At 45.9% G+C, this 72,089-nt stretch overlaps 1 protein-coding gene and 1 pseudogene across 1 annotated transcript; both read right to left on the bottom strand.

Moving 5' to 3' along the window:
* The window catches only part of LOC103662551, a 27,991-nt pseudogene extending 17,693 nt beyond the window's left edge, over window positions 1-10,298 (bottom strand).
* Window positions 10,299-16,046: 5,748 nt separating this feature from the next.
* TRPC6 (transient receptor potential cation channel subfamily C member 6) lies at window positions 16,047-53,376 on the bottom strand. Its single transcript, XM_040630660.1, has 13 exons — window positions 53,317-53,376; window positions 48,524-49,330; window positions 43,631-43,816; window positions 41,514-41,678; window positions 36,412-36,628; window positions 33,430-33,663; window positions 31,235-31,499; window positions 29,890-30,085; window positions 28,997-29,200; window positions 26,911-26,985; window positions 20,254-20,337; window positions 18,964-19,039; window positions 16,047-17,999 (listed from the first exon to the last, which is right to left on the bottom strand). The coding sequence occupies exons 1-13, from the start codon at window positions 53,374-53,376 to the stop codon at window positions 17,848-17,850; spliced, it is 2,721 nt and encodes a 906-aa protein (XP_040486594.1). The 3' UTR covers window positions 16,047-17,847.
* Window positions 53,377-72,089: the final 18,713 nt, after the last annotated feature.

Genomic DNA, 72,089 nt, shown 5'->3' with positions numbered 1-72,089 from the left:
CTTCCAAATTCCTAAGAGACTTCCACTATCCCTAACCCCATCCCGACTTGAAAGCACAGAATCAGTCACTCCTCACAATCTCAATGCAGCTCTTTCTCCCCATGAGTCCTGTTCCTGTGCTTTAATAAAACCACCTTTTTTTTTAAAGATGTTATTTATTTATTTGACGGAGAGAGAGACAGCCAGCAAGAGAGGGAGCACAAGCAGGGGGAGTGGGAGAGGAAGAAGCAGGCTCCCAGCAGAGGACCCCGATGTGGGGCTCGATCCCAGAACCCTTGGATCATGCCCTGAGCTGAAGGCAGATGCCTAACAACTGCACCACCCAGCTGCCCCTAAAACCACCTCTTTTGCACCAAAGACGTCTCAAGAATTCTGTTTGCTCCCGGACCCCAACATTTTGTTGCAGAAAAATAAGAATCAGGCCGGCGAGAGACCAAGTGACACATGGAGAAGTAGGAGAACTCGGATTTATTTTGTGCCTGTGGACCCAGATGAACTCGTGCTCCAAGTTCTGGGCCCCGGGCAATGGGGTTATAGGGTTGGCAGCTGTGCTAGTCGCTTAGGTGGCTGTCCGGTGCCCAAGACAGACGACTTTGTAAAAGGACAGCAGTAAAGAGAGGGCATCAAGTTTCTGGGTCTTATTACCATCCCGGCCAGGGTACTAACTTCCAGCCAAAAGGCAGGCTTTTTTCCTCCCCATAGAGTAGCCATGGGCTAGAGGATTGCAGCCTGACCTATCGACATGAAAGGGTTCCAATAAGACCGTACTCCTTGAAGAGTCCCCAGAGAGGAGAGGAGAGGAGAAGGGAAAGTACTCACCAATTTTGCACCAGAGCTCAGAGTCCGGATGTAAAGACTCAAAGTCACACGTTCGGGCGCCATATGATGAGGACACGGAATACACGTGAGGTTCAGTGGGGTGGAGTCCTGGGCCGACGACCAAGAAAGAATTCTTGAGGCGTCTTTGGTGCAAAATCGGTGATTTATTAAAGCACGGGGATAGGACCCGAGGGCAGAAAGAGCTGCTGCACTGGGGTTGTCAGGGGGGACTGATTATATACTATGGGGTTGGGGGAGCTTGTAAGGAAAAAGGGAGGTTGAGAAAGTACTTTCATATGTTAAAGAAGCCTTGTGGTGGGGTTGGTGGTTGAGCTGTTTTTTCCTCTAGCAAGGCATTAACATTAAAATAGTTGGGAGCTTCCTGGAAGAAAGTCACACAAGTCCGCCCAGGAGTGGGGGTGGGGGGAGGTTGCAGGGTGCGAGCTTGTGCCTTGTGTGCAGCCAGACTTCTGTTCCCTCATCTGTTCCTTCTGTCCACTGACAGGTAGTTAAAACAAGCAGGGTGATCTTCCTCCAGGAACTCAGCTGCCTCAATATTGATACTTTGATAAGGGCAAAAGGCAACCTTGGCTTGACATGAGTCCGAACACCAGGATCCTGCAAGTCTTCTTCAACATATAAAAATCCCTTTAGAAACTTCCTTTACCTCTGCCACTCCCCAAGATACATGTTAGCAATCATCCTCTGAACATATGGCCCACTGATACACATCTGAAGGGTCTCATGACTTAAGGTTTCACTAGACCGTAGTAAATGACCCCTCAAGGTCCTGAAACCTTGCCTCCAAATTCCTAAGAGACTTCCACTATCCCTAACCCCACCCCGACTTGAAAGTACAGAATCAGTCACTCCTCACAATCTCAATGCAGCTCTTTCTGCCCAAGAGTTCTGTTCCTGTGCTTTAATAAAACCACCTTTTTTAAAAAAGATTTTATTTATTTATTTGACAGAGAGAGAGACAGCCAGCGAGAGAGGGAGCACAAGCAGGGGGAGTGGGAGAGGAAGAAGCAGGCTCCCAGAAGAGGACCCCGATGTGGGGCTAGATCCCAGAACCCTTGGATCACGCCCTGAGCTGAAGGCAGACGCCTAATGACTGTGCCACCCAGGCGCCCCTAAAACCACCTCTTTTGCACCAAAGACGTCTCAAGAATTCTGTTTGCTCCCGGACCCCAACATTTTGTTGCAGAAAAATAAGAATCAGGCCGGCGAGAGACCAAGTGACACATGGAGAAGTAGGAGAACTCGGATTTATTTTGTGCCTGTGGACCCAGATGAACTCGTGCTCCAAGTTCTGGGCCCCGGGCAATGGGGTTATAGGGCTCTTATAGGGGAGTGCAGGCAGTCAGGCTCCAAGGGCTATGCTGACTGCTGGTAGGTGGGTTGAAACTGGGGGAGGGGGGGCTGCTTCAGGCGGGAACCGTAGCACAGGGGCCTGTGGCCAGAAGCCCTTTTACAGAGGCAGAAAGGGCTGCTGATCACTTGCTCCCAGCAGGGTTTCTGGTTATCTCTAGCTTCTTGTTAGTAACCTTCTGTCTTCTGGAGCCTCCTGGCCTGGGCCTGCTCTGGTCAATTTTCCTCTTCAATCTGAGCAGATTTAGTTCCCATGGTACATCATTTTTTTATGCCATTCTCTAAAAAAGGGCTCTTGGAAGGGATGGCTGGCTCTAGGAGCCCAAACAGTGACTGCAGGAGCCAGGATAATCCCGAAATATCAGAAAATGAGTAAGTACCAATCATGGAAATCCACCAAGTTGGAATTATGTCAAGGGAAACAGGAGACGGCACAAAGAGCCACAGCGGACTATATCGATCCACTACACAGCCTACTGCTGGAATAAAACCAAAGCCATACCCAGGGTTCACGGTGGTAAAAATAAATTACATAGACTTTTTTTTGTAATGAGTAGAAAACAATGCACAAGAATTCCAAATGCTTGTTGTAGACACTCAGCCGCCCACCACAGGGGTGAAGCTAGATCCACAGAACATCTGACCTTTCCTCCTGGACACTGTCAAGGAAACGTGAGGACCACCTGCCATGGGCTGCCCCACATGGGACCCTGGAACAGCAAAAGCAGAACAGAGGGAAACTGGACACAATCTGACCTTCAGTTAGTAATAAGTTATCAGCCTTGGTTCATTAACTGTGATGATTCTGGAAAAAATAGAAACAGAATAGAGATTCAAAGTCCAATAAGAGCGGGGCGCCTGGGTGGCCCAACAGCTTAAGCGTCGGACTCTTGATCTCAGCATCTGACCTTTCCTCCTCGACACTGTCAAGGTCACTGAAACAAGGCACATCCCACCACAGAGGTGGAGCTAGATCCACAGAACATCTGACCTTTCCTCCTCGACACTGTCAAGGTCACTGAAACAAGGCACATCCCATCATAGAGGTGGAGCTAGATCCACAAAACATCTGACCTTTCCTCCTGGACACTGTCAAGGTCACTGAAACACGGCACATCCCATCATAGAGGTGGAGCTAGATCCACAAAACACCTGACCTTTCCTCAACACTATCAAGGTCACTGAAACAAGGCACATCTCAGAAACTGTCAGAGCCACGAATAGCCTGAAGAAACGTGATGACCACCTGCCATGTGCTGCCCCACGTGGGACCCTAGAGCAGCAAAGGCAGAACAGAGGGAAACCGGACACAATCTGACCTTCAGATAGTACTAAGTTACCAATCTTGGTTCATTAACTATAATGATTCTGGAAAAAATAGAAACAGAATAGAGATTCAAAGTCCAATAAGAGTGGGGCGCCTGGGTGGCCCAACAGCTTAAGTGTCGGACTCTTGATCTCAGCTAAGGTCTTGATCTGAGGGTCCTGAGCTTAAGCCCTGCGTTGCCAATTTTACTTCAAATAACATTTTTAAAAATTCTAAAAATCAAATAAGAGAACACTGGAAGCCTAGAGGAAATGGGTAATTTCTAAATAAAAATGCACATACACAAAATGGACCCTGATAGAAGGAAGATAGAAACAGACCAAGGAGCATGAAAAGGTCACGGTAAGGCTTAGAAATGTCCCATTGGAAAACTCCCCAGAAACGGATGGGTTCATAGGAAACACCTGAGTGTTCTGATGATCCTATCAAAGCTTGACGTATTTATAGAGTTCATCGAATGGAGGATTCCAGGGAAATGTGCCGCCAATTCAACCGTGACTTTCTGAACAAAAGAAAAAAAAACCAGTTGATGAGTTTCCTTCCATTCAAAAAAGAAAAGTTAATTTTTAAGCAATTCAGGTTTGGTGTAAATAATATAATGAAACATAAATCACGTTGCCGTTTTTAACACACCTACTTCTCCTCGTGCATCCAACTGTCAACACGGAGCAGAGAGGACCTCACATTGGGCCCAGGGTGGCCAGGCCACCGGCCCCACACGCACCTGCTCCAGCCCCACGCACACTTACAGCCAGATGTTCTCGGTGCTTCTCCTCTCCGAGAAGCAGAATCCGTGAAAAGCACTATGGCGTGCCATGGTTATGAAGGGCCAAAGCCCCGATGAAGGGACACTTGTGTAAGATACGTCCTGCTGAAATGCTACAGGAGAAAGCAAAAATAAACCTGTGGGAAAGTTGGACACCGAGGGTTCTGTGCTCGCCTTGGATGACACATCTCTGGGGAACCCGCCATGGATCTCCCTCCTGTGGCCTGAGGACCGTCTCTCTACTTTGTTCGCACAACCCCAAATGGTCTGGAAGCCGCGGGCATCCCCACCACCCACTCACAGTTTAGCTGTGGCCAGTTCACCTGCTCAGGAAAGGTCTGGGGAATCTCTGACATTTAGAGTTCTGCGTATCTAGTGTCATCATTTGGAAATTCCAACTGAAATGCAGCCCACCATTCCTGTCCCTTGGCAGGAAAAGGGAAAGATGTCAAAAAGCAAACTAGAAGGTAAATGTACACAAGTCAGTGGATATCAGGACGATGGTGTGAATGTCTGTGTTCCCCCCAATTCATGTGTTGGAACCCTCGTGTGAATGTCTGTGTTCCCCCCCAATTCATGTGTTGGAATCCTCGTGAGAAATGGGATGGTGTTAGAAAAGCTGATTCGGTCATGAGGGTGAGACCCCAGCGCCTTCCCTCCAAGAGAGGATAAAACAAGCAGTCTGCCGCCAGAGACACCCTCATCTCAGACATGCACCCTCCGAACTGTGAGAAATAGATTTCTACTGTTTAGAAGCCACCTGGTGTGTGATATTTTGACAGCAGCCTCGCTGGACTGAGGTGATCAGCAATGATGTACAGGAATCGGAATATGAAACAAAAATAAAAACCACCGTACAAAACTGAAGGTTCTTAAGTAGAAATCTAACAAGACACATAAAATATTCACAAAACCTGAAAACAGAGAAGAGAAATCAAACAACAGATAAATAAATGTGCCTTTTGCCTTCGTGCTTCCGAGAGAGCAGGGTGGGTCACCAGCAGCTCGGAGCCATGCGAGGAAATTTGGCCTCTGCTCAAACCCAACATCCGCACCTCGCACCTCCGAAAGCCCAAGAATAGACAGACCCCAGCCCCCTGCACCTGCTCTGGGCCCCTCTCCCAGCCAGCAGCCAGTTCTTGTCACCTCAGTAGGAGAGGTAACCCCAGGAAGGCACAGAAAGAGGTCACAGCACCACCTCATCTGTGTCCACTGGGAGCAAGCTGGCCCTTTAAGGGGGTGAGGGCAGCACAGGCTGTGGGGCTAACACCCCCCTTCTCTGAGGGGCCTGGATGGAACCAGAGAGCAGGGAGGGTAGTGGTGGGCCAGGGAGTGGGGGCTGAGCAGTGGATTGCTGAGGGGAGGGGAGGGGAGGCAGGAAGGGTCACCTGCCTGCCTGCTTCCATCCAGTCAGGGTGTCTGTGCAGGGTCTCCATTCTCAGAGGACCTGCAGCCAGCCAAGTCAGGGTTCTAGATCCAACCCGGTGACTGCAAAGGGTAGGAGCGAAGAGAAGGCCCTGAGGTCCTCAAGGGATCCGTGCAGCGGGGACCTGCCTCTCACTGTGACCGACTCCCACAGGACCACTTCCTTGCCAGGCATCCAGGCTCTGCTGGTCCCAAGAAAGGTCACAGATCAAAGCTGGGTTGGGCCCAGAGCTCTGTTTTCTGGGAAGGTGGAGGGGTGCCACCCCCCGGGGCAGCACAGGGCCCAGTAGTCACCACTGCTGCAATCTGAGCATGGGGGAGCTGACAGGTGGGGCTCGCGGGGACCCAGACCTCCTGTGGCAGGTAGGCAGGTGGCTGCCCTCCCTGGACCACATGCCCCCCTAGCAGCACAGCCTCTGGGAGGCCAGCCCCAGGGCCCTCCCGCTCTTCCTCTAGGACCACTGACTGCCGGGGATCCACTGGGTCCTGGGTCAGCCACGCAATGGCCTCCCAGACACTAGACTCCGAGGCTCCTCGTGGGGAACCGGTGCAGTCCTGGCTCAGCAGCAGACCCATTCTGTGGGCCCCTAGCCAGGTCTAGAACAGAGAGCATGGCAGGAGGGGGTGGGAAGGGCTCAGGCAGCATGTTCAGGACTCTCTCTGGAAGCAGCCTCCCTTCCTCCTCCAGGAAGCTCTCCTGACGTCCTTACCCAGAGCCAAGCAACGACTGTGCTTGCAACCTTCTATCTTTCCCCCGTGTGCCAGCCCACCCTCAGCCCAGGACCCCTAGGGGTGACCCCAGCCCCGCCCCCAATCCCTGCCACGGGCTGTGCACGCACCTGGAAGTCCCCGTTGTGCACACTGCAGAGGGACTGAAGAACGCCACTGGAGAGGGCACATTCTGGGAGAAGTTTCTCCTCACCCTGAGGCCAGGAGAGGACAGCTGGGGCCTCTGCACACCCAAGGAGGGTCCTCAGAGGCCCAGCTCCAGGAAGCATGAGGTCCCTGTGGGAGCCTCACTCCCTTCCAGCCAGAGGCCGCCCTGCCTCATCTGTGCTGCCTGCCTCCTTGCCTCTTGTTGGATCCAAACCTGTTCTTGGGGCAAAACCCAGCACCTGGCCCTGCGGCCTCCCGGGCTAATAATCCCATAGAACTCACTTCCACTGAGACAGGCATCATTTATGGGGTGAGCTGCAATGGTGGGTTTAAGGCTCCAGGGTGACCGTTGTGTCCTTGTCCCACAGAGGGAGCTAGTGCCTCCAGGAACCATACCTGAGCCACTGGCGGACGGGAGGAAGCTCTCCGCCCCACCTGACTCCTCCCCGAGCAACAGACCCAAGGGCCCTCCCAAAAGGATGTGGCCCAGGGCTCCAACACAACGGGTCCCAATCAGCCTCACCAGCTTCCCAGGGGGAGGAAGCGGCCCCTCCAGGTCCCCAGGTCCTATCTCATCTGCCCCCTCGGCTTCTCTTCCTAAGGCCTGGCAGTTCCCTCCACTTTGCTCCCTCTCTGCTTCTCCCGCCCACTCCAACCAAATCGCCACCCTCTGGACACCACCACTGGCCTCCCGGTGGGTCCTCCCCATCCCCTCATACCACCACAAGCTATCTTCCAAACACAAACCAGACCTTGTCGCACCCTGATTCACATGCTCCGTGTTAAGTGTGCCCAGCATCTCCTCCCTCACTTCCCCATCCCTCCAAAATCCCCACCCACACCCCACCCCGCTCTCTTGGTCCAACTTCCTCTCGTCCTTTCTGCTGCCAGTCCACACCTGCTCAGTCTCCTCTGGGCCCCCTCCTACAACCTGACATGGGTGACGATTTACTCCAAATGGGCCCTGCATCTGTTTTGCTCTCTGTGGCCCTCACCAGGGTCCTGAGCACAGCAGAGACCCCAAACTATATTTTCACAGAAGGTGTTTAAAAATCAGCAAACCACAGAGCACCTCCAGAGGCAGGAGATGAGGATCCTGGGTGGCTCGGTCCCGGAGAATCTGGATCCCTCTGAGCCTCTTTGGGGCCCTACTGCCCCCAACACACCTGACAACTGGGGAACTCTCCACAGGTCCAGGGCAGAGGCTTCAAACCCCCCACCCCATCCAGGACCAGATGGTGGGGAAGGACAGCGGGTTTGGCCCAGGATACCCCACCTACCACACACCCCCACACGCACACACGAACACATTCACAGACAGGCACACGCACCCCTTGGCTACTGACCCGGGCGAAAGCTTGAACACGAGGTAGGTCAGGCTGGTCAGCAGCAGAAAGACAGGCACAGCCACAAGGATGCTGCTGTCGGGCTGCCCCCGATGTGAGAACAGGGAGCCTGTGGGCAGGAAGGGCCCAGGGTTGTAAGCCTCCCTGGCACCAGGACATTCTTCCAAATCCACATGGCAAAGCCCCGCAGGAGTGCCCTGGGCCACAGTGGAAATTTCCTCGACGGCCACAGGGGTTGTGTCACGCCTGCTAAATGAGTCACCCACCCCTGGGCCTCACCTCCTCCATCTGCAAGGTCTTAGGAGTCAGTCACCCTTCCTAGCAGGTCACAAGGGTCAGCCCAGCCCTCCCCAGGGAGGCGAGACCAGGTACAGGCTCCAGAAATGGAAGCAGAGGCCTGGTGTGCCACCCCCGGCCACACTAACTCCCAGTGACAGACAATTACTACAGGTTCCAAGAAGCCCAACGCTTGGCAAGCGTTTGTTTTCTCCTCAAAAATCTCAGATCTCCAGGGGAGGGTGGCCAACTGAGGCACGACTGCCTCAGGGAGGGGGTTCCAGGAGGGTGAGGGGGGGACAGTGTGACACACGAGTGAGGAGAGGTCCTCTGGGAGGAGACTCCTACCTAGGGAGGGCTCTGGGGAGTGGGGAAAGGCAGACTGGCTCCATTCGCTCCACTGGCCCTCACAGTGCAGCTCCCCCATCATTTCATCCTCCAGGGCGGCCATCTGGACCCACAGCCAGGCCTCATAGCGGGAACCGGGGTCCAGTTCGACAGCTTCGAGGGTGAGCCGGGTCACCCCGACAATGTGATCCCTGTGCCGGGCCTGCTGTGGGGTGGCGAGGGTGGGACAGGGTCCGTCAGCCCTCCAGATCGTACACACACACACACCCATACCCACGCACGTGGGCACAGGTATCCATTCACGCCACAGGCCCATGAGCACACACTTACACTCCTCTACCCCCTGCACACTGACGCAGGTGCACACACAAACATGCTCGCTGCACTCACACACTCCTCTACATGGGCATACCCTGTGCACACTCACATATACAAGCACACGTACTCGTGCACCACCGGCACACTCGCATACAAACACACGTGGGCACAGTCACGCCCCTGGCTCTGAGCACGCCCCTCCTCGTTAGTCCAAGCTGACACCTTCCCCTGTGGGAGGACAGGTGGCCCTGAGCTGCTGCTTCTAGGAGAGAGAGGCCCCTGGAGGAGTCAACCCAGCATTACCTCCTAGGCCTCTTCCTGCTTCTTGAAGGCCAGCTCGCGGCTGAGGCTGGAGGTCAGGTGCTCCAAGGCAGGACTGACACTCCATCCAGGTCAGGACACAATAGTCAGAGCTGACATTGCTCTGTAAGCCAGAGGGAGGGTCCAACTTCAGGGAAACACAGTGAGGCTACATATGGTGTGTTGTCAGCATGCCCGGGACTGGCATGAAAGATGCTGCGGGGCAGGAGGGCATGGTCAAGGCCCTCCCAGGAGGTCTCTGTCTCCTCCCTGGTGCCGTCTCCCAGGGAGGCCCCAGGTGGGACAAGATGACAATGAGTTCCCCCAGTCCCTGCAGCCAGACAGGGTGTTTTGAATGTTGCCTGCCTCTTCCTTCACAAGCTGCTGCTGGAAGTGCTTCCCAGTGTCTTACCAGAGTCCTTCGTGCGATAACTAACGTGTACTCCAAGTGACTCGAGTTGTACCCTTGCCCCGACTCGAAGCCCTGAATCTTCACCTTCCTCCAAAATCGTGCCTCTTCGGGAAGCAGTGGGCGCTCCCCTCCCAGGGGCCCAGCCTGCTCCTAGCCCCAGGTCTCTCTGAGTTGGGACAGAGATTTTCACGGGGCCATGGAGGTTAAGGGCAAGGGGACCTTGCCCCCCCAGTCCCCACGAAGCCAGGATGTTCCCTGTCAAGGCACCCGGATCAGGCCTCACCATGTCTCCGGGGCAGGTAGTGTGGGTCACCAGGCAGACCTGCTCCTTCCTAGAGACGGACCGGTGGAAAGTGACGGCGAAGTTGTCGGAAGGCACGAGCACCTCCTCGCCGGCAGCACCTCAGTGCGTTCACTGGCCCAGAAGACACGTCTGTGCTTGCTGCCCGGCACGCCCTTGCTGGGAAGGGTGTGTGTCGGCTCGAAGGGGCCACTGCACCCGCCCAGCCCTTCCTGCTGCTCCCATGGGGACCCCACCCTCATGGCCTCACACAACGTGGCCCTCCAGCCTCACCTGGGAAAGAGAAGCAGGGGACTGGCACCACGGCCCAGCTCTGGGGCAGACCAGAGGAAGCCGAGCCTCACGATGTTGGTAGTGAGGCGTGGGAAAGATCCAGCCCCAGGCCCTGGGAATAGTGACGATTTAGAGCCCATCGCGGGGGCTTCAGGGCAGGATTAGTGCACGTGACTCACTCGTGATGCCCACGTGGTGCTAATTAGGCTCATTACCTCTCCCGGCATTAGGACCCGCCCCTGCCTCCCACGTGACCCACCGCTGCCGCCCCACGTGGTGCTAATTAGGCTCATTACCTCTCCCGGCACTAGAGGGCGCTCGCTATGGGACTTCCGGTGGGGCCCCCCCATGAGCCAGCCCACCCTCAGCCCAGGACTGAGTCGCTTCAGGACCCTCAGCAACCCCCCACCTCCCTACCCGGTGCTCACAGCAGCCTGAAACAGGGTACAGGTGCTGACAGGTGCCGAGGACAGAGAACATCCCTGGTTGCTGTGCCAGGCACTCCTGTTGAAGAGGAAAATGGACCACAGCAGGCCCAGACCAGGAGGCCCCAGAAGACAGAAAGTTACTAACAATAAGCTAGAGATAACCAGAAGCCCTACTGTCAGCAAGAGATAACCAGCAGTTTCTGCTTCTGTAACCAGGTTTCCTGCCTGAAGCAGCCCCCATTCCCCCAGTTCAAACCCACCTACCGTAGGCACCATGGCCCTTGGAGCCTGACTGCCTGCGTCCCCTATAAAAGCCCTATAACCCTGTTGCCTGGGGCCCAGAATTTGGAGCAGGAGCTCATGTGGGTCTGCCAGTGCAAAATAAATCTGAGTTCTCCTACTTCTCCGAGTGTCACTTGGTCTCTTGCCAGCCTGATTCTTATTTTTCTGCAACACTACTACTGATAAGAGCACCTGGCATGTTGCAACGAATATAATAGATTTTAAATAAAAGTTTTATGAGTGGGATCTAATATGGCACCTGCCCTAAACCAGCTTGTGATACTATTATAAAATTATTACAATCAAAATAATAAATGTCTTGAAATTTTTCCAGATATTGTTCAAATATTTTTTATTTTTTTCAAGGATGACAAATATGTGACGTGAGGCCAACTCCCTATGTCCCTGGCAAATACTGTTAATCATCCATCATTCTTTCCTGCTGACTGTGACCCAGGCTTCAGAATCGTGCTTAACACACTGCTGCAGACGCTTTGTCCCACAGGGTCAGAGAAATGTATGTGGAAACCTGAATTTGATTAGACCGTATGAGGTTTGAGAGGGGGTGCTGTGAGACAATGTAGAGGAGGGATCCAAGAGCCACATCCTTTCCTACAGCTGCTAACATTGGCTGAACGGGGATATTTGCTAAGATGTATGAGCTCATTTCATCCTTACAAATACCCTACACAGGTGATAATGTTAGTTTTCTTTTTCTTATCTGTAGAATTGGTGATGAGGCCCAGAAAGTTAAGAAATTTAGGGAAGAATGCACAGCTGGTAACTGGCAGAGCAGACATTCAGGCCCCCATATTGTGGCTTTAGATCCTATACCCTGAACTACCAGGCTGAAAATAACTCTGTAGGAGAGGCAGGTAACATACAGTGACTAAAAAAGTTGGAATCATTGAAAAAGAAAAGAAGGAAAGGAAAGAAAGGGAGGGGAGGGGAGGGGGAAGGAAGGAGTAAGAAAGGAAACAAAAACAAAATCAATATTTAAAGCATAATGTTTTTTTCTAGGAGCAAAACTGTGCTTGGGTTGATCATATATGTATATACTAGATATGCATTTTATGGGTATCTATTATATACGGGGACAAACTATATAGATGACTATGTGTATATACACCTTCCTCTGCGTACTAACAATTCAAAACACCAATGTGACATGTTAACAATTTTTGAAATATAAGGAAGCACAAAAATTGACCTTTTCCAGTTATTCCGCAGGATAGTCCATGTTCTGAGGAAGAGGGAAGTGTAAATGTCAGGTGGTGAAATCGCAGCATACTGAAAATGTTAAGGCAGAAGCAGAGTGTTACCATGGTTCTTTTAGTCTGAGATATGATACTAAGTAAACTCATTTTATTCTGAAATTGTTCTTGTGATGATATGAAAGTCTATTTTCATGGACAGTGATTAGGACAAAAATGTAGGACAGTGGAGTTCAAAACTCACCTACCGAATGTCATCATCAAAGTTTTTTTCTAATGATTTAGAAAAAAATTCATAATGTTCCATGTGTTACCTTGAAGACACACCTGTCTGTCTGCTTCTACACTCTGTTCCTGCTGTTCATTGGCAAACAGTGACCAAAGCCACAGCTCCCAGAGTAGGCATTATGAACAGAAGAAAGGTGAACATTTTTAGATTCTGTCTCATGGTTTTTACTTCAATATTCTAGGTAACATCATACTCAGGGTATAAATATTATGAATACATGATCTCCTTAGCAGGTGTAATTCCCCTTCACATTGAATAAGGTGGCTCTCCAATATGTCATTTTCATAAGAGTCTGAAAAACATGAATCAATATCCCTATGATCTACTTACACTGGATAAACTGATTATCTATCAAATGGCATAAGTGAAAGAAAAAAAACTATCATATAGTTGGTCAGTATCTCTAGTTATTTTCTCAAATTCCTGTTACGTAACAAGAATTCAACTGAGCAAATCTTAAAGATCTAATGGGCTTCATGAATCAATTCACCCATCAGGCAGCAGTCCATGTAGCAAGCAGAGGGGAGCTCCGAAGGGCTCACAAAAGGAAAGGTAGCATGGGAACGGGAAAAAGGAAATCATGAGCAAAGAATCCACTGATTTAGGCAAGGTTGCCCTCAAAAGGGGAACAGAAGGAGACCACCAGTTAGTGTCCAAGGGCTGACACCGGGAAATTCCATGTTGACCTGTTAAAGGTTACATTCCTGGTGCATCGAAACTGCAATTAAGTTAGCATAAAGTCTCGGTGTGCTGATGTGGGGCCTCAACTAAGTGACACCGTTTGGGGCCCATGGTTTTCTTTTTAACAGTACAAAAATCTCTACAAAAACTGGTTCCAAAATAAGAGCTTTTTATAACTTGTCACTAGGTGTTACCGTCAAATTCATGCTGGGAAAATGTTTGAAAAAGTGCCTGTGGAGACTTCTATGGCTGTAGCTATAATATATACAGAGTAAAAAAGAAAATGTGAGCATTCATTCTAATGATTCCAGAAAAAAAAAATATGTTGCCTTCTTCCTCAGAGTTCCCAGTGCATCACCTTGGCTAGTCACATAATAAAAGTCAAGACTTGGATTGGGAGTCAAGATTTCATACAAGAACAGACGTTTCGATGCGTTTTCACCTCCTGTCCATGTTAGGATGCTGGGCTCTCCTCCTACACAAACTTCGATTACCTTGCTCAGGTAGAAAACGCATTAGATAGGTTTCTGGAGAACAACGCAGAGGTCTGGGTCGGGAATTCATATTCTTTTCTGCTTCTCCACTGACCCAATCTGCTGGCTCTCTGTCAAAGGGCAGAGACTCAGTTGTTTAGAAAGCCATCTCCTGCAGGGTTCAGAAGGGCTGCGGGGACAGCAGCTGTGACTTTCCGAAGCCCCACTCGCACACGATGACAAAGAAGGAAAACTTCAGAGTGAAGGAGGAGGTCCTATCTGAGAATCAGAACAGCTACGGTTCATACTTAATGGTGCCCCTCAGAGAAACAGCTCTGCCTTGGCCTTGGTGCTGGCCGGCCAGGTCCGAGGATCCAGACGGGGTCCTGCAGGACCAGCCAAGAGGGTCCCTGGCTGTGTGCGGGAGAGAAATCACGCGTGAGCCAGCAGGACGTGAGTGCAGAGTTTCCTGAAGGTACAGAGAGCGTCCAGGAGACTCAGAAAGGAAAGGAGAGTCTCGACTTTGCTCAGGGTCTGGGGTTTTTACTGAGGACTGTGGTCTGCTGGACCTGTCCTCTCGGGCATCCAGGAACTGGTCAGAATAGACAAGAGCCCAGGGTCCATCCTGAGTCCCTTAGTCCCTGAAGCCAGGGGTCTTGGCATCAGGATGTCCAGCTCTGGATGTCCAGCTCTGGCCGCCTGGAGTGGTATGGTCGCTTCAGCTGGTCATTGTCACCTGTCCTTCCTCAGATACTCTCTGTTCTAGAGAATCATTAACTCCTGGTCCCTTACAAGGAGGACATGTGCTATGAGCACTCTGGGGGCCGTGTCAGGTGGGGTGCCAGGTCCTTGCAGGAATGGAAGCAGGAAAAGGAGCAAAAAGCAGGTTTTTATGGAGTCCTTCAGTTTCCCTACCTCGGCCTGAAACTGACAATCGGTCCAGACAGTGATTCTGTTGGTGTTGGTCTGTCTGGTTGACAAGTACTGGCATATAGTCTTCCCATTTTAAATGCTGGGTTCGATTTACCATTCACATGGTGGTAAGAACTATTGTCAGGTTCCACCCCGGAACGGTCCTGGATGGCTCGGACCGACTGCCAAACCTGTTCTCACCAAGTCACAGCCACTGACTTCACCGTTTCTTTCTGAAGAACGTCGTGTAAAATACTCACGCCCTCCTCTTGGCCTTGCTCACACCGCCTCCACCCCCCCACCTGTTATTCTTGTGTGTGTGTTTACTCAGCAACCCTTTCAAAGTCAGATCTTCTCTGAACCCACAGCTTCCATGAGTAACACTGGTGTCTGTCTCTGCATCGGGCAGGTAATGGAGTGTAGGGTTTTCAGGCACAGCCCATTTTTCCTCACCTAGAGATTGAAATGTGAGCTTTACAACGGGACCACCATACTCTGACATCGTAAGCGTGAAGCCTCTGTTGTGAAGACTGAGTGTTGTTCCCGGCTCTGACGTTCTCTGTCCAAGTTACTTAGCTTCTAAAGCTCCAGTTCTTACGGAAGGAGCCGAGATGCCCTTCAACAGATGAATGGATAAAGAAGATGTGGTCCATATATATAATGGAATATTACTCAGCCATCAGAAAGGATGAATACCCACCATTTGCATCGACATGGATGGAACTGGAGGGAATTATGCTGAGTGAAATAAGTCAAGCAGAGAAAGACAATTATCATACGGTTTCACTCATATGTGGAATATCAGGTATAGAGCAGAGGACCACAGGGGAAGGGAGGGAAAACTGGGAAGAAATCAGAGAGGGAGACAAACCATAGGAGACGCTTAATCATAGGAAACAGACTGAGGGTTGCTGCAGGGAAGGTGGGGGGGGGGAAACTGGGGGATGGGCATTAGGGAGGGCATGTGATGTGATGACACTGGGTGTTATATGCAACTAATGAATCACTGACCTCTACCTCTGAAACTAATAATACACTATATGTTAATTAATTGGATTTAAATTTAAAAAAATCAAGGCTCCAATTTTCTCATTTTTAAAATGAGGGTATTAACAGTGTTTTCCTCAAACAGTTGTTATCAGCATCGTGTTAGCTTAAGTTCAGTACTTCATGAAAAGCACCTGTCATGTGCCTGGCACACAGTAGAGGCTCAGTCAACATTTCTTACAGTTGTGTTAAGTCCCATTTCGTTATTTGGCTGCAAGCTCCTTGAGTTCAGACACTCATTTTTCATTCTTTTTAGTCCCTGGCAATGTTTTAAGCAGATAGTAGGTTCTGGTAGTTCATTGGCTATGCCTAGTAAAATCACCCTGAATCTGTGTTATTTCTCAGCTTTGGCATAAGGAGAAAAGCAGAGAGTAAAACTAGGCCTGGTCATACAAACACAGGGACTTGGTTTTGATTGGTGGTAGTAGGAGGTGTGACTGTGGCTCGGCCCTCACGGAGGACCCGCGTGGTCACAGTTAGACGTCACTGGGCTGCCCCAGCCTCCAGAAAGCACCAAATCTGAGAAGAGAAATATGGCAGAGAGAACAGGTTGGATAAATACATTTCAACAGAGGAATCACTTTATTTTTAAAGGTTAGGCTGACTGCAACATGAATACAGGATTTACAGCCAACGGGCCTGAGACTGACGTAGTCATGCTTGTGACCATCTCTGACAGACAGTATGCCTTTAATTAAGCTCTTGTTGCAATTTTCAAAACCTTTCTTAACATACAGTTGGTTTCTCTTTTCACGTTCCGATTGAAAGGAAATCAGAAGCGGGGCCGACTCAGCTGCCCTTGGAGGAGAACGTGCCGCCTGGAGGACCTACCAACACTCTGAGTCCCACGCAGCTCCCAACGGCGGTGTTTTACGGGGAGAGCTGTAGTCGTGCCTGTTGCACTTCCCAAAACCTTTATCTTGTCAGGTCAACCCGACTTTAAGACACTGGGGAGCGTGAGGATCTCTTCTCGATTCCCTGGAGTCGAGCCCCTTTGCGGCCCGAGCGCCCCTTGGCACGGAGGCCAGCCTCTGGCTCGCACAACACACAAGCGTTGTGGACACTGGATTATTTTAATGTGCTCATGGCGCCTTTGGTACGAGGCTCGTTTTTACAACTTCTGATTCAAATATTGTCACAAAACGTTTGAATGCACACCTTTTCTGTATTAGTACTAAACAACTTCTCAATAAATAATACCCACAAATACAAATCACTGGATGTAAAATTTCAGATGCATTTCCTGATCTGGTTACATAAAGCTTCTTTGATTTAAAGTAAGCCAACGTTGGGGCTAACTAGATTTTTGTGACCGTTTTATCTCTAGAATGAAGTTAAAAATTTGCATTTGAAGCCTCCCTTCGTTGAATTTAAAGCAACACGGGCAGTTAATGGCCAGAGTCATTCAAATGTTGGCAGTTTGTCGAGTCGCACAGATGAACATTCATTTCTCTCTGTGTCGTTTTAGATCCTGCCTCAAACCACCAGTAAGAACAACGCCTTTCCCTTTATACTCAATGCCAAATGTGGGAATTCCCCTGTAAATGCCCTCAGAAATGGCGCAAAACTACACTATCATTGGACGGAATCACCGCCATCATTTGTGACTTTGATACTTCTCCAATAAAGGGTTCTTATCTGGTCAATAATCTTTCAGGCACAGTAAAAAACCGTAACATAAAGAGGGGCTGAGAGTCTGTATTGGCTGCAGAAGACAACAGGACAAGCATTTCATACACATGTGTGTGAGCACGCACACACACACTCGCTAAACCATGTTTTCAGGACTCAGTAAAGGAAGCACTTTTTCACTGTTAAGTGTAACATTTTCAGCGAGATGAATCAGGAAGTTCAGGAAAGATTTAATGGCCTTTTGCACAGATATTCCCAATCATAGTCTGTGGGGGCCGAGCACAGATGATTCAACAGCTTTCTCCAAATAGCCATAGATCATCTTTCCCTAGGTTTCAGGGCTGGAAGTCACCATCACGGGAGCCATAAAGCAGGCAAGACGTTACCTGAAGTCACCTTTAAGGGAAATGCTGCACAGGGGATGTCCCCAGGCAGACAGGACACAGAATCACATCATCGCAATAGTTATACCCAAGAAAGCAGTTAATAAAAACAAGCATCAAACATCCGGGCACAATTTCCATCATAATCTGCAAACTTTAGCCTGAACAAAGAAATTCAATCACCAAAAATATTAAATATCAGGGTTTCCGAGGATGGGATGACTCAAGTTATCTTTGGGCTATTTTCTTGTTTAAAAGGTGGTCACGCTGGCACTTAAAAAAATAAATTGGAAAATAATATGGCTTCAAGTGGACAAATAAATACGATTTTTAAAGGAAGTCTTTGCATTATCTATTGCTTTCCTCTTGATTTGGTTCCATTGATAATTTCTCTTCAAGTTTTCTAATTAGTTCTGCTAGGTCTTCTGAATTCTGAGTTTTTTCTTCAAGGAGTTCATAACGGAGGCTTGAGATGTCCTGTTTAATTTCCTTCAGTTCCCCTTTGAAAAACAAGAATGATAGGGAGTCAACTGTAAATTCAGATGCAGAGAAACTAGGGGTCCTGGACCAGAATGAAATCAGTCCTAATTCCACACATATCTGTTGTTTTGATGAGGGAGCAGCAGGCTGGCTGAGGACAAAGCATAAGCGGACACCCCGCAACCACCCCACCCCCACTCCTGGGTGGGACCTGTGATGTTCCTCCAGGACATTCCCAACTATCTTCATGTTAATGCCTTGCTAGAGGGGAAAAACCACCTTAATTTGACAATAGCAAGGCCTCCAGTATCCTGAGTCTTCTTCGACATACATAGTATTTTCTCAACCTCCCTTCTTCCTTACCTTCCCCCAACCCCACAGTATATAATCAGCCTCCCCTCACAACCCGGGGCAGCAGCTCTTTCTGCCCACAGGTCCTGTCCCTGTGCTTTAATAAACCACCATTTTGCACCAAAGACGTCTCAAGAATTCTTTCTTGGTCGTCAACTCCAGACTCCACCCCACTGAATCTCACCGATATTCCAAAACCACATCAGTCTGAATCCTTTCAAAGGAAAAAACTTTCTAGCAGGGCAGGTTTCTATTTTCTCAGCTAAGCTTCTGGTGAATGAAAAGATTATAGAGAAAGAATTGTAACAAATGTCCTAAAGTAAAAAGGAGGCATTGGTGGCAAATGTTTGCAGGAGTTGGGGGCAACAGCCTTCTGCTCTTCCCAACCCCTTCCTCCATCTTCCCAGCCGCCCCCAGAAGCAAGAGTTACTTATGTAGCAAATGCCATCTGCCCCAACTGTGGACAATGAGCCCATTACCCTACACTCCTTAACAACAGTGATGACGGGGACCCGTCCTCTCTTCCCCTGCAGGCTCCCCCTCCCATCCCACTCCCTGCAGCTTTCCTGCAGCTCAGTCTCAGGCCCCACACCCTCCCTGAGCTCTGGGGTGGCTGGTCCCCGTTCAACTCACCTTCGTTCACTTCGTCACTCTCTTTATCTACCTGGGCTTGCAATACGTATCTTTTAATGAGCCTCTTCATAATTTTCTAGACCAAGAAAGGAGAAATCCATCTCAATTTTATGTTTATGACAAATCTCTCCTTTGGAGTAAGTGTCTGAGTCTTTTCTTCCTAAGGACGTTAGAAGTGAGGCTAACAAAGATTTGGATGATTTATCGGCAGGGAATGCGTACTATCACCAGATTATTAAAGCAATTTTTACGTTACTAGAGCCAATGACTCAGAAATTAATTCTTGAGAAAAGAATAGGTTTAGAGCAAACATCCACTCCTTGATGTTCGTTGCTCGTACTTAATTTGCAAAGTATAAGAGAAAAAAACACAGCCTTTCAGTTGGGGAGGTTAAAGGTGTGGATAGTACTGCACGTGGAAACTGGAAATTAAGCAAATGCACACTCCTTTATGTCTTTTGACCTCCTTTACCAAGAAATGTAATCTTGCTAGTAATTCGGGAATGGCTAGTTTCAGTGTAACAATGTTTCTCCGGTGAGAACGTTACCTTTACTCCACACTCTTCAGAGTAACAGGCTCTCAAATAAATATATATATTTATTTGAGAGAGAGGTACACAGAGGGAGAGGGAGAAGCAGACTCCCCGCAGAGCAGGGAGCCAGATGTGGGGCTTGATCCCAGGACCCTGAGATCATGACCTGAGCCAAAGGCAGATGCTTAATCGACTGAGCCACCCAGGAGCTCCATTAGTATTACTTATAACAGTAGGAAAAAAATCCTTCAAAGTCCAACAATAGGAAATTATTTTAATAAATTATCATATATTTGCACAAAAGAATACTATACACCCATTAAAATTAACAAGAATGTATGTTTTGTGAGGTGAAAAACTATTGTTATTTAAGTATTAACTCATTTATATAATATTGAAGTATATGTAAAATTATAGACATATAATCACCTGGCAGAAGATGACCAAAAGTAGTCCTTAAATCTCAGTGGTGGGATCTGAGGTACATTTTACTCTCTTCTGTATGTTTTCTGTGAGAGTAGACTTTAAAATGAACATGTAGATTCTAAGCTCTGGGATGCCAAAACGTCATCTATTTTATTTACTTACATATCTCCAGTACTTAGAAAGTACAGGCATATATGTGTTGTATTCATGCATTATTTTGATATTGAGAAAAACAACATAATAGGTCATTTGCATTTAACGAATCACATAGTTTGGGATTTTAAATATTACAAATAACTAGCCTTAGTTCTTTGAAAAAATATCATGCTTACCTGATACTGTCTTGGAGGATTATTGAAACTGTTTAACTGGAAATCTTCTGAGCTCCTTACACTTGATTGCTTACTATGCCCAAGCTGTAATTTGAAAAGAATTAGAAATTCTTCTTTTTCTTTTAAATAATGTGATGGTATTTATCAGTTACATATAGGAATTTGTTCGTTACATATGTACATTTTAATTTAATTTGCTTGACAGTCTGTCTTCCAAGATAAATCACAGGTGCCTGAGGTGAGCTCAGCCCCTGGATGGCTAATGATGTCTGAGGAGCCTCATGGACCTCACAAGAGCTGCCCTGGGAGTCACGCTTTATCCTTCCCCCTGTTCGTCTCGGACAGAGGAAGAGGCAAACACGCTGGGAAAGTAATGCTGGCCATCTCAGGAGTCCGTGGATAAGGGAGCCTCAGGCCCACATAAATGACCACAATGTCCACACCTCCAGCAGGGTGTGATGGGGTCCCGGACTAACACCAGGGTGCCAAGAAACAACTAATTACCGTATTTGAATTTTAGGGTCTGCATAGTATCACATTTGGGCAGTACTTTTCAAAAAGTCTATTTGGTTAACAGGCAAGTAAGACAGATCTAAAGCTACGGTAGTAAAGGTTATAAGGGACCCTATTACTAATCGCTAAGAGAGAGATTAAAGACACTCTGTATGGCATTTTCTAAAAAGAAAAACTGGTTTTAAAACGAAATAAGTAGGAGAACCTGAGCAAAACACAGTAGCTCCAATTTTTTTGTTTGTTGGTTGGCTGGTTTTCGGGTGTACAACTGTTTTCTAGGGGACAGGAAACTTCAAGACAATCTTCAAAGACAGCCATGGTTTATATTTCCCAATAACATCTAAGTAGCTCTAAGTAGAGCTCGTTGAGAATTAAATCCTTAACTTCAATGCTTTGATGCTTTAAATGGCCATGTGCTGAATGAGAACAGCTGGGCACACATGCATGCCTTGAACAAGGGCCCACGGCCCGTATGTCTACAGGCAGGCGCCGTGCTGAATGAGAACAGCTGGGCACACATGCGTGCATTGAACAAGGGCCCACGGCCCGTGTGTCTACAGGCAGGCACTGTGCTGTAGAGTCCGGATATCCAGTGAAGAGCAAAACGATTAGGATCCGGCCGTGTTATAAGGTAAGGCTGCTCAGGCCCATAAAATGCATATGCAAATCCCAAAATAGTATGTAGACAGCACACCTCTCCACGTAGCTATTTTTGCTCTCCTTTCGACCTCTCTGCAAGTGTCAGCAAAATATCCATTTTCTTAGTTTATATTAACTTTAAAAAACATGAAGACAAAATTATACCGTTGGCCAAATTTAGTAAAGAGAGTGGGTTCTCTGACAGAGCCCTTGACACAAACCTGAAGACTGAACTCAGGCTCTGCCCCAGGTGCCACGGAGCAGCAGGGGCACATGGAACTTTCTGCACTCAGTCCAACGATGAAGGGAGTGGTCCAGGGGACACCTGTGCTCCTTCAAGTCCTACTGATCTATGAGTTCATGAAATGAACGCAAACTTCAACTATATTTTTAGTAATGTAATCTTTAATATTTAATTTATTTAAAAAATATAGCTATTCCTTTATTTTTATGATGATACAATCTTCCTGGCTTTCACCCTGATTTACGCCGTAAGGGCATCATTACATGGGATGACTAGAAGGTCACTTTCATCCCCATCGACTATGACAAAGCATGCAGGGTGAGGACAGGTTCCTAGAGGAAAACGGTCCAGACAGCGGGAGGCTTTGTGCATCATGCCCCTGATGTATTTACCATCTGCTCATGAACACGCAGGGGGAGTGGGAGAGGAAGAAGCAGGCTCACAGCAGAGGAGCCTGATGTGGGGCTCGATCCCACAACGCCAGGATCACGCCCTGAGCCGAAGGCAGACGCTTAACCGCTGTGCCACCCAGGCGCCCCTCGTTTACTGTTTTCTAATTTAAGGGCTTAAATTTTTAAATGTTTGCTGTTCCCAGTTCCTGAAACACCCTTTGCCTGGCCGGCTGATTTGCTCTGCCTCACCCTTTGGGTTTTCGCTTCAAACCTAAGCTCCTCAGACAGCCTTTTCCTGCCCACCCCATGAAAAGGAGACCTTGAGCAAGTGAGGCCTTCTGTAACCCTTACAATGTTTCACAATGACAACTACTTTTCCACCGGCTTGTCTACATGCTCCTAGGCTCGAACAGGAGGGGGGACTTTGTTTACCTCATCCCAGTGTCCCCAGAGCCTGTGCCGCCCGACACAGGGCAGGTGCTCAAAACGCAACGGTTGCTGGATGAAGGAAGGAGTGCCCAGAAGCACTTCTCTGGGTCCCTGAAGGTTCCCTCGCTTTCTAGACCCCTTGCTCTATAAGACACGCACGATCTGGGTTCATCAAGCAGGTGACAGCTCGGCTACATGGTAAAGACACGTCTGAAACAGGAAGAACGAGTTTAGGGCACGAGGCAGATGCCCTGCCCTGGACGGCTTGGAAGAGGTGAAGTTCCGTTCACCTGAGAACGCGTATGGTCGCGGATGTTCCGGAGCGTAGGGGGTGAGCGACCGTAACTACAGCTACCGCGTGTTCATACAGTCACGGCACAACATACAGCGCCCCTCCCACCAGGGCATGCACTCCACGGGCGGAGCCCGGACTTTCTCAACTCCAACATTTCTGACCCTCTGGGCTGGCAGTTCCTTATTGTGGGGGCTTCCTGTGCCGTGTACAATGTCTAACAGCAGCCCTGGCCTCTACCCACTAGGTGCCTGTAACAGGTCCCCTGTCTGGGTGCGACAGTCACAGTGTCCCCAGGGATTACGAAGGCACCCTGAGGCGCTGGTAGTGAGGCGATCGAGACCACCCCTGGCTGGGAACCGCGGACACTGTTCAATTGTCTATGATTAAACACTTACAAATTCACTTGGATCCTTTTTATGTGACTAGCTCTTCTCTAAACCTGAAATATGAAACTGGATGCAAATATAACAACAAACTCTAATCAGTTTCTAATACATAGTAGGTATTTAATAGATACATGTCAAACAAGTCTAGGAAAGAAATGGTAAAATCAGGAGAAACTCCCTCAGCAGCATTGTCCCCTGGTGGCAGGACGCAGTAATGCAGACCGGCCGTCTGCAGCTGAAGTGGGGCTTCAGGAGGCGGCAGGAATGGCTTTCACCCTCAGGGATCCTGACGGGAGGATGCACCAAGAGTGGGGAGGAGGAGCTCGCAGACGCACTCCCCTTGTGAAGGAGCTGCCTATCGTCTGCATTGATACCACATTTCCTGCCTTCTTCATGCTTCCTCTGCGCATTTCCCAGTAATTAGCTTGATGTTAGCATTTAGCCGAAGGCTGGGAGCGAGCCAAGGAGCTCAGACTGTGCAGACACAGACAGGAGACACCCACGTGGCTGGGGCTTCTCAAGCCCCTGCTCTCCAATTGCGTAGATCTGAATTCGAATTCTGACTGCCATTTGTCTGAACTGAAACTCTGGGCCAGTTACTTCAGCTCTATATCCTCAGGGACTATTCCCTCCCTCCCAGAGGTAATTAAAGAGATAAGGTGTGTAGAATTCAGAGCTTGGTATACAGTCGGCGCCCTACAAGTGTAACAGCCATCCCTGTTGTACAGAAGGATAAATACCTCACGTCCACTGTGAGGACTCAGGCCTGTTCCATGTTGCATTTCAATCCAGTCGATGTTTTCCAGAGATACTCTGCTGAATATTGATGTTTACGGACGCGTCCATGACAGTCATTCAGGGACTGAAATGTTCTGTGCTTCCCACCCCAGATGAGCGTTAGGACATGCTAGGGCCTTATGAGAATACCCGCTTCCAAGCCCCACTGCCAGAGACCCGGAGAAGAGGACTGGGAACTTGCACGAAATCACGTGGAGAGGCCGCCTGGGTGACGGAGACGAACCAGAACCACCATGCTACATAATTATTTCATCAGAAGATTGACATGACGGCTGCTGACCTAATCAAAAGCTAAAGGACACAGTTCCTAGATATATAAGTAATAAACATAATCCCCACACCTCACTCAACCCAGTGCCGAGCGGACAGAAAATGCCGCCCTAACGTCTGTGCTCCGCGTCGGTCTACTGTGTTGGGCACGCGAGCGGCCCTCAAACCAAGTTGGGCGGGCTCTTTCCCGGAGTTTGGAGAGAGCCGTTATTCGAGAAGTAATTTGCACTCTGAGTTTACACAGGCATGCAGGATGGCAGAGAACCGACTTTACGCTTCCCTTTCAGACTGTATCTGGAAAGCTAACGCTAGCACTCCCCCCCCCCCCAGCTCAGTGACCTTCAGAGCTGCGGGGCAACAGCACTTTCATGTGGCTCAGATCACGGATTCCGCGGAGCGTCTGCAGAGCTGCGAAGACACTGCTGGTGCAGCCCGGCCTCTTTGATCCTCAAGGGGTCACAGAGAAGATCCAAGTGAAATGGAAACCTAACTGTTTTAGACGGAGACTTTATGGAAAAGAAAGCAAAGCCACACACATTGGGTAAGGAAGAATGAACCATGAGAGTTTGCCTTACACCTATCAGGGCCAAGTGTGTCCCAGTGGGAGTCCATCTCAGCAGCAATAGGCAAAAACGATTAGAAATACAGATGGCTGCTTTAAAAAGCATTCTCCCAGGAATCTAGTTAACTTATCAAGCAAAGACAAGGTATGTGCCCCAATTTTGGTTCATCACAAGCTTACACTGCCAGGAAAGTAAAGTAGATAGTTGTGTTACTTTCGTCCTCTAGGAATGGGACCAACTGCCAAGACCAAGTTAGAAGTATGAGATGTCTCCAGAATCGAGCTTCTGAGAGACAATGGGGCGTAGGAACAGGGGAGGCAGGAAAAGCTTCCAGAACCCAAGGCGTGGCTCTCCGTCAAAGAGCAGAGGGCATGAAGACTAAGAGAGTCGGCCAGGTGGACAGCGAGCTGAGCACAAAGATGGCCCCAGGAAGGGTCCTGCACCTGCAAGTCATGCCTGGGACCCAGCGTGTGGCTACTGCAGGAAAGCTGAGGGGCCCCAGAGGCGCTGGAGGCTGTCCGCTGATCACATGCCTTGAAAGCAGATATGAGCGGCACATCGCCACCATGGACAACAAAAAAACACACCAAAGGGTCTCTGGGCGGTTCAGTGGACATTAGAATTGACATTTTATTGATTCACGACTAGGGTCAGATACTACAGGCTCAGTATTGCTCTTAAAGAGTTTGCTTTAATCCAGGGTTAAAATAGGTGCTATTGGAAAGTGTAAGGTGATCCAGCCCTTCTTCAAAAGATATAAAATGCGGGGCGCCGGGGTGGCTCAGTCGATTGGGCACCTGACTCTTGGTTTGGGCTCAGTTTCCGACCTCGGGGACCTGGGATTGAGCCCCGTGTTGGGCTCCATGCTCAACACGGGACCTGCCTGGATTCTCTCTCCCTCTCTCTCCGCTCACCCCCCCCACATGCGTGTGTCTCTCTCTCGCTCTCTCCCTCTCTCTAAAATAAATAAACTTTTTCACGAAAGGATATAAAATGCATTTATCAGATGATTAAAATAAATTTTAATTTTCTACATTTTTGGAGAAAGTACAAAGAAAAGAGAGTTATTTGATTTCAGAGATCGCGCAGTTGCTATCATAAAGGAGAACAGGCATTTCGACTGCCCTGCATTTGCGCAGTGCTCAGTTCTCACGCCTGCCCCGCGCGCTCGGCACAGGTACGTCTGCGGTGCGCAGAGCCTCACCGAGTCCCTGGCGGTCCAGCAGGCCGGCTCCGCAGCTTGGCCCTCCCTAGCTGACAGGTGCGGATCGGGGACGGACAGCAAGCATGCTGCGGGGCCCGGAGGGGGTGAGACCCCAGTCTCCCGACCACTGACATCGACACTCCACCAGTACTTCCTCGCAGTCCGGTTTTGTTGCGGGAGGCGACGGACTTGGCTTGAAAACAAAGCAAAGCGGCCTCTCACGCGTCTGCGCCCCGCGGGTGGCCGGCGGCCCACTTCGAGCCCAGCACCGTCAGCAGCGGCTTGGCCCGGACTCGTCGGTCCGGTCTGAGAAGCGGCTGCGCTGGGGGGCGTGAGGCCGTCTCCTGCATGGACCACAACGAACCCCGGGAGACTCGCGGAGCCTCCCTCGGCGAGTCCTACCGGACGCCCTGCCCTTCTCTGGTGACCTCACGGATCATGCCCCTCGGCGACAAGCGTGGGCTGTGCCCCTACCGTGCGCATGCGCCGAGCCCGAAGCACACGCCCCCGCGGCTGGGAATGCTGCCTCTGCACGTGCGGAGCTAACGCACCGGCAGGGCTCGGGCTCCTCGCGACCGCTGCAGGTGCGTCCTGGACACCGGCCCTGCCGCGGGGACCCGCGTCCTACCCCCTCGGTCCCTAATGGGTTCCTCCACCCTTTCACTTCTTCCTTCCTTGCATCACGACTCCTGTATTTCATTACCCGTAAGTACCCAGAAATAGACGTCTGAGATCTGTCGTAAATATATACGCTGAGTATTTCCACCTCTCAATAACAGATTCTTTGAGGCTTTATTAAAATAGTTTACTTCTTTCATGAGTCTATTACCTGTTTCTTGAAATTGCATCTGAACGTTTGTCCTTTTCTCTGAAAACGTAAGTCTGGTCATATGCACGACTCTGTATTTTCAAATGTGATCTTACCTGTTTTTTGTCAAGTGGTAATTTTGAAAGGTCTTCATGACTTCCCAAAATTCCAAATTTCTTTTCTTCATTTCTCTTTTAAAAATAGATAGAAAAAAATAAAACTAAAAATAGATAGTAAAATGAGTACAATTGCAAAATTCTACATTTAGAATTTTAAAAAAAGTTCATTCTTTAGTCCATATTTTAAAAGCCAACTGGTCTAATTCTATAGCAAGGTTCAGGAAGAGAAACATGTTCTTACTGGGTTCTTCCCATTGGTGAGCACTTAGCAACTTCACCTGGACAATAAGTTCTAAGTTCTCTCAGGTTGCAGTTCCTTTTTTTTTTTTTTTAAGATTTATTTATTTATTTATTTATTGGGGGGAGGAGCAGAGGGAGAAGGGAAGAATCTCCCCACTGAGCACAGAGCCTGACCCGGGGCTCGATCTCATGACCCTGAGATCATAACCTGAGCTGAAACCTAGAGTTGGACGCTCAACTGCCTGAGCCACCCAGCCCCCCTCAGGTTGTAGTTCTGATTAGACCTGTAAATGACACACTTAAAAGTAAAGCGAGAGATGGGGCTCCTGGGTGGCTCTGTTGGTGAAGTGTCTGCCTTTGGCTCAGGTCATAATTTCAGCATCTGGGATGGAGTCCTGCATCGGGCTCCCTGCTCAGCAGAGAGTCTGCTTCTCCCTCTCCCGCTCCCCCTGCTTCTGTTCTCTCTCTCTCTCTGACAAATAAATAAATAAAATCTTTAAAAAAAAAAAAAAAAAAGGAAAGTGGGAAATTCCTGCCATCAACTCACTGAGTTCTAGATGTTAGACACTGGAGGAATCCAGCAAATGGTGTATTTCTCCAAAGATTTCACACAAATAGTATAATAATAACTACATTTAAAGAAGGCTTTATAATTCTCAAAGTCCTTTTACATATTTATTTCATTTTATCTTTATGATGTAGATGTAAATTCCCATAGTACAGTTGGAGAAAGTAAAGCTCAGAGAGCTTAGTATTTACTTGAGAATCCCAAGTGGTGAGTGGCAAAACAGAGCAGAAATTAGAATGGTTCTCTTTTCTCTCAGTGATCTTAGAATTGCAAGAAACTTTTACAACCATTTGGCTCAACTGTCCACTCACTGTAGGAAGGCCTTCTCAAAACTCCTAATATTGGTCATCCAGCATTTATTGATTGCTTGCCATGATGGGGAACTCACTACTTCACAAGAGAGCTCACTCTGTTAGATAGATCTTGTTATGATAAGTTTGTTTTTACACAGATCTAAAATTGAACTACATGCAACTTTTGCCCATTGCCTCTCTTCCTGTTTTTGAAGAGACAAAAAAGGCAAGTATACATCCTAGTCAAAATTGGGAGTTCTAAATATATTTACCTTGTTCCCCTTCAATCCTCCTTCTCTGGAAGCAACAGCCAGTTCCTTCCATTCCCCATCATATGACACCTTAGCCACACCTGTCCCCATGCCGGCCCTTCTCTGAATGAATCTATCTCTCAGTGGTCCTCCTGGGTGTAGAGGACTGCCCCCCCCCCCAGTTCTACACAACATCCCACCTGTGCCCGAAACACTTCTGAACATAGTACCCATTCAACTACATGCTCTATGTCTTTTATGGCTTCTCGAGATCGCAGTGCCGCACAGGATAACTCTCTCCGGTTAATACCCTTCGATCTTTCTTTCTTAAACTACTTAATGCCAAGCCTAGTCTCCCATATTACATGCGAGTAATTGATTTCTGAAGTTTTCAGTGTAGAAGTTAAGAGTCTGTGAAATTCCCCCAAATCAGAATCGGCTACTGATGCTTGACCATGCTGTGTGAATGGAAGGTGGGCTGGGAGCACGAGGCCACGGCAAACATGGCGTCCACTACAGATAATACATCATTATACTTAACATTTCGTGATTTTTTCCTGTATTCTTTTAAATAGGAAATGTCCAGTGAGCTCCTGTTAAACAGACACAAGCCAAAGGACCATGCTGTTTTGGGAATGACTGGACATGTCATCATGGACCACGTTGTAGTACGGTGGTTTTAATGAGAATAGTGTTTAAAAATATAATTTTAAATTATCAAGTTGAATTACCTTGTTCATCTCTGCATCCTCCTGGAAACCTTTCTTACGGCCCTGGAACATCTCAGAAATCCACTTTTTAAGTCTCAGTAAGAGATAAAACAGGGACTTTGGACTTGGCACCAGGTTGAAGGGAACAGGTAGAGTTCTTCCCTCCTCAAAGTAGGAAAACCAAAGTTTGGCCCTTGCGAATTTCCATTCCACATCAGCGTCATCCTATAAGAATACACAGGACAGTTCAGCAAAGAGGCGTAAACAGAACTACCCGGATTCTTCCAGCAACTTGTAGCCAGATGCCTGCAAACACTCTCGGTCCCCGAAGACCAGGCCAAGATTTGTTTTAAACGTTAAAGTTCTGCTCAGACACTCTTTCCAAAATCTGTCTGAAATTTTACCAGGCTTACAGAATGACGGATCTCAAAATGTGCTTATGTTTATAAATATCCTGAAAGATATAAATCTATTTTTCTACATTCTAAAAAAAAACACCATGAAAAATTATTCACTCTTTTGTTCTGCAGGAGATCATAAATTTGACCAACATTTCTGGAACAAAAACTTACTCTATCATTCTAAATTCAGGAAAGGGTCAATTTTGTACATCACTACAAACAAGATTTGGAGACTACTGGTATTTGCAAGCAATAATTTTTTTTAAATAAAATATAAATTCAAGGTGACATAGTATTTCTAAGGTTTTTTGTTTTTTTTTAAATAATGAATCAGACAACATTTCTCCAAGCGAAGAGTTAACATTTTCTAGATTACCAGCCAGACAAGTATATAAAACAGGCAAAGAACAAACGAGGAAAAGGACCCTGTATGTTCCCAACCACTGCTGAGTTGGTGCCTGGAATACATTAAAACATGGAGTCACAGAGCATACAAATGTACAGAAATTATACCTCAATTTCCTGGAAGGAACTGTTGATCATTGCAATTAGCATATTTAGCAAAACAATGACCATTGTGACATTATAGACTCCATAAAGAACATAACCGATGTTTTCAATGAATTTGTGATTATAGTTGATGACCACTGACTTCACTTCAGAAAGTCCAAAGATAGCCCAGAACAGTGTCTTAAAGCTCTCCTCCACTCTGGGGAAAAATAAAGAGAGAAAGGAGATAGTACAGTGTATAAATGACAATAATCCCATAATAAAATTGAGTTGATTTAGTGACTTTGCCAATTACTGGATATTCATGAGAAAATTCTTCACTTCTCTGAACCTGTTTTCTGTACAATGGGTACAATAACTTCCATCTCCCGGATGGTTGTAGGGTGAAGCACTCAGCTCAACGTGTAAGCACTTAACAAATGCTATCAACATAACTTCCTCGCCACAGACAGCAACATTCAAGCAATGCATAGCCTTGGCAATGGAAGTGTTAAACGTATTATTTAATAAAAATAATACAATTTGTTAGAGTCCTATTAGGTCTCCTGCTTATCTATACTTCTACTTATGTCTGATAAATAGGTAATAATAGTGTGTGTCTTAAGGAGCATAGGACAATGACGCTATTACCAAAATCACTGTCGAGTCTTGGGTAGGAATGTCAATGCTTTATGCGTAATTATGGACCAAAGCGAAGCCCCTCAGCTTAACTGAGCTGGTTTCATTTCTCTGATGAACTGCACTTGACAAGACGACGGCTAACAACAGTTTGTGCTTCAGTCGACGCTTCTCATTGTAACACGCACGACCTAGCACTTGAGTGATTGACCCTAAGCAGACGCTATAAAACACACTTGCGGCCGTGGTGAACCTAAGTGGAAACTCTCGTCACTGTGGATAACCTGGATCTTCTCAGTGATAGATCTCGAACTGGGCTAGGAAAGCAGCTGTCCTCCTAGTGCCCCAGGCGTCTGACGAGCAGGTCAGAGCGCAGAGGCTGGAGTCCGGGACCAGGGCTCCCGCCCCGGCTTTTCCATACGCTAGCAGCTACGCGACGTTCAGCAAGTTACTAGCTTTTCTGAGCTTCAGTCTCTCCTTTTTGTGGACAGAGACAGTACAGTGACGCGAGTGAGGTAAGATACCACAAGAACTGGCGCTAGAAACATCAGCTATTACGACTTCGTATTAGGAAGGTGCCTACGTTTTCGAGTTCTTCCAATTCATTTAAAAATCCTCCCGTTCTGCTAAAGAGAAACATCAACCCCCCCAGGGACACCTATGAACCCTGTTACGCTAACATCTGGTTAACCTGCGATCTCCACCCCCCCGAGCGTCTGCGGTCACGTACGTCGTGAAAGCTTCGTTTTGCTTTGCGCCGATGTAGTACGAGTAGAGGTTGAACATCCCGATCATGAAGGCCACGAACACCATGATGAAGATGACCATGAACTTGAAGATGTCCTTCACTGTTCTCCCGAGCGATATCTGCAGGGGCCCGAAGCTTTCGTTGGCTGGTAAAATATAAGCTATTCTTGAGAAACTCAGAACTACAGCGATTGCATAAAGACCTTCAGATATGATTTGAGGGTCAGAGGGGTCCCACTTGATCCTGGCTAGGAAAGAGCAAAGACAGAGTCATCATGAGTTTCTGGAAGTTGTTGACTCAGGTACTTCTTTTCTGCTTTGGAATTATAATTACATTAGGAAACACAAATCTGATGGAAATGGGATCTTTAAGCGTCGAGCATATTGAAGCTTCTGAATTATAAGAAAATGACCCTCCTGATTTGCTGGCAATTTTCCATAAAAATATAGCATAATGGTTAAGAGCTCAAGCTAGGGACTTGGTATCTGCAGAAATTCCTGTGTGTGTGTGTGTGTCTGTGCGTGCGTGTGCGTGTCCGTGAGCTGCTGCAGATTGCTTAAATTCTCTTACTTTTATTTTTGCATCTTTAAAAGTGAGTTACCACTCCTCCCTTTCTTCATCTACTTGAAAATTCAATAAGCCAACATACACTGGGTGTTTAGAACACGCTCGGCACTACACAAGGGGTGGTGTGTATTACTGAACCTTGAACTTATAATTACACTATAATGTAACCTGGAGCTTGCAAAATACTCACAGTTATTTCAACTTACTAGAAATAATTTTTATTGATCGCTCAAATAAATCTATTTTTCCCATAAAAATGTAGCAAGTATTCATTTTTTCATTTTTCTGGCATTATTATATTAGGTCATCAAAACCCAATTAAGAAGCCATTATGGGGGCGCCTGGGTGGCGCAGTCGTTAGGCGTCTGCCTATGGCTCAGGGCGTGATCCCAGCGTTCTGGGTTTGAGCCCCGCATCAGGCTCCTCGGCTGGTAGCCTGCTTCTTCCTCTCCCATTCCCCCTGCTTGTGTTCCCTCTCTCGCTGGCTCGCTCTCTCTGTCAAATAAATAAAATCTTAAAAAAAAAAAAAAAAGAAACCATTATGAAGAAAAATGCAAAACAATGTGTAAGAAAGAGGAAAAATAGGATTCTATTTGCTTATTTGCTGGGAAGTGAAATCAGGAAGGGATACAAGAAACCAGTAAAAGCAGTTTCCTGTTTTATAGTAAGTCTATGAGTACAATGCATAAATAGATAACTGTGACTTTTTAAGATTCTGTATATTAAAAATGTGCTAACCATTAAAATAAATACTAAAAAATACTAATACAGAGATCTCTATAAGACACAGCCAATAAACCCAGAAATGTGAGCTGTTCGTTAACTGACTTAAAACAAGTATTGAAAAGTGATCCCACCTCGGGGTTCTGCAAGGAGGGACCTCCCCTAAGCACCCACTGAATCTGTTTCCATCCTGACTCCCCTTCCTCCTGGGGGTGGAACACCTGTTCTGGTTGCTACCCTGGGAGGGTGGATAACTGAGCATATGGGGTTCAGCTCCATCCTCCTTTTCCTGGGAGTCCTTGTCTGCTCCCCCATGAAGGCATTTCACACCACCTCACACCTGCTGCCCTGTCCACTGCTGTCTGGAGACCCAAGGACACTTCTGCCTCATTCTGGGGGTGACTGTACTGAGCCCGTGGGCTAACAGACTCAGACCCCGCTCGTCCAGCCTGAGCTTGGTCCGCACAGGATGCTGGGATCTGGCCTCACAGCTTTGTTTTTCTGATCGAGTTCGGAGCCTGTTTGGGGAAGAGTGCTGCGACTTATGAGCAGCTCCCCAGGGATTCTACCGTCCCTGCGGCCCCATAGTTTAGTGTCTTAGATGGAAGTGATACTCAGACATGGGCTGTCTGTAATAGACACAAAGAAACACAGTCTAAGACAAATGGCAGGCGTTCTCAATGGCGGTTTGCCAACTGGTCCAGGAGAGAAAGGGACAGGGTTCTTGTGATTCAGAGGTTTCCAGGAGAAAGACCGAGGGCAGGAGCTCAGAGCTTCTGCAGAAGCCAGCAGTTCTGTGAGAACTGAGTCGTAACCGAGCTCCGACTGACTCTCTTTTATCGGAAAACTGCATTTTTATTAACTGACATTGCGCACCACAGACTCACCCAAGTTGTAATATCTCACATTGTCTCCCAGTGTGACTTTGGTCAAGTCCTTCAGAGTATCATTCGCATCAACGATGCGCTGGGCTTTGGAAGCGTGCCAAAATGCCATGAATCTTGCGATGAACGATGCCGCAAAGATCGCTAACATGCCAAAATCAAGCATATTCCACAACTCAAACAAGTACTCCTTGGGGCCCTCCGTCCAAATTTCTTTACATTCGGCCCATATCATGCCTGCATCGGAAAGGGGTTAAAACAGATCCAATTCAATTTCATTCTGGCCTTAGCGCTTCAGTAAAACAAGTTTGAAAGGTCTCAGCCTCACATTCGAAACCCGTCAAAATCTGGCCACACCCCACCCACCCACCCCTACAGATCTCAGTCCAGCCATAGTGGTGGGTCACCGGAAGGCAATCCGACAAAGATTAAGAGTGCCCAAACAACAATCTTTATTTTTTTATTTCTTAAGTGGTCTCTACGCCCAGTGTGGAGCCCGACTCGGGCCCTGAACTCATGACCCTGAGATCGAGACCTGAGCTGATGGCAAGCATTGGTCCTTCACCGACTGAGCCACTCGGGCACCCCATCAAGCCACAATCTTTAATCCGCTGATTCTGTACATGTAAGTGCACTTAAAAGACGTCCAGGGGCACCGGGCTGGTAAGGTATGCTGACTCCCTGCTCAGGAGACTGCCCCTCCCCCAGTTGTGCCCGCTCATGCGCTCTCTCTCTCTTTCAAATAAATAAAATCTTAAAAAAATAAAAAAACACCTGAGCTGGACACTTAACCGACTGAGCCATCCAGGCGCCCCTAAAAGTAGCACGAACTCTTAAAGAAAAGTTTAATAATAATCATAATTATCTGAAATGTATTAGACACACACCCTATGTGCCAAGCACGGTGCTACGTACTTTATATATACTGACACACGCACAAAACCCAGCATGTGGGCGGGTAGTTTAAGGAGACAAAGGCCAGGTCCAAATGACCATTCTTATTTTACATCAAACGCTCAGTGAAATGTAATTTATTTCTCATAGTTCTATGGTATCTGGTAAATGTCACTTAAATTAGAAAAGAAATAGGGACAGATCAAGCTCTCCTTCTCTCTCTAAGGTGATGCAGCACACCTGCTAAGCCCCCATCCCTATTTCTCCTGCGAGCGGGCGTTCTAGTATTTAGTGGACATCTTCACCTGAAAATCCCACGGGCGCTCAAAGCCAACCACAACCCAGACCTTTTCATGCTGCCAGTGCCAAGCAGGACCGTCCCTCCGTCCCTCCATCCCTCCGTCCCCCTCCCCCCAGAGAAGCATAGCCACCACCCAGCGATCCCAGGTGGAGTCCATACCGCTCCCTCTGTGTGAAGAGTGCACTCCTCCTGCTTCCTCAAGGCCTGAGTCCCTGCCTTCACCCGACTGGGGTGGGGGAGGCCGCAGCCTTCTCTCAGGCTCGGACTCACTCCCACCTCTCAGCTGCCGTGACCTTGCTAAGATGTGGTGGCACCGTGTCGCCAATGCTGGAACCCACCACCCACCGTTAGCCATCTCGCCACCCCTGCCTTCCAGGGCACCTGCGCTCCAGCGGGGCCCCCCTCCTGACCCGCACCTGCGCTCCAGCGGGGCCCCCCACCTGACCCGCACCTGCACTCCAGCGGGGGGCCCCCACCTGACCCGCACCTGCGCTCCAGCAGGGCCCACTACCTGACCCGCACCTGCGCTCCAGCGGGGCCCCCCTCCTGACCCGCACCTGCGCTCCAGTGGGGCCCACCACCTGACCCGCACCTGCGCTCCAGTGGGGCCCACCACCTGACACGCACCTGCGCTCCAGCAGGGGCCCCCACCTGACCCGCACCTGCGCTCCAGCGGGGCCCACTACCTGACCCGGACCTGCGCTCCAGCAGGGCCCCTCTCCTGACACACACCTGTGCTCCAGCAGGGGGGGGGGCTCCTGACACGCACCTGCCCTCCAGCGGGGCCCCTGGCCTGACATTTCAGGTGTGCTAGGGGCCGTCCTAGCTCCACAGCTTCCCGTGCAACGGTTCCAAGCCTTGTGGTGTCCTTACCCCCCAAACACTCAGTCTGTGAACACTGCCTTATCTCCAAAGTCTTAGATGGAAGGTACTGCCCGGGGAGGCCTTCTCTGCCCTTTCTACATCCCACCTCATTCAGACTTAGATGCCCAATCTGTGTATGTTCATATTATCCTAATAATGTCTCAATTATAATATTTGTCATGGGGTGTCCGTTATTGACTTACATATTGACCTGACCCCCACACTTAACTCCCTTCCCTGCAAGGGCTCTGCCTCATTCACCTGGGTACCCTCCTTACCTAACAAAGGCACTGCCTAACCACTGAAGTTATTTGTTCATAAACATCCGATTGAAATACCTGTCTCCTTCGCATTATATTTGACAACAAGCCGCGTGTACGACTGCTTCTCAAGACAGTGCAGTGATTCGGCTTTCTCTGGGCCTCACTTACTTGGGATCTAAAGCAAACACTGTAAAACAGATGTTAGTGTGACGCTACGGACTGACGTTACGGACTGAACCGAGGCACAGAGACCGTGTGATCTAAGGCACGTACAGTGCTTTGAACAGTTCAGTGCAGAGTAGCTGTTCAGTAAATGCGAGTGACTATTAGCTCACTTCCTACTAAATCGCAACATGTTTTTAATCTGACATCCCAAAATACGAATAGCATTACTTCCTCACTGGCCAGATCTAACACCATCCTACTGTCCTCATCTGGGTTTTTCTTGGGAACTTAAGAAGCACGTGGTGTGTGAGAAGGCTGTGCACCTGGTGCTGGACCCAAGATCACCGCACTTCAACAGCACACAGAAGACCCCGGTGGGTGCTGGGTGCACCGCATCACGGTGGACACGTCCGTGCACCTGATGTGCGAAGGGTCAGCCTCGGCCGGTCCAGCTGTGAGGCCGCACACGCACACACATGACAGAATACCGGTGTTTACCTATTACCCAGGATATAATGAGCATCTCCATCCACGAGAAGCAGGACGTCTTCATCCTGAACAGCTGCTTTGCATTATCTGTGCTGGTTTCATTGGGAAGGAGTTTGGTGCCCTCGAATCTGTCAGCTGCGTTCATGACTAGCAGTCCCAGAAAGATGGTAAAGGAGGCGGCATGAGCCACGAACTTCATGAACGGTCCGCGCATGATCTTTCCCATCTGCCACGAAACACCCCGAAAGAAAATCTTAACTTCGTTTCGTACACTTTGCAAAACACACACGCATATACACAAGCACAAATATCGCTGTATTCCAATGTTCTCCCAAGGTCATTATGTATATTTAGGTAACTGATAGAAGAATAATAACTCTTTATGCTGTCTGAAGATGTTGGTCATATCCCTCATCTGCATATGCTGATATTCTGGATTTATAATTCAATCGGTTCACTTTTCTGTTCAATGATTCTTAAGTTCTTAAAATATAACACTGACAAAATAATATTTTAAGACAAAAGGCAGAGCACAGGATCATCATTTTTTATTAACAGCAAACTAATGAAGCGGGTATGAAGTGTTGAAGAAGCAGAAGTGAAGGTCTGGAGCCGAGTCGACTTTGCACTGGTCGGTATCTGGCCTGCCTGCCGTCCTCGCAGGCGTCTGTCAGTGACCCCAGCGCTCGTGACGCCGCGCAGGTGTTCTGCTGACCAGAGCAGAAGCATAAACACCGAGACCTGGACAGCAGGCAGCTCCCATGAGGTACTCGGAACGCTGTCCTGGAACGACGCTGGGTTGAAAGCCCAACCTGCTAACTTGGGGCTCCAGGTTCACTCCCTCATGAGCTGAGTGGCAATGAGTAAAGTCCTAAATGATGTGCAAGTCAGACTCTTCACGTGACATACGGAGGTGGTCAAAGCTCCTGTGAGTGCAGGATGAGTTTCCGTGCGAGATGCACGAATCCTCAGCGGGCAGACGGGCGGTGTGCGTCCGGATGAGTCTCAAGGGCTCTGCATCCCCCGAAATGCTGAACGACTCAGTATGCACATGCAGTCCTTCTGCGGAGAGGGCTCATTCTTTGAACGATTTTCAACTGGATGTGTTACAACAGAAAAGTGTGTGAATTAGTATCACCAACACCTAGCCAGCACTTGCCTGTGCCAGGAATGATTTCAGGGCTTTACTCTGTTCACTCGTGTCACCATGACAACGTCTGAGGGCAGGTGCCGCTGAAATGCCCGTGTAGACGTTGACGAATGTGAGGAAGGGAGATCTGGAAACTGGCCTAAACGTCACTCAGCTCCCAAGTGGTGGAGCGGAAAGCAGGCATTCTTGTTTCACAGTCAGCGCTTCTGTTTGGTTTGCAAACAACTGCATATTTTTCACTAAAGTACAGAGATGTGGCGATTCTTCGAGGACAAAAGAAGGTTCTTCTCATATTGAAAAAAGCTAAAAGCTGTATTGAAATCAATATTCTCGGGGCGCCTGGGTAGCGCAGTCGTTAAGGCGTCTGCCTTCGGCTCAGGGCGTGATCCTGGCGATCCGGGATCGAGTCCCACATCAGGCTCTTCCGCTATGAGCCTGCTTCTTCCTCTCCCACTCCCCCTGCTGTGTTCCCTCTCTCGCTGGCTGTCTCTCTGTCACATAAATAAATAAAATCTTTAAAAAAAAAAAAAAAAAAAAAAAGAAATCAATATTCTCTGTTCCTACAAACCTTACTTGTCTGTGTTTCTCAAAATCATAAAAGTTAAAGCTGAAATAAATCATACAGTTTAGTCCCTTCTCTCTTTTTTTAAAAAAGATTTTATTTATTTATTTGAGAGAAAGAGCACAAGAGAGAGCAGGAGCGTGTGAGTGAGCACGAGCAGGGGTGAGGGGGTCAGAGCCCCACACGGCGCTCGATCTCACGAGCCTTCAGATCTGGTGCACGACCCAGGTGCCCCCATATCCTCTATTTCTTTTTTTTTTAAAGATTTTATTTATTTATTTGACAGAGAGAGAGACAGCGAGCGAGAGAGGGAACACAAGCAGGGGGAGTGGGAGAGGAAGAAGCAGGCTCATAGCGGAAGAGCCTGATCTGGGGCTCGATCCCATAACGCCGGGATCACGCCCTGAACCGAAGGCAGACGCCCAACAGCTGTGCCACCCAGGCGCCCCCCCATATCCTCTATTTCTTATTACAAATCATTGAGAGTTGTTTCTCTGTAAACTAAGGGAGATTTTGGTACCATTCAGTGGACTTCATTACCCGTTTCAGTAAAATTTGTCATCTATATATATAGACTGTAAACAAATTTCTAAAAATAAAAAACCTGTAAAAAGGGGACTTACTAATTGAATAAGGTGAATAATTAATGCACCCGACAAATATTTGAGGGTAAGTGTTGAAAGAAACACTTGGCTTTGGATATTATGTATTATACTTTTTTCAAGTATTTATTGATGACTAAATAGCTAACTGCCAATACCAATAGGAACAGAAAAGGTTGAAGCGATCTCTGACTGACGTATTTCACTCAGCATAATGCCCTCTAGTTCCATCCACATCATTGCAAATGGCAAGATTTCATTCTTTCTGATGGCTGAGTAATATTCCATTGAAGCAAGACAAGTCAGTCAGAGAAACACCAATACCACGTGATCTCACTCATATGTGGAATTTAAGAAATAAAACATGAACACAGGGGAAGAGATGGAAAAATAAAATAAGATGAAAACAGAGAGGGAGGCAAACCATGAGAGACTCTAAACTACAGGAAACAGACTGAGGGTTGCTGGAGGGGAGGTAGGTGGGGGATGGGGTAAGGGGGGATGGGTATTAAGGAGGGCAAGTGTTGTGATGAGCACTGGGTATTGTATGCAACTGATGAATCACTAAACTATCTCTGAAACCAATACATTATATGTTAATTGATAAAACATTTTCTAAAAAAGGTTGAAGCTAGCTTAAGCTAAAATGATTTGAAGTCACCACTCGACCTATTTTTATGGTAATGATCATAAAACATATTTGGGTTATGGTGGAAAAAGAAAACAAGTAAAGAAAAAACTTCTGCAAGAAGAAAGGAGACTTGAAGCAAGAAAACCAACTTTATACAGATACAGGGGCTCTGTAAGGTGCACAAGTTGCGATCTGGTCTGGCTTAGCTCTCATGGATGTGTTGGAAACTGTTCAGTATTTAAAGTAGAATTTTTTTTAAGTAGGCTCCCCACCCAGCATGGAGCTCGGTGCAGGGCTTGAACTCACGACCCTGAGATCATGACCTGAGCTGAAATCCAGAGTTGGATGCTTAACCGACTCAGCCACCCAGGTGCCCCTAGTATTTAAAATAGTGTTTTAAATAAAAGCATTAATATAGCTTAAGCAATATTCCCCCATAACCTGTAAATGATATTTATGTTCACTGCTAAGGGAAAAAACTGTGAAAACCGATTTTATCATCATACTCCAAAGGCTAAATAACAGGCAGTAAAATAGATTTTAGATTAAAAAAAAAATCTTGGTAGTGTCCTTTTAATTTGATTATTTGCCTCAGGGTTCATAAATGAGGATGGAAAAGAGACTCCAGCAAAGAAACATGGCCAGAGAAGAAGAAATAGTAAAGGAAATCCGCTTCATGAGGATTCAGTCGAAATCTAAGAAACTCTAAGGACTGCCACAAATAGTGTCTTGTCAGGACACCCAGCCTTCTGGAGGCATGAGTCTGAACTCACTGGATGTGGGGAAGGACAATCATTCTGTTTGGAAAGTTACTACCATTGAACTGATCACAGAGTAATCAGGGAGCGAGGGTGATTCAGGACACCCCGTCCCCGCTCACTCAGTCGGCTTCAATCTCTGGACACTCGGGAGGGTAAGGGACGAAGAGAACACCACATACACAGGTGTGGCCCGTGCGGCAGAAAGGACAATTCAGAATTTCTGTTTCAAAGTGAAATCTGCCATCCCTGTGACAAAGGGAAGAAAAGAAAAATTACAACTCTCTAGAAGATCTATGCTACTAATTTCTCATTCTAGTAAATCTCACTCTTTTCATCATTTATGTTTTACTTATAAAAGCTCAATTTGAGGGCCTTATATGTTTTAAGGAAGAAGACCCATGATGACAGATTCCACCCGAGGGGAAAACACTCCATTTCCGGCAGCTCCCACCATTGCCCCGGAAGGCATTCTGTCGCCAGGACCCACTTAGAAAGGTCCCTTTGAGCCAACGCATCAAATTCGTAACCAAGTAACGAGAAGACAGCACATTGGTCATGGGACACAGGCGTTTGCGTCCACCTGCCACAGGTGTGGAAAACGAGCACGCCCGTGTGAAGAACAGCGAGGGTGCGAACGGCGTTTCTAGGTGGCACGTGGACGGTCCGCACACATCCTAGCCACACAGCTGCAGGGTTAGTGCAGTCTGACTCTCAGAGCTGAGACAGACATTCCAGAAGCGTGGCTTCACAAACACGAAGAATAGGATTGCTGACTGAATCCTGTGCCTGCTCCCGGCACGACCGGTCAACCGTACTCCAGACCGATCTGTCACACTCGGGAAAGGCGGGTCCATCTGAACACATGATTTCCACCAAGGTCTGGGAGACGGATTTTGCTGTCCCGGTACTGTACGCTGCCCCTAAAATAAATACTCCTCACTGACACAAGCGTCACATCAGTGTTTACACGATTCTTCTTTACTTAAAATAAGATTTATCTGGTCATTTAGCCAAAATAAATACAAGAAAAAGCACTTCCATCTCAAACTTTGCCAGAGGAGGAGAAAAAGACAAAAAAAAAATTTATCTTTTAGGGTTGTATTTGAAATATCTGCTCAACGCATACTATGACCTCATTAAAATGTATAGAAATATATGAATAGACACGGAGGGGATGGAAAGGAAATACACGGAACAGTAACTCGGTCTTCTTTCTCAACTCAGCAGTGGTGGTATTATCCATTTTTCCCCTCTATTTCCTATAGCAAATAGATGTTATTTTTATAATGTTAAAAACAACACTATTATTTCAGCCCAGCTGAGACTTCCATGAAATTTTCACTGGGGAGACAGAATTTTGCAGCTGGACAGACCTCTGGGAGACGGCGCACACTTCCAGACATACCTTGCTGCAGGGAGCAAACCAGTAGATGAGAGCCAGGAAGGGCAATCCGACGGCCACCGCAAGGACCACCAGAAACTTCACCGCCATCGTCTGCTGCCGTAGACCGGACAGGTTCTCGTACCAGATGGACAGAAGCTGCTGCTGACAGTTCGGGTGCGCCACAAACTAGCAGGGAAGCGACACATTGGATCAGAGAAAAGTTCATCAACTCCCTTCTCGTGTTCTACTGTTTTGTTCTGGGTCCCCGACGAAAACACTGTTAGAGATAAGAACTACCGTAACACATCTAGTCGACGGGCATCGAGCAAGGCGCAGGAGGCTCCAAATTATACAAACGTGAAGAGTCCAATCTATCAAACTCTTCCTTTATGACTGATGGGCTTTCTTCAAAAGCATAGAAAAATTTCTGAAATTTAATATTATAAAATGATTCATCAATACTTTGCACAAAGACTCATATTGTTTTTTCCATCTTGAAAGAGTGATATAAAGATCCCATTGGGCCCAGATGTTCAAATCCTTTTTTTTAAAAAAGCACACCACTGGGGCGCCAGGGGGGCTCAGTGGGTCAAGCCTCTGCCTTTGGCTCAGGTCATGACCTCAGGGTCCTGGGATCAAGGCCCATGTCGAGCCCCATGTCAGGCTCTCTGCACAGTGAGGAACCTACTCCCCGCTTTTAAAATCTTTAAAAAAATAAAAATAAAAAAGCACATCACCTTTTCTGCACTGACCTGCAATGCTACACCTATTTACTCCCACTTGTATATGGGTCCGTTTCTGGACTGCCTATTCTATTCCACTGACATATTTTTATTTCTGTGCCATAAACTCTTCCAATTAAGAAAACTTTATAATTAAATTCTACTTGTTATTTTTCAGAATTTTTTATTCTCACATATTTATTTTTTATAAATGAATGCCACATATGACAGAGGTCAACATTATTTGATATACAAAAAGCAATAATGTGAAATAAGAATTGATAAAAAATATTGAAAGGTTAGATAAAGGAATTATTAATGCTTAAGGGTGGTTAACCTTGAAGATAATTAAAACATGATATAATGTGTATCTTCTCAGAATGGTAAGATTTAATAACACACATTTTGAGTAGAAAAAAATAACCCCTGTGATACACCGTTGGCCTGTATGTAAACTGGTACTTTTTCTGAAGGGAAACGTAGCAAATATTTTGAATTAACAAAAGCCTGAAGAAAAAAAATAAACTCTTAAATAGTAAGCTGATTGAATGAAATAATAATAAAACAACACAGCCTTTGAAAAGATGAGAAGGATGCTTATTTACTGAAATGTGAAGACGTCCAAAATATGAATTTGTGGAGAGGAATACAGTAGTGACTAACTACTCTCCATTAAGAACTGGGAATACAGAGAGGTGCCTGGAGGGTTCTGTCCCTGGAGCACGTGACTCATGATCTCGGGGCTGTGAGTTCAAGTCCCACGTTAGGTGTAGATATTATTTAAAAGTAATATCTTAAAAAAAAAAAAAAGAATTGGGAAGACAGAAAGGGGGCATGTCTCTACTGCTTGAAAACTTACCATAAGCATATATGACTTTCATTGGACTGTTTTATTACATAATAAAAAGTCTATATAGACTTTTTAAATAGAACCTATCCTTAAAAACTATTGTTTTTGTTTTTAAAGATACCTAACCTAAGAAAGCAATCACGAATGGGGGTGCTCCGTGAGGACACAGAACAAAAGTACTCCACAAACAGTGTTGGCGGGAATCTGAGGGCTCGGGCCCCGCGCCGGAACACATCAACAAATGGGAAATGGAACTGGGTCTCAAACGCTGGTGTTCCTCTCACATAGCCAATGCCTTATAATCTGGACACACGCTGTCATTGTTACATCATTAGTTAAGGAACGCAGAGCAGCAATCACGGCATAAACAAGTCTAGACTTCAAAGACTGGCGTGTAGAGTAGGTTAAAGGACTCGCAGCTCGGCGCCTCGGATCGCTGAGACAACCTGCCTCGTGCACCCGTGCATTAGAGAACCCAGCCCGAGACAATCACGCCGGCCCTTCGCCCTGACGTTGCACCAAGAAGAACGGAAATAATGTAAATGGGGCTTCAGGCCCGACCTTACTTTTTTTACTTCGTATTTAATGGCAAGTTTTAAACGGCTGAGGTTTGGACGGCCGTGATCTCCCCCGCTGTGGCGCACTTCGACGTCCCCGTTCAGGATGGCCTCTACCTCTTCGGTATTTCTGCACAGATCAAGGAGTCCAACGACAAAGTCTTTGCACTGCATCGACAGCTTCTTGTAGTCATTCTAGGAAAGACCAAGCAAAACGAGAATCACGAATGGGGAAGTAGCACGTTTACTATGCACGCAGTGGAATTTATCAGTGACTTGACAGTTTGTAGAGAAAGCAAACAAAAATTTCATCTTTAAGGTTACTGTTCTCTTAATGTGCTTTAATTGCTGTTCTGCTGAGGGATTTCTGAAATATCACACCTTAAAGATTTTCTTCATATCCAAAGAAAAGAGATTTGTCTAAAACATAATCAAAGTTATCAGAGTACTCTGCCAAACTCACCTGTGGGTTCAGGAAAAATACAGAGTAAGCAACTTTCCCCTCAGCCTGATCATACAACTTTGCACACATAGTATCCCTGACGTCCACGACTTCATCTGCAGACGCATAACCCACGTTCGATAGATCTTTGGGAGATCTTGTAAACTGTGCTGGTAAACTTGAGAAACACAGGATATTTGGAGAGGTTCCAGAGAAAAGCAAACATATGTCATTTATCTATTTAATAAACTGTTATTGAGGGACTTTCTGTACCAAAATCAGGGTCACAAGACAAGATCTAATATAAAGTCTGGAAACCAAGATTCTTCTCTTCAGAGAAAAGAATATTTAAGAAAATGCTTTTGTTGTAATTTATTGTTGATGACCTCCTATTATGTTGGGAAGATTTAGAGTGTAGATCATATTTAATGTCAAAAATCACATCTTGAAAACATACTCAACATTACTATTCATTAGAGAAATGCAAGTCAAAACCACAATGAGATACCACCTGACATTTGTGAGAATGGCTAAAATCAGAAAGACAAGAAATAATGTGTTGCTGAGAATACAGAAAAAAGGGAACTCACATGCACTGTTGGTGGGAATATAAATCGGTTCAGATGCTACGGAGAACATCTGGAGGCTCCTCAGAAAAGTAAGGGGCACCCGGGGGGCTCAGTGGGTTAAGGGAGTGACTCTTGGTTTCGGCTCAGGTCATGGTCTCAGGGTCGTGAGATTGAGCCCCTTGTCAGGCTCTGCATTCAGAGGGGTCTGCTTGAGATTCTCTCCCTCTCCCTCTGCTACTCCCCTGCTCGCACACGTGTGCACCCCCCCATAAATAAATAAATAAATAAATCTTAAACAAAATTAAACATAGAAATACCGTAGGATCTAGTAATGCCACTACTGGATATTTACCCAAAGAAAAGTGAATACACTAATTTGAAAAGACCCATGCACCCCTTGTTTACTGCAGCATTATTTACAGTCGCCAAGATCTGGACGTGGTCTAAGTGCCACTGCTAGGTGAATGGATGAAGAAGAAGTGGTGTACATGCAATGGAATATTACTCAGCCACGAAAAAGAATGAGATCTTGCCATTTGCAAGAACATGGAGGGACCTAGAAGGCATTATGCTAAGTGAAATAAGTCAGACAGTGAAAGACAAATACCATAGGATTTCACTCATGCGTGAAATTTAAGAAACAAAACAAACGAATCAGAAACAGACTCATAAAAGAGAACAGACTGGTGATTGCCAGAGAGGAGAGGGGGTGGGGCGGTGGGCAAAATGGGCGGAGGAGACTGGAGGTCAGGTTTTCAGTTATAGAATGAATAGTTCCCGGGAATAAAAGCACAGCTCGGGGAATACAGTCAATGGTCTTGTAATGGGTTGTGTGGTGACAGATGGCAGCGAAAGGTATAGACTTGCTGAATCACTCTGTTGTACACCGGAAACTAACGTGACACTGTGTGTCAATGACAATTCAATTAAAAAAAGCACTCTAATTTATATATACCATGCATTAACATCTTCATTCAGGTCTTTCTAAAACTTACTTCCTCCCTGTTTTTTCTCTTCCATTGAAATGAGGCCACTTATAGCCCAATGTTAATCCAGAAAACCTATTAACTTTGCAAATGGATTCCATTGTCTCCTGTAACCTTCGGAGTCATCCTGCTTAGTTTGGTTAAATAACGTGTCCAAGATCATGCAGCCACTGAGTATCAAATCAGCTTAAGTCCAGCTCTGTTTGGCCGCAAACCCTTTGCCTGTAAGAATCAATGCCCTTTGCCTCTTTGTAGAATGCTTTTCTACTTCGATCTCTGGGAAGCAAGTAGGGCAAACACTATTCCCATTTCGCACATCAAAAATCTAAGGTCCCTGAGGTCACACAGCCCGAGTGGCAGCGTTTACTGTGGGAGCCATAGCTTTGCGACTTGTCTCCTCCATCGTGAAACCACGGGTGTGCTGAGGATGGAAAGACCCCTAGAAAGAATCAGGAGACAAAGACGCTCTGGATGTGAGTCAAGAAGGTAGTATTTGGGGGAAGTCTATATGGGTAAGTATGAAGCACCAACTTGGGCTCCTCTCTGTAAATCATGCCAACTGGCCTTCCATTACAGGTCAGTGATGTCTACACAGGCAACACTTCGCTAACTGCAGGTGCAAAGAGGCAGGCAACTTGATCAAACAAATTATGCTTCACTGAGAACTGCTCATGCTACTTCCAAACTGTCTATCTGGTCAGAGAACACGCAGAGTCACAAGGAGACCGCTTCACCCTTTTCATGCCACAGTCAATGAGGGACCTGGGGACAAATGATGAGGTAGGCAAGTGCATATGTTCCCCAGGACCACTATCAGGTCTCTCACGTAGAGTGGCTAGGGGCTGGGACGTCTACCTGTAAATATCCCTGTAATCAAATCACAGATCTTCCATTGTTCAGCCACATGATCTCACATAGGTGAAAACCATTCAGTGAGATAGGTGCTATTATTATTCCCATTTTACGAATGAGAAAACTGAGGTTTAGTGAGATTAAACAAGTGTTAAATCTCATGTGCAAAGTACTTAGCACGGGGCTGAGCATTTAGCAAGCACTCAGTAAAACACGGTTATTTCATTTTATGTCATCAAAGGCAAGATCTGGGGCACCTGGAGGGCTCAGTGGGTGAAGCATCTGCCGTTGGCTCAGGTCACGATCCCGAGGTCCTGGGATTGAGCCCCACGTCAGTCAGTGAGGAGCCTGCTTCTCCCTCTCCCTCTCCCCCTGCTCCTGCTATTGTACTTTTTCTCTCTCAAATAAATAAAATCTTAAAAAAAAAAAGGCAAGATCTGAAAACAGGCCCTTCCTTGACATTTGTAAGCACCCACGCAGCTGAAAGTAAACTTGACTGCATGCAGCCTGCCTGAGAGGTAGTCCTCAGTTCCTAGATGAATCCTTAGTCCTTTTAAAGACAAAAATGTAAGGAGCAAAATCGACACTCCCTAGAATTCCAAAAAGGCTCAGGTGGAATTAGATAGTTATTTATTTATTTATTTATTTATTTATTTATTTTTAAAGATTTTATTTATTTATTCATTCAACAGAGAGAGAGACAGCCAGCGAGAGAGGGAACACAAGCACGGGGAGTGGGAGAGGAAGAAGCAGGCTCACAGTGGAAGAGCCTGATATGGGGTTCGATCCCATAACGCCGGGATCACGCCCTGAGCCGAAGGCAGACGCTTAACCGCCGTGCCACCCAGGCGCCCCGGAATTAGATATTTAAAAGGAGAGCACGCTCAAGTGTGGGGCAACACTGTTCAGTAGGAACCACATCGGCTGATAATATTTAATTGTATTATTTAATACCTGACCTAAAAAATTGCTTCCAGTTCACTGCTAATTCTCAATCACACAAAACAACACTTTTTTTTTTTTTTAAGAAAGAATAAGACCATGGGAATCCATTCACAAATGTTTTCATATTTTAAGTTCTCTGGAATCGACAGGTAAAGTCATGGAAAGTGAGTGTTGGCAGAAGACCATTCGCCAGATGCGGCACTGTGACTCTGGTTCCTTGAAAGAGAGGCTGAATCTGGCAGGTTGAGTTAACTCTGGGTCACACCACACATTAGTAACTTAGAAGTGTTTGCCTGACCACCTCTGAGCTGGAAAGAGAGGACTGATGGTGGTGCCCGTGCTGGGAATCTGGGCTTTTATCCTCCCAAACGCAGCACAAGCACGTGGCCCGGGCGGCGTCTGGCAGCTCTCCCCACGTACCCTTTATAAAAAGACCCCTCAACGTTCCTTCAGTGACGACTTCTTTCACAGCTACAAGGTTTTAGTTTTGCTATTATCTTGCTCTGAAGTAGCTTGTCCCTCCTCAGCATCCCCGAATCCTATGCATTCTGCCCTAAACAGCTGAAATGCCATCGTACCCGTAACTTCCTTGAGACCCAAGCTGAACTAAACGCTGCTTCCTCTGGTCTTGCAGAGCTCATGTGGTCCTTTCACTTCTCTATCACTTCTGTGCATGCGTCTCCCCGGTCACACCATGACCTCCTTCAGCACCTCCCGCCGTGCTCTGAACACAGACATGGTTCCACGGGAGACGGAACCCGGCTTGGGAGCACAGCCCGCCTGGATTCTGATCCCAGCTCCGCCAATTACCAGTCATTGGTCTTGGGCCTTAATCCCCTTTCTATGCCTCCATCTCTTCATCTGAAAAGCAACTAATATCTTCTCAAGGCTGTGATGTGAATTAGAACAAATGTGAAGTGTCTAGAGTACAGCATCTCTAAAAAGTTTTACTACATTTCACTATAACAAAGACCTTGTTCAAAAAACACAGACGGTGATTTCCTGTCCACAGGGACTAACTAGCACAACGCTGAGCACCTAAAGGAAGGTTATAAAGACCCTGGACTCCGGCTCCTGGAGAGCGAAGTCCTCAACGTGAACGACCTACCTTGAACTCTTTCTCAATGTTGGCCAGGACTGCCAGCTCGTTGCTCAGCTCTAAAGCTGTCATGACTGGGTCTTCACTAGACAGTGACAGGTAAGCTGGACTTGCCAGGCCCTTGTAGGCATTAATCCTCGATCTGGAGTGGCTGAAGGAGTCGTGCTTCTGTTTCTGGTTGCACTCACTGCACTTGCAGAAGTAATCATGCGGCCGTTCGATCCGAGCTCCCTTCCGCAAGAGGGTGTGCACGATTTCGTATTCCTGGCAGTGGGCAGCCAGAATGATGGGCGTCACATCATGGGAGAACCGCGTCCCGTCTTCATCATAGGCATAAAAGTCGTCCTGCTGCAGTTCAGACTGGCTGGGGCTGGTGGCGAGCCTCTTGCCTTCTGCAAAAGCTGGATGACTGAGAATGGCTTCCACGATCCGAACGTAACCTTTACTAATAGCAAGAAGCAAGGCGTCCCCAACGCGAGAGAGGTTTTCTTTCTTGAGAAGCAGTTCTGTGATCTCCAGATGCTCGTTGGCCACTGCCAGCTGCAGGGCATTCTGGCCCATGTAATCCACACAGTTGACGTTCAGCGAGAGACATTCTTCCAACATCTTCCTCACCACCGGGATGTTGCCATATTCAGCAGCATCTAAAAAACGTTCCTCCTCAGCAGATAAGCTCGTTGAGCGGTCATTAAACATGTATGCTGGTCCCCGGTTAGCTAACCTTCTCCCCTTCTCACGGAGAATCGTCTGCCGCCGGTGGGCCAGTCTGTTGTCGGTGTCCCGGCTGTAATAAAATAGACAGAGTGGGGACAGATCCTATTAAGAGCGCTTCACTGGGCCAAATGACCTGCCATTCATCTAATGCAGCCCTCGAGCATATTAGATGTTGTCTCATCGTCTCTAGACAAACTATAATATAAATGAAGATGTATTTATTTGTTAATGGATTCCCAGAGCTTCTCCTTTAAGAAAGCCAAGCACTTTGCAGAATTTAATGTTTTCCATTTGGGGTGGAGACTCTGGCAATTCCCAAAATCTCTCTGTGCCTTTCACATCGGGATTAATAGGTGTGTTTCAGTCATGGAGGGTGTAAGGCCCAGGAAAACCAATGGTGAAAAAAGTAGAAACTTTTCTGCCCTTATAAATCTTACAGTCTCGGGAGAAATTGGGAATCAGCACAGTGCCTTGTTATCAGCTGTTTGTCACAATAAACCCAGAGCAGGGTCATCTAGCGATGCTTCCAGGACAAAGTTACAGGCTGAACACAGAAGGATGAGTAGGACTCAGGCGAGGGTGTGTTGGCTGCCCCATGCTGGGTGCAGGTGGAGAGCAGAGGAATCAACCAGATGCGACAGCCCAGGTTTCATTAACAGGCCTTGGACTCTGCGAGGTGGTCTAAAACACCACTGGAAATGAGAACATGGTGATTAAGGCGTAGGTGGGAAAGAACACTTCTGTGATGGAGACAGTGGTCGAGGAGGTGGCTAGCCTTCAATGTAAGGCTTCAGTCTGGGATACAAGAAAGCAATGCCTTCTCCAATCAAATGCTACAATGGGGATTTTTTTTTTTCCTTATTGATTTATAACTTTGTCTTAAAGTTTAAGGCTCAATCCTCATCACTGTCACCAACCAGAGACTCAAATGGGCAATTTCCTGCAGAACAGGGAAGGGCCACGTTAGGAGGCTAGGGGGCTGGAAAGAAGGAAAAAGGTGTGATTGCTGATAGATGGGATAGATGTTTGCTCTCTTCATAAATGTTTATAGAGCCATCCCTCGAAAAACTATCACAAATTTCCCAGTAGGAAGAGAACTTAAATCAGTCTAAAGACCCCGTAAACGACCCCCCCTCCAACGCAGCCGAATTATCTTTCTCTGCGAGTCCCTAACTATCTCAACACCAAATCTCTTGTCGATGGTAGTGTGATGCCCAAAGAAGTTGCAAGACGTCAGCAACTCAGAAATGGATTATGGTTGTCTAAGCAGCTCTGAATATGCTGCCGTGTTCACCAATGTTTTCCGTAGACTCACTCAACACTGAGCCCTTCAGCCATCCATGGTCTTCTCTTCAAAAGTCACCAGGATGACGTTTTATTAAAGAAACAACTTAGTAAATTTAAAAAATGACGTCTGGGGGGTGCCCTGGTGGCTCAGTCAGTTAACCCTCCGACTCTTGATTTCGGCTCAGGTCATGATCTCAGGGTCCGGGGATCGAGCTCTGCCCCAGGCTCTGCACTCAGCGAGGAGTCTGCTCGTTCCTCTCCCTCTGCTCCTCCCCCCCACCTCCGCGCTCTCTCACTCTCTAAATAAAATCGTTAAAAATGCAAACATAAAAAATAAAAAATAAATAAAAAATGATGTCAAGGGCCAATGGCTAGACGTATGCCACAATTCCAGTACTTTTTAAAGTGGATCTTTATGTTAAAAATAGAGCTACCCTATGACCCAGCAATTACACTACCAGGTATTTACCCCAAAGATACAGACGTAGTGAAAAGAAGGAGCACATGCACCCCAATGTTCATAGCAGCAATGTTCACAATAGCCAAACTGTGGAAGGAGCCGAGATGCCCTTCAATGGATGAATGGATAAAGAAGATGTGGTCCATATATGCAACGGAATATTACTCAGCCATCAGAAAGGATGAATACCTACCATTTGCATCGACATGGATGGAACTGGAGAGGATTATGCTGAGTGAAATAAGTCAAGCAGAGAAAGACAATTATATGGTTTCAGTATTATGTGGAACATAAGGAATAATATGGAGGACCGTGGGGGAAGGGTGGGAAAACTGAATGGGAAGAAATCAGAGAGGGAGACAAACCATGGGAGACTCTGGACTCTGAGAACCAAACTGAGGGTTGCAGAGGGGAGGGGGTGGGGAGATGGGGTAACGGGGATGGGCATTAAGGAGGGAATGTGATGTGATGAACACTGGGTGTTACACGCAACTAATGAATTATTGAACTCTACATCAAAAACTAATGATGATGGCTAACTGAACATAATAAAAAAATAAAAATAAATAAATAAAAATAAAACTACACTAGTGTAAGATTGAGATTTGGCTTTTCCTCTGTCAGACAAAGTTTTCTTGGATTGTTGGTGTGGTTTTTTTTCCTTTCCTTTTTTTTTTTTTTTTTGAAGACTTTATTTATTTGAGAGAGACAGAGAGAGTATGAATAGAGGAGGGGCAGAGGGAAAGCGAGAAGCAGACTCCTCGCTGAGCAGGGAGCCCGACACGGAACTCGATCCCTGGACCCTGAGACCAGGACCTGAGCCGAAGGCAGACACTTAACTGACTGAGCCACCCAGGCACCCCTGTTGGTCTGTTTTTGATAAGAAATTATAAACAAAGTTTATTCTTTCTTTTATCTACCCAGAAAGCCGAAGTTTCTATGTTTTGTCTTTATCAGGTCTTTGATCACTTAAGAAAGTTAAAACTTCTCAATATTAAAGGAGATGAATTTTGCTAACAACTATAAAACCTGTAGAATCTCTTATTGCCATCTTGGGTAAACGGATTATTAAATATCAAGTCGTGTAATGATCTGTAATCCTATTTAAGCATGTGCTTTAAACCCTTCAGAGGTTTTTAACAAACTTCCCAAGATTTGATATAATTAAAGTCATTTTGGCTCGGGGCGCCTGGGTGGCACAGCAGTTAAGCGTCTGCCTTTGGCTCAGGGCGTGATCCCGGCGTTATGGGATCGAGCCCCACATCAGGCTCCTCTGCTATGAGCCTGCTTCTTCCTCTCCCACTCCCCCTGCTTGTGTTCCCTCTCTCGCTGGCTGTCTTTATCTGTGTTAAATAAATAAATAAAATCTTTAAAAAAAAAGTCATTTTGGCTCATTAGGCTTATTTATTTGGTATGTTAAGTTACATGAGAAACATTGTCGAATCAATGATAAATGTTGGGTTATGCTGTGTGGTTAAACGGTAGAACTGTTCCAGAAAGTATATGAAATTCCTAACGTTTTCCTGTATCCTGATCTAAGGTCGTCTCTTGACATTCTAACTATTCTAATTATTGAAAGGTTGTGTATCACAGATATAACTAGTTTTCTTGTCAACTGCATTGTAGTGAACTCTCATCAGATCTTTAAAAAATAATAATAGAGTGGGCCTTGAGATACCATACAGGGAACTTCTGTTAAGTACTGAGGGAATGATTTCTACATCTAGTTTGATTTCCATAGCGATTGCTTTTCTTCAGCTCCAGTTTTAGTTTTATCAAAGTTATGCACATACACAATTTAATTTGCTATAAAAACAGCAACCCTTTGTTCTTCATGCCCCCTCGTCCTGAACCCCAGAGGCAAAATGTCAACTATTTCAGTTGATTATTTTGTAATTTCAATCCTTGTATCTATATAACTTAGTAATATTGTGATTTCTGATTTTCCAGGTTTGTCATTTTCTGTGGACTTCCCACCAAAGCTGAGCATGTGGCTGATGTTCACAATCTCCCTCCCCTCGCACACATGCCCACATGCACACACAAACACACTTCACGGCCCATCATTCCACAGTTACGGCGTCAGTCTCTCCAGGTAACTGTGATAATGCGGTCTCGTCCCAGCCGTGGCAAGCAGCACACCAAGGCATCTTTCCTCGCTTCCCTGTGTCCTGAAACCCAGTAGTTAGAAAGTCTTTTTCCGTATTCATATACTTCATGTTCTGTGTACTTATGACTAACTCAACAAAACTCTACTCTCCTTCAATCTAAATCTTCTTTTAATTTATCCAACGTACTACGTGTGTTTTGCATTTTAGCTTCTTGAAGAGGGTCTGCTAACCTGGACCTGGATGTGGTCTCGAGTCGAATGTGTGTTGTCTTTGCATCTTCCTTCTGGCATCCTCCCAAGGACTCTCTTCGCTTTGCTTTGGCGTTGGGTTCCTCGCGCACTGTATCCCAGACCCTCCGCTGAGTTCCCGCTCACGCTCCAGCACAGCATGCCCTCCAGCAGCTGACTGAGAAGGTACGCATGGGACACAGATTTCTTCAGATGTTGCAGGTCTAAACAGGACTTTGTATTATCAACAACCTTATTGGTAGTTTGGCTGGGTAGAGAATTCGAGGTTGACAATAATTTGGAAACAATTCTTCTATTAGATTCTCGTTCTTGTAGTTGCTATTAGGAAATATGATTCTGGATATTCTCTTTGCCTCTGGTGCCCTAAAATTACACCATTTTTTATTGGAGGGAATCTCTTTTCCTCCATTGTTCTGTGTACCCAGTAAATCTTTTCATCTGGAAAAATGTGGCCTTTCTAAGAAATACTTTTTTCTTTTTCTGAGAAATATTTTTGACTCATGTCTCTGTAATTTTGTTCCTGGCTGTCAGTGTAGTTTCTGGGACTCCTTTTGGATGCTGGACGTCCTGGGATTACCATTTAATTTTCTTATCTTTTCTCTCCAATTTTCCAGTTAATTCTGTGTGTTTTTTTGTTTGTTTTTGTTTTTTGCATTATACTCTGGGCATTTCTTTAACTTTATCCTCTGACATATCTTTTGAAAGTTTTTCTCTGCTATTATGTTTTTAATTCTCATCTTTTTGTTCTTTATAACACCTTTGGTACTTTCAAAGACACACTATCTTCTTTTATCTAAACCCAGAGACATTAGTGATAAAGACTCTACACAGATCAGAATACTTTGGAGAATTTACTCCTACGCTTCTTTTTAATGAATACTTTGTACTCTCTATTTTATATCGGAGTTTTTCCTCAAAAAGCTAGTGATCCCTAGTAGATACTCTTTTCCATTAAAAAAATAAGTGTTAGCTCCAATGTCTTTTCGAAAAGAGTGCAATTTTCCCTCAGAAGAATTTGCTAATGTCGGTTTTGGCAAAAGGTGATTCTTGGAGGAGAGTTTCTAGAAGAGCAGCATGACTTCTGAGTTAACAGGATGTAGGAGGTAGAACCGCGAAGAGGTCACCAAGACTCGTCACAAAAGCAGCCATCCGTCATCTTCCTTCCGAGGTTCTGAACCCCGTTCCCTGCTCTCTGTCACTCTTCCGGCGTCTAAGAACCCCCTCCAGTCCTGCCTCCCCACGTATAACCCCTTAGCTGCTGCTGTCGACCGAGGAACTTCACACCTGAGGGGGAGGGGAAGCGTCTGCGGAACATGGATAACGCACGGAAAAGAAAAACTAAAATCAAAGGAGAAAAGAGCCAAGATGAGGGGATTTATAAAAGTAAGAAGAAAGTACTGTTGAGTGAGGATTTGGGGGAAAAGTTCTCGTGCTACTAAAACAAAACCAAAAAAGCACAAAACGGACACAAAACACCAATGACCAAAAGACCAAGAACCGCGTCTCTGTTTTGGTCTTTTTCTTCCGTAAGAATGGGTGAGATAATTACTCCAGCCTCTGTCACAGGACCTTTCCAGGGTCAATTGGAATTACAAATGTGGAAAGCACCTAAATTTGGCCTTCATTCTTTCTTACAGCCACAGGAATATGCATGTCTATGAACAAGAAGCTCACAGCTTTACCAGTTCTCAGCCATTTATTCAAGTGCAAAACCCACGGAAAGGCAAGGGCTACACCGGTGATCCAGCGGCTTTTGTCTTTTTAAAGAAAAAAAATTATTATCGGGAACTGTACTCATACCTCAATTTTTAATCTGGTTTCCAGAGTTTTATTCATTCATGTAACAACCTCTAAACTTACACTGAGGTAGAGTTGTGATATCTTTAATTCTAAAATTTTAAAATACTGATTTATGACTTCCATGCCTATTTATGAGTAACAGTAGGTTCAACTCTGGCAAGCCACTATTTCTAAGGATATGTCCAGTTTCCTTCTAGACTATTACGGCTTTCATACCTACAGCTTCCATCCTTTTGAGGAAACAGCAAAACCATTTCCACAGAGAACGTTTTCTTCAGTTTTAAAGCATCTTATGTCTACTTGTTGTAAGCACTAACATCAATCCATTGGAATGACATACATTTCAGATACATTTTTATAAAAAGGCCTGGATTATCATCTCTTGGGCACTCTGTCGACAGGGGAGCCCGATCCAGAACGTGAGATTGCTTTGAGGACGATGACCGCTGCACTGCACGCACAAGGACGGCTGTCCTCCCTGCGTGGGTGGTGACAGGAAGGGAGGGCTGCCAGCAAGGTGGGCAAACAAAACCCATACTTTCCTGCTTCCCGACTCCCCTCCCCGAACTGCAGTCTGAAAAGGCTCTTTGTTTGGTATTTTGTCACAAGTGGTCTTGCTTAATCCCTGCCTTTCAAATGCAAAAGCAAAACAGGTAAAACAACTTTAAGACTTTAAAGAAAGATATTTGATGCTGCTGGATTATATTACCCTCCAAGAGTGGGTTTTATAAGGCTATGTTGTAGAGCTGTATATTAACTGCAAAAAAACCGAGTAAAATAATCTACTAGAAAGAGGAACCACCACCCAAAGCAATATATCAACAGAAGAGATATTTTCGTTCCAGCCAAAGGGCCCATTTTTGCCAAGTCAGTTCTTCTATTTAAGAAAAATATTTATTAAGAATTTCTCTTCACCCATTTAGCCACATGTAGCATGACTGGATGTTCAGTAACCTACATTTTCATGTCTATTTTTAAAAAATTTGTTTTATCACAAAACATAAATACCAGTTCTAAGAAGGAATGTAACTAGCCACTGCCCCCTTGGTACTCAAATATTGATTAGGTCATGAAAATCAACAGCTTCTACATACCTCATTTTCCTGATTCTTTTTGCTGGCGAAATATTGCCTGTTGCCCCAGAGAGTGAGAGATGGAATAACCCATCTCTCCCGAAAATGCCGGCAATGCAAATTAGCTTCTGAGTCAAATGGACTGTGTGCTGTGAGGCCAGAGCATCTGTAGTAATTCTTCTATTTCCTGTTCGGGTATAATGTGCTCTTACCAAATGGGACTGCTCTTATACAAACTAAGATTTATGTCAAGTACGTAGCTTGATTTTTTATTTTTCCCTTCAAAAATCCTTGCAATTGTAAAATTAAAGCACAGTCCTGCTAAAGCAGGAGCCTGAAGGATGTCAAGGGCATGCACCTGTCCACGCAGCCTGGGGAGCCACCAGGGTCAGACGCCAGCAGGAAGTGAAAACAAAGGGAATGTCACAGCATGTGCTTTATTATCTGCACAATTACCCAGGGGAAAAACTAAATTTGAGTCTTTAGAGATTAACACTCAACACAACTAGCCATTTTGCCGACCACTTAGGAGGATGAGTGATAAAAGTACTTTTATTCTAATTTTATAACAATGAGACTGTTTTCACTTTGTCTGCTCCATCCCAGGCGACACACACCCCTGGCCTTCCCTCAGGGTAAACAATGAGAGTGGTTTTCTCTGTCTCAGGGGAGCAAGGACTGTTTTGCCTTATTCACCAGGAGATCCCAGGGCTTAGCGGGAAGGCACACTGCAAAGTGTTAAAGGAACAAAGTTCAAAGCCTGGAGTCCACTGGTTCCCATTAAGCCAACAGCAAATACAACCCTTAAAACAAAGCACAAAGGTTGAGCCTCAGTGTGTCCTGCTGCATATTCCTTTCAAATCAAGCTTAATGGGGACAGAGGAAACTTGAAAAGCACGACTTTTTAACGGCATCCTTGTGACTTGCCTCGATCCTTTCCTGTCACCCTTCCTGCTCTGTCCTCCGGTCCTTCACACCCCGCACAGCTTAACCACCCACGTTCACAACGTATTACCAAATCCTGTGACTTCCACACCGTTTTCAAGAGAGCAAGTCTTGATTTTGATTCAATCAGCTTCAACTTCCCCCGGAGGCGTCCCATGCCACCCAACACTGTCCTTCCGTGTGATGCGTCGCACGGGTCGCACGGCGGCCCTGTTGGAGGAGGGAGAGCACACACCCCAACACTGTCACCTTCAGTGGGGAGCCAGCCTGTCTTGTGTAGGTTTCATGCTTTTTGTTTATTTGTATCGCCAATTGACATTTTGCTTTTATAAATTAGAAACCTGAGCCTGTGAGAGGATGAAAACAGGAGTAAATAATGAAACAGTTACGGATCTTTATAAAATAACTAAGTCTGAAATGTCAGTTTCTTGTTAGCTAACAGTTTGCAGGTTATTCCACGTATCGTGTCTTCCTTCTTTGAAATGTTCTTCGGAAGCTCTCTGGGCACATGCATCTATTTTGATGTATTTTAATAGAGTACCTCTCGAGACTATTAAGAAGTTTATGTGTAATACAAGCAATCTACCCCAATTATCAAAGAAAGAGGTTTAAACGATTTGCTTCCATTACCAGAAGCCCTCATAGGGCTGCGCATTACACAGCCCTATCTCACACTCCACAAGGAACCTCTGTGTAAGGCAGATTCGAGGCAGGAAGAAAAGAGCATACTTAAATTGGGGGTGTGAGGAGCTGAATGAGGAGACTCTGGGAATGTGTGGGCAGGAATTATGGAAATCCAACGTGGTGCCACGCTGTACCCCGGTCCAGGACAGTGTAGGCTTGGTCCAGAAGGAGCGTAAGGACGACACAGTCACTGCAAGTTAGACAGGGTAACTGTAAGGCAAGGGCCAGTCCCAGAGTCTCTGACCTTCGGTAAGGGCAACGACCAACCCTCAAGGAGAGAGCCGGGGAACTGGTCCCCTGACCTCATTCTCCTGCGCTCTGTTATCCCACAGGGGCCTCCCATGGGCTGCAGCCCACACAGTCTGCATTGATGGCCATCCCCCACAGGCAGAGGACAGTGGGCACGGTGGAGAGCGGACCAGGAGGGCCAAGCCAACATCACCCAGTGCCCGCTCTGAGAGTGACCCCGACCTCGCCGTGATTTACGCCCTCAGAAACTGCTACTGGAAACGAGAAGATGGCGAGTGTACAAACGTTTACTCTGAATCACAGATGCAACGGCTGTCATCTCTCTGAGCTTATCTTCCCTTCTAGACGCTGACACGAAAAACACCCACATTCAACTTCAGGCAGTATCTTTAAAAATGAGCCTGTAACTAAGGTTCGTCCACCTGCATTTTAAGTCAATCCTCACAGGAGGCTCAGCACGAGCCACCCTGACGCTGAGGGTGAGAAGGGACGTAACGTGACATCACAGAAACATTCGGAATTGCTGAAATTGTGTGTCCAGCACACGCTGAAGCCGCCGACCGGTGGAGCTAGCAGAGCTAATACACGGGGTTCAGTACGCGGCATGGACACGTTCCCAGCCTCTTCCACAGGGGCCAGGTTGACCCAAGCCTGGCACATATGGCACAGTGAACACACAGAGGAAAAGATGACTGGACGACAGTCCACGGGTCACCTTGTTTAGAAGCTGCACTTATGGAATGCCTTTCCTTGCTGATGGGGTATGATTTTAGACACAGCTCTCAAACCTCACATCCACCATCAGGATCCTAACAGTTCGTTCATTCGTTCATTCATTCATTCATCAGCTGAAATTGTTACAGTTCCAGGCACTGTGCTAGGCACACGGGACAGACAGCAGGGAAAGACACTCAAGGTAGCACAGAAAAGAGAGAAGTCGATAAGACTACAGGACAATGACTATTATTAAAGGAAAGATACTGTGTACTATATAACTTAACAACAAGTAGTTCTCAACTCAGTCTGTGTATCAAGGAGAGCCTTCTGAAGACAGAAGAATGAGGGAGAAGTCAGCAGAGGGGAGGGAGGAGGGGAAGAAGCCGTCTGGGCAGACAGAACCCTACTTGTCTATGCCAGTAGTCCAGAGAAAAGGGAAAGATGTCCATGACAGCTGGAAGGCACCGGGGTTCCCTCCCCCAAGGAACTTCTGGTTCCTGGCTCAGCTGAACTGAAGGGGGAGAGGCTCAGGGTTAGAAGCTGGGCTGTGGGTTCCATTGCGGTTCTCAGTTCAGCTTAGGACTCATACCTCAGGGAGGAAGGTGAACATTGAGGTAAACCCCCAGGAGCTAAGGATTCCAATTTAGAAGATTCAAGCTTCAGAACACAAGGGTTGGTGTCTAGCTCAAGGAGTTCTGTTCTGAGAGGTTTGGAGCTTATATCATTCAAGGTCACCTGTTTAGAAAAATTAAGGACAAATTCAGGACTGCTGATGACAGAGTTCTTAGGGATCTGGACTTGAGGCAACTCTGTGAAGCCCGTGACATATTGGAAGAACACAGTGTTGAAGAAGGACTGGCTTTATTGGGAGCCCTGACTCGGCCCCTTGCTCCGGGGTTGTCTCTCCGAGGCTCAGAGTCCGTGGCTGGAACGCGGGTGGGTGAGGGCGGGGAGCGGGTAAGCCCTTGCAGGGCTACTGTGCAATTCATGTTTTGTGAACTCCAGCTGAAGGTAATGGATTATCATCTACAACGGACTTTCAATATCCTTCCTAACTGTCATCATTGAGTGCTTTCCACTCTGAAGGAGTTCTGAATAAACAAGACGGAAGCTGAGGGGCCCCTGTGCCACCCCTACAATCTCTACCGCGGGTCCGAAATGCACTGACCCTTCCTTGTTTGTTTTCTTTCTTTGTACACCAACATGCTAGAAAGGCATCATTGCCTTAGTATATTTTTATTCCTCGGCGTATTCTGTGCTCCAGCCTAACCCTAACCCTGTTCTCGTGTTCCGGCTTCCTCCTCACTCCTGGACGGTGTGTTTCCCCCGCCTTTTCTGCAGACGTGTGCTCCTGAAACCTGGACTTGCCTTCATACTGTAGTGCCAAATGTCTTAGGAATCTGCAAATGAAGGAATAATGGAAAAGAAGTAGGAAAAGAGAAGTGAGTGAAGAGCATCGTGTTTTTTCACATTTTTGAGTTTCTCAAATGATGTAATTCCCTATCAAGAACCTACTTTTACTACACACTTAGAATGTCATTTATCAACAACCAAATGTGCAACAACCGTATGACATGGACTACATCTGCCACCAGGGACTTAAATTCTGAAAAGCGTATCCTGTTTTTATGAAGGAAGCGTGACTCTTCGTGGTCAGACAGCCGAGGGGAAGGCACACAGACCCCTCTGCGGATGTAACCATACCCGCCTCATTCCTATAACATGCCAGCCTATTCAGTTAGGATTTCTCCTGCCACAAGGAAGTAATCGAATCAATAACGCACCAGTTTTTAGATCATGGATCTGTGCGAATAAAGGAATTTTATACCTGAATACGGGGACGCTCATAAGACTAAATCATGACTAAAACATGATACAACTAAGATCTTCCAATCATCTGCAGGGGCAGGTGTTTTGACATAGAGAGCAAAGTGTTAGAGAACATTCTAAGTTGTAAATGTTGCCTAATGACCTTCAAGACTAATCCATATTCTATTGCTCTGTCCTTCATACCATTCTTAGCATCATAATGTCACACATTTTTAAGCTACACAATTTTTTTCCCCATCCTGTGGCCAAATTCATAAATTTTCATCAAGCATCCCAGATTCACAGTGGTTAAAAGCACAGATGTTAGAGTAACGAGACACAGACAGGCTCTAGTCTGGCCCCGTGTTGGCCCTGGCTTCCTCCAAAAAGAATTACAATGATCTTATCTCACAGGACTGGTGGGAGGATCACGATATTGTGGAAAATGTTATTTATAGACCTGGCATAACCCTACCTGCTCTACAAGTCTTAGCCTCGTAACAAATGTTTACAGTGCTCACCGTTCTCACTGACGTAAGGGTAACGTAAGCCATTTACTACGTGAAAATCGTAAGTGCCCAATGTGTAGTTTTCATTGTTATTATCGTACAGTATTTTCAAGTAACTTTTACTTACGGTAAACTGAAATACACTCACCACCTTCAGTAAAAATGAAATAGGGCACTTTGGTAGAGTTTCGTCTTGAGCATACTAACTGTCATTAGCATGCAAGCTCATTATATACTTACCCCAATGTGTTAGTTTTATATGTAAAACTATCAGATAAACTCTTACAACCATGTATATTATATTAATTTCACTAGAACTGTGAGGATAAGAACTGACATTTACTGAAGGGTTACTACGTTCCAATCACTTTATCCGTGTTATTTTGTTTAATTTTCACTATGGCTGGTGAAGTTGGCTTTGTTATGTCCGCTTCAAACATAAAGAAATGTTTGGGGATTTGTCCAAAACAGAGAGGTTCACATCAGGAAAAGCGTTGATGTTACTCTGTTTTAGGGCAGATGAAAACAGCTAGATGCAATACTCTTAAAAACTGGAGCCCTACAATATCTAGAACTAGTTATAAGACACAGAAAACTCTTTCTTAAACTCATACTAAACAGTAAGTGGTAAGATTGTATATGTAGGTTCACAGACGTCGTATTTCATTTTTTAAATCTTATTTTTATTATTGTGAAACATAGAGCTATAATTTTAATAATAAAAATAACACCATTTATACACTCCCCCGCCCTGTTCCCCCACCTCAGAATTCGATCACTGATCACCTGGAAAATCCCCGTGTGCCCATTCTGAATTACTGTCAGCCCCTGCACTTTGGCAAGCGGCCGCTACAACACTTTATTTTTATAGCTGTTCCATCTTTGCATGCCCTAGACAACAGACAGTATTAGTTTGGGAAAAGTAGATACTTAGCACAAACCCAACAGAAAAGGAAAAGGGAAGGACTGCCACTGTTGGAGGAGAGCTCCCATAGTAAGATGGACAGAGGGATGCGCGCCTCACTGCGTACTCCCTGCTTGGACAGCTTGTAGGGGACCCTGTGGGTTGTCGGGGTTGACCCTGAGTGAGTCCTGGGAAACACAGGGCTCCCTGGAGCTGCTGCTCTGGACTCTGTTATAGAGATTAAGATCAAAGAAATCCCCTTAAAGGGAAGAGGGGACTCACCCTTTTTTCTACTCTTCCATGATGCCTTTAGGAGTAAGGTTGTTAGCCAAGGTCTTTTGCCTCATGTCCTTTCTTATCTGTATTTTTAAAACCAATTTCACAAAAACGAAACACTGAATTACACTGCAGGCTATAGCGTGTGAGGAGCCACCATAGCTGGAAAGTCACCACTTTCGTTGAGCCAAGAATGGGGTGCGCCTCATTCCACCTGCAGCTCTATTCAGCCATGCGGGGCCTGCTCAGTGAGCCTGGATTTAAAACGGGATTTTCAAGGTGGCTTGAGCTGTGAAAGTTGTAGGACTTCCCTAAAGGAGGTGAAAAGGAGGACCACTGACACCACTGGTTTGATAAGACACGAAGCAAAGTAGCTGACTCACCCTCAGAGGCTTCGGAATCACACGCACAAACAAGCAAGGCTCTACTTTTCTAGGGAAGAGTTATGCTTGTCTTACCCTCCTTCCTTTAGGGTAAAATGAACTTCAGTCCCTGTCGACATGTCTCCCACCATTTTTATGAACTGCGTTATATTGCTATGCTAATAAGTCTAAAATTGAGAACCCGGCGCACAGTTTAGCTCTCCTCTGCGGGTCCTACTCTGCGACTCCTTATCGATGCTGTGAACTGTTGGGTGGGTGTAGTCACATCAATGTGGGAACGCGCAGGATACGTTTCTGCATCGCTTCCACTTTACCCACTCAGCAATGACGGCAGAACTCAGACGAAAATGACAGGTGAACACTTAGAAATGGTCTCTTCCAACTTTCTCACTTCTCAAGGACCTGCCTTCAGTTTTTTGAGAAGAGGTAATGTGTAAAAATTATTTTTTAGTTACATAGATACTTTCTAGGTGAGGAAACTGAGGCCCCAGGTAACTTGCCCAATGCTGAGGAGCCACTTATAACCCTAAACTATTGACACAGAGAGATTTTCTCAGGATGAAGATCAATTTTTTTTTTTTAAGCAGGCTCCAACCCCACCTCAGAGCCTGACATGGGGCTCGATCTCATGACCCTGAGATCCAGACCTGAGCTGAGGTCAAGAGTCTGACACTTAAACATCTGAGCCACCCAGGGGCCCAGGATATCAAATTTAACAAACAATGTTTTATTCCCTAGATATTTCCACAGCTGATGTAAAGTTCATTCCCATTTAGATTGTGGCCAGAGAAAAGCAGAACTGGCCTCGGTAAAAGCTTGTTTGGGTCCATATTCTTCAGCTCTTAGCTGCAGGCCAGGGTAGTGACACAAACCGTGAGTATACTTGACCATGGACACAACTGAGTCCTTGGCCAACTGGGTAGACCAGATGTTCAGCAGCAGTGCATCCACAGGACAAGCACCATCTACCCTCTCCGTCAACGCTTCCCTCCCTCTGAAAGCCATCTCTAAGGGCCATTCCAGTTAATATAATATTTGATTATTTCTTTATTTTAAATAAGTGGAATATCTACCTTCATGGACACTACGCTGAACAACCTTAAGTCAGGTGAGAACTTGTGAAAAAATTCTACGTTATGATGTTTTTCTCTAAAACCTGCTTCTTTGATCTTGCTCCCCATTTCATTTAACGGCATTCCCATCTTCTAATTACTCAGGAAAAAAAACAAACCCTGGTGGCATCCTTTACTTATTTCTTTCTATGATACCCCAAAAACGTTTAACAGGAAATCCTGTCAACGGTACCTTAACATGAATCCAGAGTCTGAGCACCTCTTGCTCTCACTCTAGTTGAGGTCATATTTCCTAGATGTTTGCCATCATCTCCAGCCTGGCTTTCGTTCCCTCCACGGAAGTCTTCTCACTTTTTACTTTAGTATTTTTATTATTTTAATTTAATTTAATTTATTTTAAAGATTTTTAATTTTTTTTATTTATTTGACAGAGAGAGAGGCAGTGAGAGAGGGAACACAAGCAGGGGGAGTGGGAGAGGGAGAAGCAGGCTTCCCGCCAAGCAGAGAGCCCGATGTAGGGCTCGATCCCAGAATGCTGGGATCATGACCTGAGCAGAAGGCAGATGTTTAACGACTGAACCACCCAGGCGCCCCTACTTTAGTATTTTTAAACCATTGTTCAGATTCTGCTACCTCCCCTCCCCAAACCCTACAACGGCTCCCTGTCTCAAAACAGAAGCTGTCTCTACTACAACCCACGAGGCCTCACATGTTCTGACCCTGTATTGGATGCACCCCACTCCATCCTTCTGCTCCAGCCACACTGACCTCCTTCCTTCTCCTAGAAGCACCAAGCACATGTGTGCGTTTGTGCTTCCTCTACCCTCTGCCTGGAAGATCATCCCCTCATACCTGCGGGCACATCCTCAACACCTTCAAGCCTGCACCAAAAAGACACCTGCTCACTGAGGCCTTCCCTCATGACGACTGAAAAGTAAAGCCCCAATCTTTAACATTCTAAGTCTCCACTTTCTGCTTTTCCCCCATCTTACCACATATCACCACCTATGTTTACCTATTTGTCTTCTGTATTATCTCTCTCACAAGAATGTAGTTCCTTGAAGGTATCCTGTGTATTTCCCAGTGCATTCTCAATGCATGGAGTGTTGCCTGCACCAGTGAGTTCCCAGGAAATGTCTGTCAAATGAAGGAAAGCAGGCACAGGGATGGCCTGAATTCATTGCCTATAAGGAAATGAGTGTTTCTTTGGTGCCAGCATTACACAAAGATTTTTGAGGAGATCAGTAAAGTCTATAAAGATCTCCCAGATTAGAAACACAAAAGACAGGGGCGCCTGGGTGGCTCAGTCATTAAGCGTCTGCCTTTAGCTCAGGGCGTGATCCCGGAGTCCAGGAATCGAGCCCCACATCAGGCTCCTCCACTGGGAGCCTGCTTCTTCCTCTCCCACTCCCCCTGCCTATGTTCCCTCTCTCTCTGGCTGTCTCTCTCTCTGTCAAATAAATAATAAAATAAAATAAAATCTTAAAAAAAAAAAAGAAACATGAAAGACAAAAAGTACAAATTACTCATGCCAAGAATGAAAGAGGCATCATTACAGACTCTACAAGCATTAAACAGATGATAGCATATGATAGATACTTATGCCTATAAATTTCACAGCTTGCATTAGCAAAAACATTTTTATTATTTTATTTTATTTTTTTAAGAGTAAATTTATTTTAAAAAATTATTATTATTTTTTGTTTTAGAAAGAGAGAGAGCACACGAGAGGGGAAGGGGGAGGAAGACAGAGACTCTTAAGCAGGCTCCAGCTCATCAACGAGCCCAACATTTCAGTGGTTCTACATTTGAGATAAAAAATACATCTAATCACAACTCAAATACTCTCCTGTACTTGAAATGATCATTTAAGGCACGTGTGTGTGGGTAGAAAAGAAAGTTGTTTAAAATTTTTCTGATGTTATACAAAAGATTAAGAATGGATACAGTGATTATATGTGAAATTTTCTAACCCTTCCATGTCATTTGAGGAAAATATTCTTTCCTCTCTTACTTCTCCCTGTGTTCCTTTGTCATTTTAAAATTATAATGCCTGTTAATTTGGGAGGGATCTCTCCCAGCAGATGGTTTTTGTGCTTGCCAAAGTCAACAGAGAATTACTCACTGCTATAGGTGCCTTCCTCCAAATGATTCAGTAGCATTCCTTCCATCTTAAAGCAGCTTCTCATTCATACTTCATTTAGCGGCAACCATTGGGCAGACAGGCTTGAGCGATGGAAAGGAGAAAGGTCCCTGGCAACCACAGGGCTGAGTACATCAGATGACCCACCTCAGAATACCCACAGGCCTTAACTAACCAACGGGTTACTGACAACGAGACAGCGCCCCACCTTCTTGCTTCAAAAACAGCCCCCACCCACTGCCTCTTCCAGTCCTGCCCACTGCTCCCTGGTGGTGTATTCAATAAACCTCCATCTCCTTTGTTCATGGCCCCCCTTGCACCACTGCCTACCCCACCACCCGCCGGTCAATGTCCCACATTTGGAGTCCCCATCCCATCGATCTTTTAACTTTCCTGTGGTCTTGCTTTTACAAATCTGGGACTGTACGTAAAGTGACCGACATACAGAGAGACAGGTTTTAACATCTGTCAGGCCCTCTACCTTCAAATGTAATTCTACCACATTGCAAGAGCTTTGATTCCAGATCCCCCATTTCTCAAAACAGTGAGCAGTATGTGGTATGATCTGTGTGTACACAGCTCTGTATATGCAATCTTTATCTATGAAATTCAACAAAATTTGATAGCAATGGTTATCTATAGGCAGGTGGTAGAATTTCCTACAGTGTTGTTTGGTTTTTTTAAATAGGAGATTCAGAATTTTAATGGCATGTTTGCCTGATAAGAATTTTTTTTTAAAGATTTTATTTATTTATTTGACAGAGATAGAGACAGCCAGTGAGAGAGGGAACACAAGCAAGGGGAGTGGGAGAGGAAGAAGCAGGCTCCCAGCGAAGGAGCCTGATGTGGGGCTCGATCCCAGAACGCCGGGATCACGCCCTGAGCCGAAGGCAGACGCTTAACGACTGAGCCACCCAGGTGCCCCATCCTGATAAGAATTTCTTTATTTTATTTTATTTTATTTTATTATTTAATAAATAATGTATATATTTAGTGTGTTTAAGGTATATGACATGGTGATTTGATATACACAGTGAAATGATTACTACAATCAAGTTAATTAACTTATGCATCTACTCACATAGTTACATTTTTTTCCTTTGAGTTGAGAGTACATGAAATCTACTCTCTTAGCAAATTTCTGGTATTGATGAGGGATAGAAGCCGAAAAATGTTCACCCGTAGCCCAGAAAGCTGACCTAGAGCCTGCCTAGTTTTGGTAAGGATCAACTAAGTGGTGGTTGCTACATTCTTAAAGGTTCCCACGGATGCAGGAAACAGAGGCAAAAGAAAAAGCAAATCTCCTTACTACTTACAGCCCACTGACAAGTCCTTGAATCAGGCAGGACGACATTCCTCTAGGGACTCAGCTGCCTTGATGCTGACACTTCACTAATAACGGCAAAAGACAATCCTAGCCTGACACCCCCCCCTCCGCCAGGATCCTCAAAGTCTACTTTAGCGTATAAAGATTCCTTTGGAAACCTCCTTTATCTCTAAACCCCCCAAGATTCATGTTGGCAATTATCCCCCAAACATATGGCCCATTGATATACATCTGAAGTGTCTCATGACCAAGGTTTTATTAGAGAGTAATAAATGACTTTCTCCCAACAATAGCTCACCCCCTCAAGGTCCTGGAAACCTTGCTTCCAAATTCCTTAGAGACTTATCGTCTCCCTAACCCCCGCCCAACTTGAAAGTATATAATGGGCCACTCCTCATGTTCTGGTGCAGCTCTTTCTGCGCACAGGTCCTGTCCCCGTGCTTTGATAAAACCACTTTTTGCACCAAAGACATCTCAAGAATTCTTTCTTGGCCATTGGCTCCGAACCGCAACATCTCCTGCATCATGACCGCCTGTACATCTCACTGATAGTTAATATCAAACTGAGTGATAAGCACCAGAGAACTCTTGCAAAAGTAGTTTTACAAGTAGAAATTTGAAGTAGAAATTTATGATTTAAGACTTTCTGCACGTCCCCTCCCCCTTGAGCACTCAGCATGTAAGCAGCAGCTTCATACAGCAAAAGTGCAGCTCTTTCTGCCCACAGGTCTGTTCCCCCTGGTCCTTGAATAATCTTACTAAGTTGTACCGTAGAAGGTCTCAGGAATTCTTTCACAAGAATATCAATGCAGTGTTATTAACTATCATCATTATGCTCTCCATTAGAGGTCTAGACTTACTTGTCCCACACAACTCAGTTTTGTGACCCTGCCCACATCTCCCCCTTCCCCACCTCCTTGTCCCTCGTAATCACCATTCTACTTTCTGCTTCCGTGTATTCAACTTTGTAGCTTCCACATGTAAGTGAGATCAGCCTACACTACTTTTTAAATAATTTATTTTCCTTTGATACAAAAAAATACCTAATTCATTCACTTTCCAGTTATTTCTCACATTCTAACCTTTAGAAATACATATGCAACTATTTAGTCTCATTGCCTCAATTAAAATAGGCAACTACTTTGAGTAGAAATCTAAAAGGAATTGTTAAGAAGATAAAAATATGTAAAAATGTTGAGTCCGATTTTTGTATAACCATGGGAGAAACAAACAAAATGAAGTTAAACATCTCAAAGTAATGATGTTTTTGGAACAAACAATGGTTGTTAGTGTACATCCCTTGCCATAGTAAAGCACGCTGGCCCTGGGGTCAGATGGAATTTGGTGTGTATTCCAGATTTGTGACTTATTGAGTGTGCGATCCTGAGTAACTTAATCTCTGAGATGAATTCATTCTCTGAGAATGGGGAATAAGAACACTGATCTTGTAGGTATGTTTGAATGAACAGGAACAATTTTTAGATGGCCCACAGCAAGATGCTTATTAGCCCTAGAATTTTTGGAAGTTGGTGATGGAATGGAAAGGAGGAGGCAGAGAGGGGCGCCTGGGTGGCTCGATCAGTTGAGCATCCGACTCTTGGTTTTTGCTCCACTCATGATCTCGGTGTCCTGGGATCGAGCTTTGCGACCGGCTCCGGGCTTAGCGGGGAGTCGGCTTGGGATTCTCTCTCTCCCTGTCCTTTAGATAGCACATGCTATCTAAGTAAGTAAGTAAGTAAGTAATAAAATCTTTAAAAAATAAAAAGGGAGGCAGTGGGAAGAGACTAGGATGACACTCGGGTTTCTGGCTTAGATGCATGGATCTGAACTGAGACTTATAGTAAGGATAAAGGTTCAGTAATGGGAAAAGGATGTTCTAGAAAGAGGGGTTGCATGACCCAAAGGCAGAAGGTGAGCAGAAACATGACATACCCTTGGAACTCAAGGTAGTTTAATATGCCTTGAGGGTCAAGTGCAGCAGGAGAGCCAGAAATTGGGCCAGGAGGAATATGGCCTTGAAGGGTAGATGGTCCTTTGAGTTATACCACAGTGTCTGGACTTCATCCTGAGGGTGATGCAGTGACACAGAGAGCATCCACATCAGGTCTAGAGAGGAGAGGAGCAAGGGAAGGGGCAAATGACCAGGTAGGAGCTGGGGGCCAGACAAGGGTGGCCTGCATTAGGGTAGCAGGAATGGGGACTGAGGCAGGTGTCAGGAAACCCTTCCCTGCGCCCCTGGCCAGGCGGTTGATCCAGAGCCCGTGGCCCCTGCTGCCTCCTCTGCTCGGTGCTCATCACCGTGTGTTTCAGTCATTCAGGGGAATGGAAGCTACAAGATGACAAGAACCATGTCCGAGTCCAGTCCCTCACACAATTTCTGGCACGTTCAGTACTCAAAACATAGGCGTTATTAAAAGTGTGAACACGAATGTCTCTCTTTGGCTACGTGCCTGTCCTTTCAACAGTGACCACTCGTGGGGTGATGCAGATGCCTCTAATTAATGTAACTGTTTCCTCCAGAGGAGAGAGGACCACCATCATCCTCATAAAAGTTTTGAGTGCTAATTCCCATGGGAAACTGTATTAAACACTGACCATTAAATTAACTATCATATATTCTCTGCCCTTAGAAGCTTATATAAAAGCTATATATATTTTTTAACTGTCAAAAGTATAGTTTAGTGTCCTTTTTCCTTTGTAAAATCAAGATCAATAATTAGAGTTATTTTTAACTGAGTGGACTTTTCTAGGTGTCTGATTCCTGAATTGCCTCTTTGTTTTTATGTCAATATCTTCTAGAATTTTCTAAATATAAAAGATGATTTAATTAAATGGGCTTGGCTTCCAAAACACGGGAATGCATTTTTTTAAAAGTATAACTGATTAGGTCCTGTTTCTAATGAGTTATACTATTCACTGTACACATAAATACTGAAGAAATGTGAAAGGCTATAATTTCAAGACATCGTATGGGCACAAGGCTGTGGGGTCCCTTATAAGCGGTACTAACCCTGGATAAGGCCACATAAGGGTGATTTCAGTTAGTTATAATTTGTCAGGAATAAAAACTATTTCTTCTTCTTATTTTTTATTTCCTGCAATATATTTACTTTCTGCTGAAATCTGCACTTCCCCTGAAAATGCCCAGTGGGGTTTTCTGGGTTTTGCAAGGCTCTGTTGAATCACCACCTCTGAATCTTGGTTGAACATGTTTTCACCAATTTGAAAAATAATGCTTGAAATCACCACATTCAATTAAAATTGAAGCCTCTAGACACTTAAAAGATTTATGAAGCAGTCTTTTGCTTTTTTGATCATTTTATACTCATAATGATTGAACTAAGCACGTGGTCTTATGTAACACTGAGGGAAAACAGGAATATCACAATTCACATTTTTAGGACAGAGCCCCAGTACTATTAACCTAATAGACGAGGTGCCTCCGTTAAGTGGGGTGTGTATGTGTGTGCTTGTGATATCTAATTATCTTCATGGACACCTTGCAGCTTTTGTGAGAACAACGGTGCGCAATTTGAAATTGATTAATTAAACAACTTCACGAAATTATTCACAAAGGGATGTGTTTTAAAATGAAGTGACTAAAGAGTTGCTCCTTTTAAGTTGTTTTTAGTGCTATGTTCAAATTACTGCCGCCCCAAATCCTTTCTGGAATGCAACGGAGTAGAAACTGTTTTTGTCAATGTCTGACTGTATACCCATGTCTATGGCCAGATTTGTATCTATTTGACTACATTTATGTCACATGTATGTATTCTCATGATTTTAGGCACGCTTGATGGAAAAGGTAAGTCAGAGTAATGGAGTATCGGCGCGGCTGTTAGACCCTGAGATACTGACATGGACAGGTGTCCGCCACGTACGATCTACCAACACCATGGAGATCATAAGGCAGTAGGTGCAGTATTTATGAATATGATGTTATGAAATACTTTGGTTAAAAATTGTCTTTAAAATGCAAATAATACCTCGAGTGCTGCTGGCCTCTATATTACACGGGTAAAACATTACAGAAAGCTGCTTAGCGTGGCATTTGGCACCCATTAAACACAATAAGAGCTATTATCATTGTTTTATTATTGCTGTTGGTATTAACTCTCACATGTCGTCTGTTTTCTCTTACCCTAGAAGCCTACGGGGATGCTGGACCATTGCCTTTGCGTGGGGTGCTTTCTAGCCTGTGCATTTTAGAATAATATATATATATATATAAGATAAACACACTTAGGGGCATGAAGTCATAAGTAAATATGCCAATAAAAATTATTTCAGCCAAACACAATTTTGACAGACCAAAAAAGGTCTTATGTGTTTTGGGGAAGTCTAAGTTGACTTAAGAGTGCCTATGAAGGAATAATTTATAAAATAACCCCTCAGTCCACTTAGTATCTGGAACAGTGACAACAGTAGTGATTCTTCCCCAGCTTCACATCCTGGAGATGGAGACTGAACCACGGACGGACACGGTTTTTCTCCTCTCAACCACTGATAAACTGAATTTCAGTGGAAACCAAGCAATAATAGGCACATCCTCTAAGGAATTCCCAGGTCCTTGAAATACCAGACTGGTGGGGGCGCCTGGGTGGCTCAGTCGGTGGAGGGTCTGACTCTTGGTTTCGGCTCAGGTCATGACCTCAGGGTTGTGAGATCGAGCCCCACACTGGGCTCTGTGCTGCGCCTGGAGCCTGCTTGGGATTCTCTCTCTCTCCCTCTGCCCCTTCCCCCCACCTTGCACGCTCTCTCTCTAAATAAATAAAATCTTTATAAATAAATAAATAAATACCAGATCATGGGTCAAGACTCACTTTGTGATACAGGGGTGTACAGATCAAACACTGACAAAAG

The sequence above is a fragment of the Ursus maritimus genome, unplaced genomic scaffold (assembly GCF_017311325.1).
Source record: "Ursus maritimus isolate PB19 unplaced genomic scaffold, ASM1731132v1 scaffold_16, whole genome shotgun sequence".
NCBI classification, from domain to species: Eukaryota; Metazoa; Chordata; class Mammalia; order Carnivora; family Ursidae; genus Ursus; species Ursus maritimus.
Note: the sequence above shows the minus strand (reverse complement) of the source record. Positions and strands in the feature narration are given on the sequence as shown.

What these genes read in the sequence shown, in the direction of transcription:
- TRPC6 (XM_040630660.1), bottom strand. Translation starts at nt 53,376, where the DNA reads ATGCCAGAAGGAAGATGCAAAGACAACACACATTCGACTCGAGACCAC. An exon ending in AGGATGCAGAGATGAACAAG is followed by an intron (nt 26,986 to 28,996) that starts GTAATTCAACTT and finishes TATTTTTAAAAG; the next exon opens with AGAAATGAAGAAAAGAAATT. An exon ending in TACCACTTGACAAAAAACAG is followed by an intron (nt 20,338 to 26,910) that starts GTAAGATCACAT and finishes TTCAAATTACAG; the next exon opens with CTTGGGCATAGTAAGCAATC.